Source organism: Salmo salar, chromosome 02 (genome assembly GCF_965601325.2).
Source record: "Salmo salar chromosome 02, fSalSal1, whole genome shotgun sequence".
NCBI classification, from domain to species: Eukaryota; Metazoa; Chordata; class Actinopteri; order Salmoniformes; family Salmonidae; genus Salmo; species Salmo salar.
In genome coordinates, this window is record NC_138292.1 from 74,372,370 (window position 1) to 74,442,628 (window position 70,259).

The 70,259-nt window shown below is 44.4% G+C and overlaps 3 protein-coding genes across 9 annotated transcripts; all 3 read right to left on the reverse strand.

The window, feature by feature from the left end:
• Positions 1–942: 942 nt before the first annotated feature.
• On the reverse strand, positions 943–13,352 carry LOC106595944 (alpha-2-macroglobulin-like). Of its 3 annotated transcripts, none has more exons than XM_045709493.2 (37): positions 13,246–13,352; positions 12,323–12,410; positions 11,964–12,144; positions 11,456–11,612; positions 10,989–11,041; positions 10,616–10,636; positions 10,211–10,376; positions 10,030–10,114; positions 9,225–9,375; positions 9,013–9,133; positions 8,544–8,653; positions 8,275–8,448; positions 7,695–7,928; positions 7,302–7,368; positions 7,081–7,223; positions 6,841–6,990; positions 6,362–6,514; positions 6,158–6,245; positions 5,855–6,002; positions 5,378–5,603; positions 5,167–5,293; positions 4,977–5,098; positions 4,833–4,884; positions 4,679–4,762; positions 4,402–4,578; positions 3,983–4,058; positions 3,695–3,851; positions 3,545–3,619; positions 2,991–3,153; positions 2,639–2,829; positions 2,209–2,424; positions 1,981–2,105; positions 1,673–1,763; positions 1,525–1,593; positions 1,316–1,421; positions 1,151–1,204; positions 943–1,033 (listed from the first exon to the last, which is right to left on the reverse strand). In XM_045709493.2, the coding sequence occupies exons 2-36, from the start codon at positions 12,406–12,408 to the stop codon at positions 1,164–1,166; spliced, it is 4,386 nt and encodes a 1,461-aa protein (XP_045565449.2). In that variant the 5' UTR covers positions 12,409–12,410; positions 13,246–13,352; the 3' UTR covers positions 943–1,033; positions 1,151–1,163. The 3 variants fall into 3 exon arrangements, with proteins under 3 accessions (XP_045565449.2, XP_045565442.2, XP_045565433.2); XM_045709486.2 differs by having other exon boundaries at positions 5,855–5,999; positions 7,081–7,226; XM_045709477.2 differs by having other exon boundaries at positions 7,081–7,226.
• Positions 13,353–24,752: 11,400 nt separating this feature from the next.
• LOC106599898 (alpha-2-macroglobulin-like) lies at positions 24,753–36,959 on the reverse strand. Of its 3 annotated transcripts, none has more exons than XM_045709508.2 (37): positions 36,853–36,959; positions 35,930–36,017; positions 35,571–35,751; positions 35,063–35,219; positions 34,800–34,852; positions 34,427–34,447; positions 34,022–34,187; positions 33,841–33,925; positions 33,036–33,186; positions 32,824–32,944; positions 32,355–32,464; positions 32,086–32,259; positions 31,506–31,739; positions 31,113–31,179; positions 30,892–31,034; positions 30,652–30,801; positions 30,173–30,325; positions 29,969–30,056; positions 29,666–29,813; positions 29,189–29,414; positions 28,978–29,104; positions 28,788–28,909; positions 28,644–28,695; positions 28,490–28,573; positions 28,213–28,389; positions 27,794–27,869; positions 27,506–27,662; positions 27,356–27,430; positions 26,802–26,964; positions 26,450–26,640; positions 26,020–26,235; positions 25,792–25,916; positions 25,484–25,574; positions 25,336–25,404; positions 25,127–25,232; positions 24,961–25,014; positions 24,753–24,843 (listed from the first exon to the last, which is right to left on the reverse strand). In XM_045709508.2, exons 2-36 carry the CDS (start codon positions 36,013–36,015, stop codon positions 24,974–24,976), a joined length of 4,386 nt encoding a protein of 1,461 aa, XP_045565464.2. In that variant the 5' UTR covers positions 36,016–36,017; positions 36,853–36,959; the 3' UTR covers positions 24,753–24,843; positions 24,961–24,973. The 3 variants fall into 3 exon arrangements, with proteins under 3 accessions (XP_045565464.2, XP_045565463.2, XP_045565456.2); XM_045709507.2 differs by having other exon boundaries at positions 29,666–29,810; positions 30,892–31,037; XM_045709500.2 differs by having other exon boundaries at positions 30,892–31,037.
• Positions 36,960–48,353: 11,394 nt separating this feature from the next.
• Positions 48,354–60,592, reverse strand: LOC145862549 (alpha-2-macroglobulin-like). Of its 3 annotated transcripts, none has more exons than XM_082966944.1 (37): positions 60,486–60,592; positions 59,557–59,644; positions 59,198–59,378; positions 58,690–58,846; positions 58,427–58,479; positions 58,054–58,074; positions 57,649–57,814; positions 57,468–57,552; positions 56,648–56,798; positions 56,436–56,556; positions 55,965–56,074; positions 55,696–55,869; positions 55,115–55,348; positions 54,722–54,788; positions 54,501–54,643; positions 54,247–54,396; positions 53,768–53,920; positions 53,564–53,651; positions 53,261–53,408; positions 52,784–53,009; positions 52,573–52,699; positions 52,383–52,504; positions 52,239–52,290; positions 52,085–52,168; positions 51,808–51,984; positions 51,389–51,464; positions 51,101–51,257; positions 50,951–51,025; positions 50,397–50,559; positions 50,051–50,241; positions 49,621–49,836; positions 49,393–49,517; positions 49,085–49,175; positions 48,937–49,005; positions 48,728–48,833; positions 48,562–48,615; positions 48,354–48,444 (listed from the first exon to the last, which is right to left on the reverse strand). In XM_082966944.1, the coding sequence occupies exons 2-36, from the start codon at positions 59,640–59,642 to the stop codon at positions 48,575–48,577; spliced, it is 4,386 nt and encodes a 1,461-aa protein (XP_082823070.1). In that variant the 5' UTR covers positions 59,643–59,644; positions 60,486–60,592; the 3' UTR covers positions 48,354–48,444; positions 48,562–48,574. The 3 variants fall into 3 exon arrangements, with proteins under 3 accessions (XP_082823070.1, XP_082823066.1, XP_082823061.1); XM_082966940.1 differs by having other exon boundaries at positions 53,261–53,405; positions 54,501–54,646; XM_082966935.1 differs by having other exon boundaries at positions 54,501–54,646.
• Between the last annotated feature and the right edge of the window lie 9,667 nt (positions 60,593–70,259).

A 70,259-nucleotide genomic window follows, 5' to 3' on the forward strand; every position in this document is an offset into this window, starting at 1 on the left:
GAGTAATTTAGTAAATTCACTAGTTCTGAACATCACATGCTAATGTAAAATGCTGGTTTTTGATATATGAACTTGATTGAACAAAACATGCATGTATTGTATAACATAATGTCCTAGGAGTGTCATGTGATGAAGCTCAAAGGTTAGTGCTGCATTTAGCTGTGGTTTTTGTGACATATATGCTTGCTTTGAAAATGGCTGTGTGATTATTTTTGGCAGGAGAGTACCCTGACATAATCTAATGTTTTGCTTTCGCTGTAAAGCCTTTTTGAAATCGGACAATGTGGTTTGATTAACGAGAGTCTTGTCTTTCAAATGGTGTAAAACAGTCATATGTTTGAGAAATTGAAGTTATAGCATTTGAGGTATTTGTATTTCACGCCACGCGATTCCACTGAAGGGCAGTGCTTGTGCCTCAGTGCAGGTCAGTGACTAGGTGGGACGCAAATGTCCCACCTTGCCCAGGGAGGTTAAGAACATTGTTAACTTAATTCACGTAACACATTGTCAGGTCATGAGCGTCACAGCACACTCTTAATCCCAGTATGTTTGCATACATTTTAGTGAGTCGTGTTGTCAGTAGGGCTCTATAGTAGCTGTTGGGTCATCAGTTCTGTTAATCTCATTGATTTGGGAGGTGTTTACCACCACATCTTGCCATGCCTTGGCCACACCATTCATCAGGAGATCATAGCCAGGACTCAATCCCTTGGAAGATGTTAATATCATTTAGTGGTAATGTGTCCTGAGCCCATTCCCTGATGAGAACTACAGGGGTCCATGACAGACTGAGGAACAAAAACCCAAAGCTGTGTAAAACAGTTACACTGATTAACAGCACAGATGGAAACTAGACCTCCAGAGAGCTGCTCTGTTAACTGTACCCCCAATTACATTGCTTAATGTACCCCAGGCTCATCAGTGTGACAAAATGCTCCAGAAAAGGGTTCTAATGAAAAACTTTATTTCCAGTTCAGCACTTGAAAGACGTCTCAAGGGTTGCAGGTGTGACATCAATGTCATCTTCTTCCATCTGTCGAGGAGCAAATCCATTACCAACATTTCGATTAAAGGAAGACTGGCTCCCTAAATCATTTATACTACATGTATAGTATGAGTCAATAATAATTCCAGATTTAAAATAGCTCACCAGCTTGGAACCCCTACTTGCAAGGGAAGACGTATTCTGTCTCAGCCTGGTCACCTGTAACCGTAAGACAGGTTAGTCTGAGTAAATGAAAACAAGTTGCCCAAATGTTCCTCAGAAGAGGGAGAAAAAAAATGACATTTTGGGAGGGTTAGTAGAGCAACTTACTTGGCTGGTAGTAGTCATAGATTTTGACCACCGCTGGCTTTAGATTCTGTACTGGGAGCTCCTGTATGATGTCCAGGGTGATGTGGAAAGGCAATAGCGATGTCAGCTGTTGGGAGAAAAACAAACATATTGCTCATTATACAGCAAAATCTATTCTTTTTAAATGAAGCCCATTATATGGAGTGCCATGTGAATGGTTTCCACCTCACCTCCGTCAGGTACATTAACACATGGTCATCTTTGATATCAACACGATCCACTTGACTTGAACCCCTCAGCTGTGAAGACAAGTCATTGATATTGCATGGACAACAAAAAAAGACCACCATGGATAAAGGTCACACCACAACAACTCACCCTCCCCAAAGAGTCTGGATCTGGGGAAAACCCAGAGAGCATTTTCAAATCCACTAGAATCATATTGGTGGTGAGCTCCTTTCCATGATATCTGAGAAAGACAGGATTGACAACCGCTTTTAATAATCAAATGCTTGGATTATTTTAGCCATAAAGACCAGGCTGCCAAATAAGCATTCTGACTGAAGGTCAATAACCTATACACAGGTATAATGACACTGATTCATTTGGGTCAAACCCATTCTGCAAGTCATGCTCCAAGATTACACATTTTAAAGAATTAATACAAATGGGTCCTTCATTCTTACCGAGACTGGAGCTTCAGCGTGACTCTGGGTCTCAAAGACTTGATGTTGCAGTCCACCTCTGGAGTCACCTGGATACTGAGCGTTGTGCTTCTGGTAGGAGTAGGGACGTTGTAGTGGAGCACCACCTGGGATAGAGAAGAGGAAGTCAGGGAAAAGATCTTCCCTGTAATGTATATTAAAGCGCATCTTGCGCCACAGGACTGGGAGCAGAGATGTGTATTCACTGACCTGCACTGAGGCACAAGCACTGCCCTTCACTTCAACGCTGTACTTCCCTTCTGTGTCCTGCAGCGCCCTCTCCTGGTACAGAAGCTTGTTGTTTTGGTTCACATGGAAGAGGCACCGTTCCCCACTGGGAGACCGTAGCGTCACTGTGCTGGCTCCTCCTCTACTGAACACCCTGGTGGAGTAGAGAGCCAGGGCCTGGAGGGCCACCACGGTGTCCTAGACATACAGACCACAGGACAATACCTTCAATGACAAACACTGTTTTTAAAGGGTTGATTTTTCCAAATTGAACAGTTGCTAAAGTGACTATATCCCAATTCCCTGTACCAGTGGAAGTGAGCCTCACCAGGTTAGACATGAAGAACACAGAGTTCTGCCTGTACTAGTGCACAGGGTGCCATTTCAGACCACTGGTGTTTGGGAAGTATACCTGTGTGGAGGAGAAGCCTCCGTAGGCGTTCTGCTGCCTCACCAGCCACCTGACGATGCGGGAGGCGTAGCCCAGGTCAGAGGTAGACCGAGAAGAGGCACTGAGGGACGCCAGCAGAACGTAGGAGCTGATCTCCACCTCCAGGGAGGGTGAGGTCTCCGAGGAGGACTGGGACCAGTGCAGGAGACCCCCTGAGGAGCACACACACACCCACGTCAGGATAAGGACTAGCTTAGTCATCCTAATACAGACTAGACCAAACAAAGTTCTGACCTCCCCAAATCAACTTTGGCTGTTTGATTGGACAAAGGTTTGCACTTTTAGGAAGACAGCACTAACAGATATAGCTCACCCTCTTGAAATGACATGGTGTCGAGGTGCTGCAGAAGCCGGGCCCGTGTCTCCATGTCACCTGCCAGGGTGAAGGTGTAGGCCAGCAGAGCAGTAGCGTAGGTGTTGGACATATCACTGGTGGAGTTCTTCAGGCAAGACAAGCTGTGGTCCACAACAGGATCCTGGAGCACAGAATAACAGCAGCACATTAAGACACAAGCCAGCCTGGACTGGGTTCCGTTCAAATTGTTGATTAGTGACAGCTTTTTGCTGAGGAAAGGGATCATTTTTTCCTTGTAAATATTATAAATTGTGTATATGCAGGGCGCCTTGGTCTCAATGGGATTCTTAAAATAAAGGTGAAAGCAGACAATACAAACAGATCTGGGACCAGGCTAGAGAGATTCAAGCTGGAGCACATATCAGTAGTAACAGATTCAGATCTGCTTATGTAACGCCCATTCTTTGTTATTTCATAGGCTACGTCATTGTAGAATCTTTACATGACAGTTGATTTCATACAGGAGGCTAAATTACTTGCGAGAAACGGTTACGTGGAGTGAAGCTACTTACCGACACGGACATGTTGAGCTCCAGCATTGAAGCAGTGATGTAAGCCGTCAGTGTGACTTCATCCGTCACTCCACCCTAGAAAACAATGTTAAAATACTAACTGCATCTAGCCACATTTAACATCCTTCAGTTTGTTAGCAATATAAATACCTTCATTCTGTTGTTCAAGAGCTTCCCTAAAGTTCTGAAACAGCCATGTTTGCCTTGTTGACGTTCCAACCAAGTCTTGGACTGCTCCATTGTCGCCGGGTCAACATAGATGAAAGACTGGGCTTTGCCAAAGGATCTCAAGACAAAAGCAGTCAGCCTGAAGAAAGAAGCGGATTCATTTAAAAGCCCTGACATAATATCGTCAAGCTCCAAGTCATGACATCACATGTCAACTGTCCTATCCGTCATTGAAACTACCAGTAGGTGAAAAACAAGCCAAGTACTCACCAGGTGTTCCCCAAGCCTTGTCCAAACGTGCTGTACGCACCATCAGCATTCTTGTAGTTCAGCTGCCTTTGGTAACCTGCCGGTGGGTTTTTAGCATGAACAGTGACCAAGTGGTTGTTCTGCTCCCTAACCCCGTTCATGGAGAGCTACCCTCCAACCAAGCTGTAATTAACCCCATTCAGCCAGCTAATTATTAGAAGGGGAGCTAGACCAGGGTTGGAGAGTCCTGCACTATGAGACAGTGTCAATATTCTACCATCAAATGACTTCAGTAGGAATCCATCTGTTATGTAGCTCCATCGTTACCATGACAGCAGGGTACACTTTAAAATAGAAACCTAAATCCTCTAGTTGGACAAATCCAGCCCGGTTTGTGGATTTGGTGTCTAATCAAGACAGATTTTAAGGGACTCTCCTACCACTAGTGAGGAACTTGGTGGCCTTGTCTAGGATGGCTGGCGTGAGCTGATTTGTATTCCGCAGGTACTCCAGGATGTAGATATTGGGGGAGAGCAGGGCCATATTCTGCTCCCCACACCCATACGGCATCTGCAACAGTCCATCCAGGTTGTTGAGGGCCCGACCCAGGATGTCCCCTACAGAGAAACAAGGGACTTCTGTTACACTGTCCTCTTTAGCAAACAGCAGCACTGGAGAAGGGTTGTCTTCCCACCACTACACAATGGTTTATTTTACCCAGAACAGAGAGGGAAATCCTAGCAGAGCCATCCACCACATTCTGGGGGAGTTGTACTTCCACCTCCTCTGTCAGAGCTTCTCCTGTGGACACAAAGATGCACTGAATGAAGATGATCACATCAACCACCGTGAACGCTGATTCATTACTGACCAGTAGGACACAGCAACCAGTTGTAGGTGTGGCTCTTCTCTGTTCCCTCAGCCTGGAGGACAGGAGAGGAGAGGAGAGGGATTCTTTTCAGAGGCAGTTACACCAGACACTATCTGTGCAACCTAACAGCAGTAGACTACATACCTTCACCAGCAGGCCCCGTGTGACTGTGTCAACGCGTCCTCTCTCCGGTACGTTCACAACCCCGTTGCCACACGCAGCGTGGGACTGGACAGCCGCTGCACTAACGGACACGTTCAAAACCCCTACACACAGGTTACACAACTCAGGTTGACATCCATTCTGCCGTTTCAACAGTTGAATGAAGACTAACCCAGGACAGAGGGGGCCATTGTCCAACTGAAGGTCTTTCGTCCATTGGCACACAAGCACGAGGAGTCCTGGACATCACGCACAGGTGTGAGAGTGTAGTCGGAGGAAAGAGCTGGAGTCACAGAAACCTGCCAAAGAGGAACACGTCGTAAGATAACATGGTACGACAAAAACAATACAACTCAAGAAACCATCCTGGTGCACTGTCGTACCATGATGCACTTGGAGAGGTAATTAAACACGGTGGCCTTCAGCTCAAAGCGCTCTCCCCGGATGACTGAGTAGGGCAGGGTGAGCTCCAGGAAGAAGGGCTGGAAGACCGTGAGCTCCACCAGAGGAGCCAGACCGAAGCCACTGGGGGCCAGGCAGAAGACCTCAGTCTCCCAGGTGGTGATGGTGTCTGGGACTGTCAGGGGGACATCTGCTGATCCAGACTCCCTGGAATACAGAGGTCAGAGTTCAAACAGAAAGCCACCAAGTGTACAATGGAGTAGGACTAATTTCAACACCATTTGTTGTTCCAAATGCATTTAAGCTTTATCTAACCAGGGACACCCATTGAGGTCAAAGGGTCTTTCCTAAGAGAAAGCTGGCCTACAGTTGTTCCTAATCTACACCACTGTTTTGATATGAGGCAAGAGCTAAGAGGGCTTTCACCAGAGGTCAGCCTCACTGCGCAGAGCACTTACCCAACTTCCACAAGATCCCAAATCCACGTCTCAGGGAAGAATGTACGGACCGTCTGTATGGGTGGCGGAGGTGGAGCGGCAAGTGCCACAGCCATTTCACGTCTAGGACCCGCTGATCCAGGCCTAGCCATTTGGCTGTAAGCTACTACTAACACAAAACATGCCCATTATTGTCAAGTTAAAAATGGACTGAATGCTGTGCTCAGACCAGTTTAACCAGGCTTTGTTATTCTAGCAAAAGGTAATCCATTTCCCAAGGTTCATTAAAGACTTGTGGCAATGATGAGAATAAGGACATCTCACCATAGGAGCGACGGTACTGGTTCCCCTGGTAACTGAGGCAGGAAGGTACTCTTATATCCAGGTTAGTCGCTAGCTTCAGTCCCAGTGTCTAGAAATGTCAGAAACAACTAATTATTAATAAATGTCCGTTTGTCATTCTATTAAGTTTAACAGTGGAAGATGAACACATTGTAACAGTTGAGAAAACAGGGCAGAAATATTTACCTGAAAAACTGCATAAGGATCATTTGTCTCCTCAGACGGTCCATATGGGTATGGCATTATGAATCTCCTTGGTCTAACACGTAAACATGCTACTGGATCTTCAAGCTCGTAGGGAATATAGGTCGTCTCCTTGACTGGTAACAAATCAAATATCTGGAATGGGACAAGAGGGAGGCTTGAAATTCTCTTGTTCATTGGGGACTGAAAGTGGGAGGACTACTTGCCCTTGAATAAAAGGACACTCAATTTTGGTTTTCCATTGCTAAACGTCAATAAGGAGGTGCTTTCCAGTTACCCAGAGTCAATAGAAAGTGGGCGTCAAGCCAGAGAACGAGTCTCATTACATTTGATAAAAGCTCCCCAAATAACCAGTGAACAGATCCACTCCATGTCTGCTGTAGTCACTGGTTGTATTCCCAGCACCACCAAAACTGTAGGTATGGTGGTACCACTGTTGTTCACTTCAGGAGCTCCGTTACCTTGTCAGCATCCAGCCTCTTCCCTGGCTCCATGATGCCAACACTCTGGTCCACAGCACTGAGGCCACAGAGGGAACCGGGCTGGGCCGAGAGACGCAGGGTGTTCTCCTCCCCTGGGACAGCGTTGGAGGGCGAGAACGCCACCAACACCTGGCATACACATCAGATACCATTACTCCAGGTATGGAAATACTGGACACCTTTCATAAAGTGGCAACAATGACAGACTCCTGCACACACCTGGTTCCTGAAGCATTTCTCAGTGGGGAAGTTCATGCTGTGGGCAATGACAGTCTCACTGGGTAGCATACTGTACACCAGGAGCTGAACCACCGGTGCCATCTCTGGAACCACTGCCAACTTCAAGGTGACGTCACCCTCAGCTACTGCAACGCAAGAGCAGGTCACTGTCATCAAGCACCTTCCAGAACGGTCAGAATCACTTAATGAAACTCACTCACCAGGACTGTCCTGCTGCACAGTAACATTGATGTGTCCATGCTGAACTATGACCCCTCTGGATAAGGCCTGGAGGGAAAGGGAACAGTTCTCAGCAACTCAGAGGAGCCACTGCAACCTGGTAAACAAATCCAGGACTCCAATTAGTATGATACGTTATGTTGTGGATGTCCATCATCCATTTCATATAGGCTACGAATTCCAATTTGTAACATGAGCTAGCTTGGGTTACCGTGGTTGATTAGGAGTATTGGTGCAGTATAGGAACATCCTTCCTTTGAAAGTGTGGCTGGGGCAACGTCTGAAATGATCCTGGTCAAAAGGAGTGCAACTAGGAAATATGGTGCCATTTCAGAGGCACCATGGGTTTGCAGGTTGTTCCTGGTTCTACTCACCAGGTAGAGGACATCCACAGAGCCCTTTGGGACAGTCTCCCCTACGATGGCATAGCGGATGGTGATTGACACTGCCTGCCCACATGCCAGTGGTTTCTCCATCTTCTGAATAGCCAGGGAGCTGGACGGTTTACTGTCTGGGGCAGCGGGCTGGATCAGTGAGAGGACGTGTTGCCCTCTGTTGAAATAGGGGACCCTGTATCCTGGGTACTCCACTTGTGGGGTGTCACTCACCTGGAAAGGAACAAAAGGAAGAGTCTAACTAAAGGCCCAATCCTAAATCAACCCCTAGACCCCGTCCTATATACAGTGGGGATCTGAGAGGATGACGGGAAACAATACAATAACAGATCCACCTTACTTCCACCTAGCCCATCTTGGTCACAGCACGTTAGGGTCATGGCCTTAGGGCAGCGTTTACCCCCCCCCCCCCCCACAACACTGCACAGCTGATTCAAATCTGGATGAAGAGTTCATTATTTGAAGTCAGCTGCGTAGGGCAACAAACTAAACACGCACCCCTTACGGTCTCCAGGCATGGAGTATAAAGTCTCTCAAACCGACAAGGAATCATACTTACTACGAGGTTAATATTCTCTTTGGGCATACTGGTTGTGTTGACCGAGAACCTGGCAATACCACGACTGTCCGTGGTTAGGTTCTGTAGTCGTAGATATGAGGACCAGCCTTTCTCCTCAAACAGGTAGACTAACATGTCAGAGATGGGTGTGTTGTTAAAGCGAACAGCATTTATCTGAGGAAAAGGTATGAATGAAGTGACACCACATACTGGTACTTCAGGAAGCAGGACAAACAAAAAGCATCCACAAGAACACCATTTGGACTTACCTTGCCTTCGATAATTGATCCATGCTCATAGATTTGGGGTGTGTCAACAAATGTGAATTCTCCAATCACATAGGAGAGCTCTACATTTTTTTCCTCTGACAGTGTAATACCTGTCAAATGAAGACAAATAATAGGATGCTATATTTCACAGCCTTGAGCCAACGCAGAGTAACCCAAACTCAGTCCTGGACCCCCCCCCTCCCCCGGGTGCACCTTGTAGTTTCTTGCCCTAGCACAACAGCTGATTCAAAGCATCAAAACTACATTACCAGATGGTTATTTGAGTCAGCCGTGTAGCGCTCGGGCAAAAACCAAAACGTGAACCCAGGGGGGGCCCCAGGACAGTTAGGGAAACCCTGATCTAATGAAACAGGCAATAGTTACATTGCCATCAGCTGAAGTGAAATGAAGGGTTTGTATTGAGTAAATTACATGATGCATCTCATAATGATTGTGATAGAGGACTTGCCTGTCCCCTCCTCCTGAACTTCTGCACGGAAACTAAACACGTCTCCCAGCAATTTCTCTCCTGCATTCTTTGTGAAAATTGCCAAGTTGAAGGCATAAGAAGCACAGCCAGTATGGTCCATCTAGGAAAAGCAAGCAGAACCACACAAAAACAGATTTAAATGTAATCCGTTGGTAAATACAGCACTACTAGTTATAGGAAAGCATACAAACCTCTATTGACTCTTTGTGGCATGGAGGTGTGTAATCAGGAACTCCTTGTGGATTTCTCTCATCAATTGTTATTGGTATCACTGCATTGTCCACCAAGGGTCGGCACAACTTCACCCCTGCTTTACCAGGTACAGGCTGCCCATACGTGTATCTGATTTCAATTCACAACAAGACAAGTGTCAATTTCCTACATCCAGTTACCATATTAAAAACAGAACACCTAAAGGCTTTAAGTCACGTATTTAACATGGTCAATGAATCTGGACCTGTCTTCATAGAGCCTCAGAATGGGATCAGTTTTAACTATAGATCATAATGAACAAGGTCACATGTCAGGGTGGGACCTGATCCTAATCCCAGACGCTTTATGACCTAAGAACCCGCTGTTCATGTAAATGCCACTAACAAATCTCAGCAGCACTATAGGTCTTCAATTAGCATATTTAGATTTTAAACAATTTCCACATGAAGCTACAGTACTAGCAGAGGCTGCTGCCTACAGACTTGAAATCATTGGAATACTAGTCACACCATCTCATATGTATATACTGTATTCTATACCTCTGACATTGATCATTCCTTAGATATTTGTGAAATTGTTACATATTGCTGCACCCGCGTTGTGACCAATAAAATGTGATTTACTTGTATTTTCAAAGATCCAAATCCTTACTTTCAAATGTGAAAGTAAATTAAATACTTCTAATAGTATTTCAACCCAGGTCTGCATTAGCGTAATGAGACTAGAATGACATTTAGTGGACTAACTACAATACATTGCAAATCACCAATAGTGTTTACTCACTCTGCACACACTTTCACTTCATACTCTTCTTGAACAACGCTGATCTTGTCAGTGAGGTTCATCTGGATCTCAAACTTGGGCAAAACTACAGAGAAAAAGAACAGCAGTCAACTCTAGAACGTTCCAGGATTGTGATGCATCCATTCAACATTACCTAGCATGAAAGAGAAACTCAACCTACCATACTTTTCTACTTTGAAGTTGTGGTAGATTTTCTCTTCACCAATCCACACTACAATGGTATAGGATCCTACAGGTGCTTCAGAGTTCAGGGGGTGAGAAAGCTGCAGAATGTTGCCACTGGATGTAGTGTTGACCCACTGTCCAATCCGGTTGCGATTAACATCCTGTTGGTTCATAGGAAGGGGAACCTTCAGCAGGACAAGGAGTCAGCTCTATTCATGACATTTCTATCTGCAACATGCATTTACTGAAGGGGGCCCAGATCACACAAAGCTGACTGGAAGTATTTGGCTACGTTCTACAGTAGGTGGAAATGAGGACCTAGCTAGCTAGCTGGGGGAGTCATAATGTTGCAGTATTTACACTGACAGTCAACATAAAGTTAGACTAACAAGGATCTTACCTCAAGTTCCACAATGTTGTACTGTGAAGGGCAAAGACAAGAGATGGGTTCATGTTTCATTAATAACACCAATTCCAAAACAGCAGGGGAGCATAACTGTCTACAACCACAGGAACTATTGGCTTGGTCGCTTAACGTAAACATCACATGTAGCATTTGCACTGGGAATGGCAATTCAATCTCAGGAAGAGATGATTCTATTCTGACCAACATGAATGGAAACCCCATGTCCTGGCTGGCTGCTTGCTGTACATAGTGTCACATAATACCAGATTGCTATGGCCATCACAGTATTGCCACACTTCTGTATTTGGCTTTGAAATAGTAGAGACTGACCTAAAAGACTATTTTCAATATTATATTTCCAACTCACCAACTGATTGACAGGGCTAAAATTGGTATCCAAGGTGACGACTCTAAAATGCACTGTAGACAAACACAATAAGAATATTAGAAAATTCCAAGGATTCCCAGAAATACTGGTTGAGGATTTCCATCCTGAGTGAACCCAGTGGGTTTACTGCATCTGCACCACATTCCTGAACAACGAGGCTCTACAGATGTCTACCGTTTCCCTCTACAATCCTCATAAGCCACGCAGAGTGGACAGGACCAGACTGGGGGAAGAGCATTGCCGGCAATGATAGTGTTCTTTTCTACACAATTATTGCCTGATGCATTTCAAACAATACTTCCTTCTAATACAGTTATAGCCTCAAATAAACAATGGGAACATGGTGGGGTCGTGGAAGGCTGTTCAAAGCCCTGGAGTAAACCATCAGCCAATTGTCCTGTTGTTTCTCAGCAACCAGACTAAAGGTGTACTGGCTCTAACATTACCCGTTTGTCCTGGGTTGTAGATTGGTTTGTCCGTTTGGATGAACGTCATGGGGCCGTAGGGTTTGATCATGACCCTTCTCTCCTCTGTTGATAGAAATGTTACCCCTCGAACCTCCACCTTAAAGTTGTGCACTTCGTCGCTCTTCACATGAGGGGCCTGTCAGAGACCGAGACAGAGCAACACCGGTGAACTAACGGACCGATAACATAGGACATTAAAATGTGGTGCCGTGTGGCCCAGCTGGTAAGAGCGTGCCACTAGCAACTTCAAGGTAGAGCGTGTAACTCCTGCAGGGATCACATTATGCACTCAGCGTACTTTAAGTTACATATATAAATTGTTTCCATAGTATATACACTAGCATGCAATCAAAACCTGAATCGGAAGAAAAGTTCTGGTAGGCCACAAGCTGGCATTGCACAAACAACCTAAGCGATGCATCAAAGCTGAGAAGTACAGTACACTCTTATTGGAATGGCTCTAGATGTCCACCAGTGCTGGGCTGACCTGAAACTGGAAGCAGCGGTGAAACTCTTGGTCAGAAGTCTCGTGGAGAAGTGTTTTGTTCTGCCCGTCGGCCATCAGAGATATGGTCATGACCAGGGTCTCGTTGGGCTGCAGAAGGCTGGCACAAAGCTTGGCCTCTGAGCCTGCCTGGATCACTGCAGGAATGGCTACCATGTAAACCCTACAGAGAACACACCCGGCAACGGGAAAATCAGTACACCTCTAAACACAAAGCCAGGTGAAATATACAGGGGGGATAAAGATCTGCAGAAAGGGTAGATGAAAAATGGCTCTAAATCTGCTGACAGAACATTAAACCGAGACAAGCAAGTCTAACTTGTGACTGCAGATTTACTTACGGTCTTGGAGTCTCTTGACAGACACAAAGCCAGTGAATGCAGGCAAAGAGTATCCATCTCCAAACCTCAAGCCCAGGAAGAACCATGACTAAAGGAGAAAAATAAACCACCAAGTCCGTTATGACCCAGTATTCCTACATGGAGAGAGAGACCTAACAATACCATTTCAAATTCTTTCCTGGGCACTGCAAACCTTGCATTCCATTCATTATCAGAAGCAGCCACCCACTGACATGGTCTCAGACCATTTCATACGCAAAACACTCAAGTATGATATATTACATTTTATATGGTTTACATCTGTGGATGCCCGTCATCCATTTCGTATGATGTGTTAAAAACCATGCAAAATGGACATTTTACAAATTACAATTTGTTGTGGCCAACATGAGCTAGGTAGCTAACATTATCTAGGCTAAACATTAGGAGTAAAGTTAATTAGCATGTTTGCTAACCTTAACCCTTTTACCTAAGTAGATGAAGTTGCTTTTTACCCCAAATGTTATACTTCAGTTTTATTACACCCACCCCGCCACTCTTTTTGCTTTAAGTAGCCGTCTTCTGTAAAAATACTAAACGTAACATTCCCATATGGATTTCAGTCTCGCGGATTTACATTTATTATGTTACATATAGTCAATGACACCAGGCTGCAGACACAGGTCGGTAAAAAGGCTCAATTGCACGTAGGTTAGCGTTTTACTTCTAGACCGAGTTACAGTATCTCGGTCTAGAAACTGGGCGCCAAACACAGATTGCAAAAGTATGTCTTTCGCATTGCATTTGGTATAGCCTGTAAAAGACCAGATGTAAGTAAAAATGCAAGGCAGTAACTTGTTTTGTTAATTGATCGCGGACCTGTTGTTTGGGGTATAAGATTGCGCCACAAGTTGCTATAGCACCTGTGACCAAGGCATACTCACCACAGCGGATTGTTTGTGGACTCAGTCGAAAGTAAATATCCCCCGTCGGTCATGTCCCTATAAATATCCTTAGTTCCGGACTTTTTTCTAATTACTAAGCGCTCGCACCTGCTGGATATTCAGGGAGTTCGATTAGACTGAACGGCCATTTCAAATGCTCGATCATGTTGTCAACAAGGCAGCATGGCGCGTACAGTAATTCAGGAACATAGGTCTACAACATGTATTCTATCCATCAAATGCTGAAGCACATATGGGGTTTTTATCAAGACCAAACCCTTTTAGGCCTATGTATATGAACACTCCCAAATCATTACTCCACGTGCTTTTGTACACTGCTGCAACTCGCTGTTTGTTTGTTACCTATGCTTAGTCACTTCGCCCCCACCTACATGTTGATGACCTCAACTAGCCTGTGGGCTCGGTACCGGTGCCCCCTGTATATAGCCTCGTTATTGTTATTCTTATTGTGTTACTTTTTATTATAGTCTACTTGGTAAATATGTTCTTCTTCTTCTTGAACTGCACTGTTGGTTAATTACGGGCTTGTAAGTAAGCATTTCACGGTAAAGTCTACACTTGTTGTATTCGGCGCATGTGACAAATAAAGTTTGATTTGATTTGACCTACATCACTTTGTTTTGACGCAGGACAGATAATTGAATCAATCCCCTCCTATCACAGCCATTCAACTCTGTAACTGTTTTAAAGTCACCATTGGCCTGATGGTAAAATCCCTGAGCAGCTTCCTTCCTCACTGGCAACTGAGTTGGGAAGGACGCCTGCATCTTTGTAGTGACTGGGTGTATCGACACACCATCCAAAGTGTAATTAATAACTTCACCATGTTCAAAGGGATATTCAATATCTGCTTTTTATTTTCCCCCATCTACCAACCCATCTGCTCTACTTTATGAGCCATTGGAAAACCTCCCAAGTTTTTGTGGTTGTATCTGTGTTTGAAATTCACTGCTCCACTGAGGGACCTTACAGATAATTCTATGTGTGCGGTACAAAGATGAGGTAGTCATTACTGCACACAGTGAGTCCAACCTATGTGACTTGTTAAGCACATTTTTACTCCTGAACTTATTTAGGCTTGCCATAACAAAGAGGTTGAATACTTATTGACAAGACATTTCAGCTTTTTATTTGTAATTCATTTGTAAATAATACATCAATAAAAAACAATTCCACATTGACATTATGGGGTATTGTGGGTAGGCCAGTGACCAAACAAATCTCAGTGTAATCCATTTTAAATTCAGGCTGTACCATGTGGAAAAAGTAAAGCGGTGAGAATACTTTCTGAAGACACACCCTTACTGCACCATGTCTTCCTTTGAACATGAGTATGAATAAAACCTTGACATGTCTTCTCTCCTACCCCCCCTCCTCCAGACCAAGGTGAAGTACCTGAAGCAGACATCAGTGATACTCCAGAGAGAGTTTAGAGGGGACATCTCTAACACAGTGGAGGGCCTGGTACGACTACCTGGAGTTGGACCCAAGATGGCTCACCTGGCACCAGGTCTCTGGCATAGGTAGGTATGGCTACTAGACTGTAAACTCTCCTTCCAGACTCATATTAAACATCTCCAATCCAAAATCAAATCTAGAATCGGCTTTCTATTTCACAACAAAGCCTCCTTCACTCACGCCGCCAAACTTACCCTAGTAAAACGGACTATCCTACCGATCCTCGACTTTGGCGATGTCATCTACAAAATAGCTTCCAATACTCTACTCAGCAAACTGGATGCAGTCTATCACAGTGCCATCCGTTTTGTTACCAAATCACCTTATACCACCCACCTCTGCGACCTGTATGCTCAAGTCGTCAGACCCACTGGCTCCAGGTCATCTATAAGTCTATGCTAGGTAAAGCTCCGCCTTATCTCAGTTCACTGGTCACGATAACAACACCCACCAAACGTAGCACACGTTCCAGCAGGTATATCTCACTGGTCATCCCCAAAGCCAACACCTCATTTGGCCGCCTTTCCTTCCAGTTCTCTGCTGCCAGTGACTGGAACGAATTGCAAAAATCGCTGAAATTGGAGACTTTTATTTCCCTCACCAACTTTAAACATCAGCTATCTGAGCAGCTAACCGATCGCTGCAGCTGTACATAGTCCATCTGTAAATTGCCCACCCGATCTACCTACCTCATCCCCATACTGTTTTTATTTTATTTACTTTTCTGCTCTTTTGCACACCAGTATCTCTACTTGCACATCATCATATGCTCATTTATCACTCCAGTGTTAATCTGCTAAATTGTAATTATTCGCTCCTATGGCCTATTTATTTCCTACCTCCTCATGCCTTTTGCACACACTGTATATAGACTTTATTTTTTTTCTACTGTGTCATTGACTTGTTTATTGTGTTATTGGCTTCTTTATCGTTTACTTCATGTGTAACTCTGTGTTGTTGTCTGTGTCACACCGCTTTGCTTTATCTTTGCCATGCCGCAGTTGTAAATGAGAACTTGTTCTCAATCAGCCTACCTGGTTAAATAAAGGTGAAATAAAAAATAAAATAAAATAATATACAGTTGAAGTCAGAACTTGACATACACCTTAGCCAAATACATTTAAACACTCAGTTTTTCACAATTTGTGACATTTAATCCTAGTCAAAATTCCCTGTCTTAGGTCAGTGAGGATCAGCACTTTATTTGAAGAATGTGAAATGTCAGAATAATAGTAGAGAATTATTTTTTTCAGCTTTAATTTCTTTCATCACATTCCCATTGGGTCAGAAGTTTACATACACTCAATTAGTATTTGCTAGCATTGCCTTTAAATTGTTTAACTTGGGTCAAACATTTCAGATAGCCTTCCACAAGCTTCCCACAATAAGTTGAGTGAATTTTGGCCCATTCCTGCTGACAGAGCTGGAGTAACTGAGTCAGGTTTGTAGGCCTCCTTACTCGCACACGCTTTTTCAGTTCTGCCCACACATTTTCTATAGGATTGAGGTCAGGGCTTTGTGATGGCCACTCCAGTACCTTGACTTTGTTTTCCTTAAGCCATTTTGCCACAACTTTGGAAGTATGCTTGGGGTCATTGTCCATTTGGAAGACGCATTTGCGACCAAGCTTTAACTTCCTGACTGATGTCTTGAGACGTGGCTTCAATATATCCACATCATTTTCTCCCTCATGATGCCATCTATTTTGCGAAGTGCACCTGTCCCTCCTGCAGCAAAGCACCCCCACAACATGATGCTGCCACCCCCGTGCTTCAAGGTTGGGATGGTGTTCTTCAGCTTGCAAGCCTCCCCCATTTTCCTCCAAACATGACAATGGTCATTATGGCCAAACAGTTCTATTTTTGTTTCATCAGACCAGAGGACATTTCTCCAAAAAGTACGATCTTTGTCCTCATGTGCAGTTGCAAACCGTAGTCTGGCTTTTTTTATAGCGGTTTTGGAGCAGTGGCTTCTTCCTCGCTGAGCGGCCTTTCAGGTTATGTCGATATAGGACTCAATTTACTGTGGATATAGATACTTTTGTACCTGTTTCCTCCCGCATCTTCACAAGGTCCTCTGCTGTTCTGGGATTGATTTGCAGTTTTCGAACCAAAGTACTTCATCTCTTGGAGACAGCACGTGTCTCCTTCCTGAGCGGTATGACGGCTGCGTGGTCCCATGGTGTTTATACTTGCGTACTATTGTTTGTACAGATGAACGTGGTACCTTCAGGCGTTTGGAAATTGCCCCCAAGGATGAACCAGACTTGTGTAGTTCTACAATTTTTGTTTCTGAGCTCTTGGCTGATTTTCCCATGATGTCAAGCAAAGAGGCACTGAGTTTGAAGGTAGGGCTTGAAATACATCCACAGGTACACCTCCAATTGACTCAAATGATGTCAATTAGCCTATCAGAAGCTTCTAAAGCCATGACATCATTTTCTGGAATTTTCCAAGCTGTTTAAAGGCACAGTCAACTTAGTGTATGTAAACTTCTTACCCACTGGAATTGTGATACAGTGAATTATAAGTGAAATAATCTGTCTGTAAACAATTGTTGGAAAAATGACTTGTGTCATGTACAACCGACTTGCCAAAACTATAGTTAGTTAACAAGAAATTTGTGGCGTGGTTGAAAAACAAGTTTTAATGACTCCAATCTAAATGTATGTAAACTTCCGACTTCAACTGTAGGTCTACAAATCCCATACTTTAGTCTGCATGTTGTGCAGAGTGGTAGTTCTATTGGGATTATATAGTGGGCGTCTTTATAATGGGATAGTTTTTCTACTTTGTTGTTTTTATTGTGTGTGTGTGTGTGTGTGTGTGTGTGTGTGTGTGTGTATGTACACACGTTCACCGTATCTCCAACCGGCTCGGATGGACGAGAGGTGGGACCAAGAACCCAGAGGAGAGAAGCAAGGCCCTGGAAGACTGGTTACCAAGGTAACCAGACAACACCACTTCCTGTACCTCTGACCCATCAGGTCACACGTTAACCAGTCACTGATCAATCAAATCAAATCAAATGTATTTATATAGCCCTTCTTACATCAGCTGATATCTCAAAGTGCTGTACAGAAACCCAGCCTAAAACCAACAGCAAGCAATGCAGGTGTAGAAGCACGGTGGCTAGGAAAAACTCCCTAGAAAGGCCAAAACCTAGGAAGAAACCTAGAGAGGAACCAGGCTATGAGGGGTGGCCAGTCCTCTTCTGGCTGTGCCGGGTGGAGATTAGAACAGCACATGGCCAAGATGTTCAAATGTTCATAAATGACCAGCATGGTCAAATAATAATAATCATAGTAGTTGTCAAGGGTGCAACAAGTCAGTAACACAAGAGTAAGTGTCAGTTGGCTTTTTCATAGCCGATCTTTGAGAGTATCTCTACCGCTCCTGCTGTCTCTAGAGAGTTGAAAACAGCAGGTCTGGGACAGGTAGCACGTCCGGTGAACAGGTCAGGGTTCCAGAAGGTCTGGGACAGCAGGTCTGGGACAGGTAGCACGTCCAGTGAACAGGTCAGGGTTCCATAGCTGCAGGCAGAACAGTTGGAACTGGAGCAGCAGCACGGCCAGGTGAACTGGGGACGGCAAGGAGTCATCAAGCCAGGTAGTCCTGAGGCATGATCCTAGGGCTCAGGTCCTCCGAGAGAGAGAAAGAAAGAAAAAGAGAAAGAGAGAATTAGAGAGAGCATATTTAAATTCACACAGGACACCGACCGGAAAAGACAAGAGAAATATTCCAGATGTGACAGACTGACCCTAGCCCCCCGACACAGCATAAATACTGGAGGCTGAGACAGGAGGGGTCAGGAGACACTGTGGCCCCATCCGATGAAACCCCCGGACAGGGCCAAACAGGTAGGATATAACCCCACCCACTTTGCCAAAGCACAGCCCCCACACCACTGGACCACACCACCAATCAGATCCCTTACAGCAGGAAAGGGAAACATTTGGCCTTGTGATTTCTGTCTGACATGATTTTGATGAAGACGGGGATGGTGATTGATGATCTTCCTCTCTCTTCCCCGACACAGGGATCTATGGAGTGAGATCAACTGGTCGCTGGTGGGGTTTGGTCAACATGTGTGTCTACCTGTCAATCCTCTCTGCTCCGTGTGTCTGAACAAGCACAGCTGCCCCTCCGCCCACCAAGCCTCCCCAGCCAAGAGGCCTAAAGCTGGGTCACCTCGCTCACCACACTCCCCCAAGACCTCCAGGGTCAAGCTGGAACCTGGTTCTCTTTGTTTGGGGTTACCACCCCCTTCCTCCTCCTCCTCAGCCACACCTGTCAAAGAGGAACCTCTGGCTACCGCCCTCTCCCCTCCTCTGCTGCCCAGAAAAAGGAAGTCCAAAGCCAAAACCTTCTCTACATGATACGACAGAAGGGACTAGAATCCCTATAGAGATATAGGGTCCTTCCTCCCAAAGTGTGCACTTGTCACTTCCCTGACTGATTTGAAATGAGCGTTACTAGAAATATGGTGGTAACTCCTACTAGCCCAGTGGTATTAACTTCTTTAGCGGGGAGACCATTTTCAGACCGAATTTCTGTGGACCCCATTTATTTTGCTAGAATTTCACAACCCCACCCCAAAAAAACCTTCAAATCGTTACATTCAGATCAACTAATGACCAATTCATTATATTTTCATATTTATCAAACTGAAAACCAATAAATAAAAGTACTCAATAAAATTGTATTTTTCAAATGATCTCAAACACGTTTGTATATTGTCCCATACAATAATCGTCACTTTCATGTTTTGTTCCCAAAACAAATAGCGACCTGACAATACCACTGACATAATCCTCGCAGATATACCAGAGTGTCTAAGACGTGTAGGGGTCAGAGGTCCATTTGGAATTAACAATGTGAGTATAAGACACTCAGTGCCACATGTGATTGCGTTCCCCCTGGAAACTGACTGTCAGAATCCTAATCGGAGTTTGAGTTCACGGATAGAATGCACTTGATATCATTACACCCTTAAGTGACCACTGAATTGGGTTGATATTTCGCCATCTTTAATATGCTGATAAAATATTAACGCAACATCTTCAATGATTTTACAGAGTTACAGTTCATATAAGGAAAGTAGTCAATTGAAATAAATTAGGCCCTGATCTATGGATTTCATGTGACTGGGCAGTCATGTGACTGGGCAGGGGCCCACCCACTGAGTCAGACCATCAGAATGAGGTTTCCCCCCACGAAAAGGCTTTACTACAGACAGAAATACTCCCGTTTCATCAGCTGTCCGCAGACGATCCCGCAGGTGAAGAAGCCGGATGTGGAGTTCCTGGGCTGGCAGGGTTACACGTGGTCGTGAGGCCGGTTGGAAGTACCGGCAAATTATTTTAAAAATGACGTTGGATGCGGGTAATGGTAGAGAAATGATTCAATTATCTGGCAACAGCTCTGGCAGACATTTCTGCAGTCAGCATGCCAATTGCACGCGCCTTCAACTTGACAGCTGTGGGATTGCGACAAAACTGCACATTTTAGAGTGGCCTCATTGTACCCAGCACAAGGCGTACATGTGTCATCAGGTTCTTGAAAATGTCCCACCTGTCAAGTGGATGGATTATCTTGGCAAAGTCAAAATGCTCACCAGCAGGGATGTAAACAAATTTGTGCGCAATTTCAGAGCTTTTTTGTGCTTCTGGAACATTTCTGGAACTTTTATTTCAGCTCATGAAACATGGGAACACTTCACATGGTGATATATTTTTGTTCACTATTGTTTAAGAATTCCTGAGTACTGTCCAATCAAGAGGGCTTGTTCAATCTTCTCTGAACCGAAACATCTGGTATTGTACTGCTGTCGAAAGTACAGTGATTGCTTAGTTTGCCAGCTCAGCATGTACAGTCGTGGCCAAAAGTTTTAATGACACATTCCTTTTCACAAAGTTTGCCGCTTCAGTGTCTTTAGATATTTTTGTCAGATGTTAGTATGGAATACTGAAGCATAATTACAAGCATTTCATAAGTGTCAAAGGCTTTTATTGATAATTACATGAAGTTGATGCAAAGAGTCAATATTTGCAGCGTTGACCCTTCTTTTTCAAGATCTGCGCAATCCGCCCTGGCATGCTGTCAATTAACTTCTGGGCCACAAGACTGATGGCAGCCCATTCTTGCATAATCAATGCTTGGAGTTTGTCAGAATTTGTGGGTTTGTGTTTGTCCACAAGTTCAATGGGATTAAGGTCAGGGGAGTTTCCTGGCCATGGACCCAAAATATCGATGTTGTGTTCCGAGCCACTTAGTTATCACTTTTGCCTTATGGCAAGGTGCTCCATCATGCTGGAAAAGGCATTGTTCGTCACCAAACTGTTCCTGGATGGTTGGGAGAAGTTGCTCTCGGAGGATGTTTTGGTACCATTCTTTATTCATGGCTGTGTTCTTAGGCAAAATTGTGAGTGAGCCCACTACCTTGGCTGAGAAGCAACCCCACACATGAATGGTCTCTGGATGCTTTACTGTTGGCATGACACAGGACTGACGGTAGCGCTCACCTTGTCTTGTCCGGACAAGCTTTTTTCCCCAGATGCCCCAAACAATCGGAAAGGGGATTCATCAGAGAAAATGACTTTACCCCAGTCCTCAGCAGTCCAATCCCTGTACTGTTGCACAATATCAGTCTGTCCCTGATGATTTTCCTGGAGAGAAGTGGCTTCTTTGCTGCCCTTCTTGACACCAGGCTATCCAAAAGTCTTCGCCTCACTGTGCGTGCAGATGCACTCACACCTGCCATTCCTGAGCAAGCTCTGTACTGGTGGTGCCCCGATCCCGCAGCTGAATCAACATCAGGAGATGGTCCTGGCGCTTGCTGGACTTTCTTGGGCGCCCTGAAGCCTTCTTCACAACAATTGAATCGCTCTCCTTGAAGTTCTTGATGATCCGATAAAACGGTTGATTTAGGTGCAATCTTACTGGCAGCAATATCCTTGCCCGCGAAGCCCTTTTTGTGCAAAGCAATGGTGACGGCACGTGTTTCCTTGCAGGAAACCATAGTTGACAGAGGAAGAACAATGATTCCAAGCACCACCTTCCTTTTGAAGCTTCCAGTCTTATTTGAACTCAATCAGCATGACAGAGTGATCTCATCACTCACACCTGTGTTAAGGACAGAAAATCACTGACATGTAAGCTGGTCCTTTTGTGGCAGGGCTGAAATGCAGTGGAAAATATTTTTGGGGGGATTCAGTTCATTTGCATGGCAAAGAGGGACTTCACAATTCATCTGATCACTCTTCATAACATTCTGGAGTATATGAAAATTGCCATCATACAAACTGAAAATGTATATTTGTCATTCTCAACTTTTGGCCACGACTGTACATTAGTCAACCCAGAATGTATTTTCTTTCCCATTGTGATAAGATAATTGATCTGTTTAAGGCTTTGACTAAAGTATTCCACTCTGAAACCATATAACTTTGTGAAATGTATTCGAATGAATAATTCTATAATGATGTGTTAAAGACTATAATCCAATACTGTGTGTGAGTAGGTAGACTTTTTAAGACTAGGACACTGTTACTATTTCAAAATGAGCAGGGCATAGTTGATAAGACGACCTTGTGAAAGTAACAGGAAAAGGGGCCTGTCCCTGTCGTCCAATCCCTGTCGTCCAAAGGTGACACGCCGAAAACCGTGCACGGGCGGGTCTTTGACCCGTAAATTAAAGACCTGTCCCCTGACATTGGGGTTCCATAACAGGCCGGCATATACCTAAGGTCGGCAGAGACGGTGACGGAATCCAACCAACATTACTTTTCCCAGCCTACAAGACGAAGGTCAGTAAATCTTTATTTACGAATTTGGGGGAATGATTTAAGATATCTTGGATTTGATGTTCTAAATACTTGGAATTTATCAATAATAGGAGCTTAGTTATTCTACACAGATTCACTAAGGTGTTTTTACTTTGTGTATTAACAAAATCGATAAGGGAGCAGGTCCGCGAAGACCTGAGGTACATGTGCACTACCATAAATAAAACTAGCTTAATAATTGAGGTCAGTGTTTTACTTTGTGAAGTGGCCGAGAGGTTATTAAGGGATATAAAAAAAAAATAGGACGGTGATTTTGTGCAAATAGGATAACTTAAATGGTTAATTAACAAGTGGTAAATTAACCAGGAGAGGCTATAAAATAGGTTTTGTGAGAGAATTACCGTCCTATGCGAACAAGATAACTCAAATGGTCAATTAACCTGTTTAGGATATGGGGGCAGTATTTTCACGGCCAGATAAAAAAACGTACCCGATTTAATCTGGTTATTACTCCTGCCCAGAAACTAGAATATGCATATAATTAGTAGACACCCTAAAGTTTCTAAAACTGTTTGAATGGTGTCTGAGTATAACAGAACTCATATGGCAGGCCAAAACCTGAGAAGATCCCTGTCTGACCATTTCTTGGCCTTCTGTAGCCTCTTTTTCAAAAATACAGGATCTCTGCTGTAACGTGACATTTAAGGCTCCCATTGGCTCTCAGAGGGCGCCAGAACGTGGAATGATAACTCTGCAGTCTCTGAGCGAAAAACAGTAGGGGTTTGGGAGAGTGCTCCTTCTGAGAACAATGACACTGGCGCGCGCGTGCATGTGAAGACTCCATTTTCTTATTTCAGTGTTTGAACAGATACGTCTCCCGGTTGGAATATTATCGCTATTTTACCAGAAAAATCACATAAAAATTGATTTTAAACAGCGTTTGACATGCTTCGAAGTACGGTAATGGAATATTTTGTCGGATAGGGTCTTGAACGCAAGAACAAAAACGCAGCCATTTGGATATAACTATGGATTATTTGGAACCAAAACAACATTGGGTGTTGAAGTAGAAGTCCTGGGAGTGCATTCTGACGAAGAACAGCAAAGGTAATCCAATTTTTCTTATAGTAAATCTGAGTTTGGTGCGTGTCAAAATAGCTAGCCGGGCTATCTACTCAGAATATTGCAAAATGTGCTTTCACCGAAAAGCTATTTTAAAAATCGGACACCGCGATTGCATAAAGGAGGAGTTCTGTATCTATAATTCTTAAAATAATTATGTTTATCTTGAGTAATTTAGTAAATTCACCGGAAGTTTGCTAGTTCTGAACATCACATGCTAATGTAAAATGCTGGTTTTTGATATATGAACTTGATTGAACAAAACATGCATGTATTGTATAACATAATGTCCTAGGAGTGTCATGTGATGAAGCTCAAAGGTTAGTGCTGCATTTAGCTGTGGTTTTTGTGACATATATGCTTGCTTTGAAAATGGCTGTGTGATTATTTTTGGCAGGAGAGTACCCTGACATAATCTAATGTTTTGCTTTCGCTGTAAAGCCTTTTTGAAATCGGACAATGTGGTTTGATTAACGAGAGTCTTGTCTTTCAAATGGTGTAAAACAGTCATATGTTTGAGAAATTGAAGTTATAGCATTTGAGGTATTTGTATTTCACGCCACGCGATTCCACTGAAGGGCAGTGCTTGTGCCTCAGTGCAGGTCAGTGACTAGGTGGGACGCAAATGTCCCACCTTGCCCAGGGAGGTTAAGAACATTGTTAACTTAATTCACGTAACACATTGTCAGGTCATGAGCGTCACAGCACACTCTTAATCCCAGTATGTTTGCATACATTTTAGTGAGTCGTGTTGTCAGTAGGGCTCTATAGTAGCTGTTGGGTCATCAGTTCTGTTAATCTCATTGATTTGGGAGGTGTTTACCACCACATCTTGCCATGCCTTGGCCACACCATTCATCAGGAGATCATAGCCAGGACTCAATCCCTTGGAAGATGTTAATATCATTTAGTGGTAATGTGTCCTGAGCCCATTCCCTGATGAGAACTACAGGGGTCCATGACAGACTGAGGAACAAAAACCCAAAGCTGTGTAAAACAGTTACACTGATTAACAGCACAGATGGAAACTAGACCTCCAGAGAGCTGCTCTGTTAACTGTACCCCCAATTACATTGCTTAATGTACCCCAGGCTCATCAGTGTGACAAAATGCTCCAGAAAAGGGTTCTAATGAAAAACTTTATTTCCAGTTCAGCACTTGAAAGACGTCTCAAGGGTTGCAGGTGTGACATCAATGTCATCTTCTTCCATCTGTCGAGGAGCAAATCCATTACCAACATTTCGATTAAAGGAAGACTGGCTCCCTAAATCATTTATACTACATGTATAGTATGAGTCAATAATAATTCCAGATTTAAAATAGCTCACCAGCTTGGAACCCCTACTTGCAAGGGAAGACGTATTCTGTCTCAGCCTGGTCACCTGTAACCGTAAGACAGGTTAGTCTGAGTAAATGAAAACAAGTTGCCCAAATGTTCCTCAGAAGAGGGAGAAAAAAAAATGACATTTTGGGAGGGTTAGTAGAGCAACTTACTTGGCTGGTAGTAGTCATAGATTTTGACCACCGCTGGCTTTAGATTCTGTACTGGGAGCTCCTGTATGATGTCCAGGGTGATGTGGAAAGGCAATAGCGATGTCAGCTGTTGGGAGAAAAACAAACATATTGCTCATTATACAGCAAAACCTATTCTTTTTAAATGAAGCCCATTATATGGAGTGCCATGTGAATGGTTTCCACCTCACCTCCGTCAGGTACATTAACACATGGTCATCTTTGATATCAACACGATCCACTTGACTTGAACCCCTCAGCTGTGAAGACAAGTCATTGATATTGCATGGACAACAAAAAAAGACCACCATGGATAAAGGTCACACCACAACAACTCACCCTCCCCAAAGAGTCTGGATCTGGGGAAAACCCAGAGAGCATTTTCAAATCCACTAGAATCATATTGGTGGTGAGCTCCTTTCCATGATATCTGAGAAAGACAGGATTGACAACCGCTTTTAATAATCAAATGCTTGGATTATTTTAGCCATAAAGACCAGGCTGCCAAATAAGCATTCTGACTGAAGGTCAATAACCTATACACAGGTATAATGACACTGATTCATTTGGGTCAAACCCATTCTGCAAGTCATGCTCCAAGATTACACATTTTAAAGAATTAATACAAATGGGTCCTTCATTCTTACCGAGACTGGAGCTTCAGCGTGACTCTGGGTCTCAAAGACTTGATGTTGCAGTCCACCTCTGGAGTCACCTGGATACTGAGCGTTGTGCTTCTGGTAGGAGTAGGGACGTTGTAGTGGAGCACCACCTGGGATAGAGAAGAGGAAGTCAGGGAAAAGATCTTCCCTGTAATGTATATTAAAGCGCATCTTGCGCCACAGGACTGGGAGCAGAGATGTGTATTCACTGACCTGCACTGAGGCACAAGCACTGCCCTTCACTTCAACGCTGTACTTCCCTTCTGTGTCCTGCAGCGCCCTCTCCTGGTACAGAAGCTTGTTGTTTTGGTTCACATGGAAGAGGCACCGTTCCCCACTGGGAGACCGTAGCGTCACTGTGCTGGCTCCTCCTCTACTGAACACCCTGGTGGAGTAGAGAGCCAGGGCCTGGAGGGCCACCACGGTGTCCTAGACATACAGACCACAGGACAATACCTTCAATGACAAACACTGTTTTTAAAGGGTTGATTTTTCCAAATTGAACAGTTGCTAAAGTGACTATATCCCAATTCCCTGTACCAGTGGAAGTGAGCCTCACCAGGTTAGACATGAAGAACACAGAGTTCTGCCTGTACTAGTGCACAGGGTGCCATTTCAGACCACTGGTGTTTGGGAAGTATACCTGTGTGGAGGAGAAGCCTCCGTAGGCGTTCTGCTGCCTCACCAGCCACCTGACGATGCGGGAGGCGTAGCCCAGGTCAGAGGTAGACCGAGAAGAGGCACTGAGGGACGCCAGCAGAACGTAGGAGCTGATCTCCACCTCCAGGGAGGGTGAGGTCTCCGAGGAGGACTGGGACCAGTGCAGGAGACCCCCTGAGGAGCACACACACACCCACGTCAGGATAAGGACTAGCTTAGTCATCCTAATACAGACTAGACCAAACAAAGTTCTGACCTCCCCAAATCAACTTTGGCTGTTTGATTGGACAAAGGTTTGCACTTTTAGGAAGACAGCACTAACAGATATAGCTCACCCTCTTGAAATGACATGGTGTCGAGGTGCTGCAGAAGCCGGGCCCGTGTCTCCATGTCACCTGCCAGGGTGAAGGTGTAGGCCAGCAGAGCAGTAGCGTAGGTGTTGGACATATCACTGGTGGAGTTCTTCAGGCAAGACAAGCTGTGGTCCACAACAGGATCCTGGAGCACAGAATAACAGCAGCACATTAAGACACAAGCCAGCCTGGACTGGGTTCCGTTCAAATTGTTGATTAGTGACAGCTTTTTGCTGAGGAAAGGGATCATTTTTTCCTTGTAAATATTATAAATTGTGTATATGCAGGGCGCCTTGGTCTCAATGGGATTCTTAAAATAAAGGTGAAAGCAGACAATACAAACAGATCTGGGACCAGGCTAGAGAGATTCAAGCTGGAGCACATATCAGTAGTAACAGATTCAGATCTGCTTATGTAACGCCCATTCTTTGTTATTTCATAGGCTACGTCATTGTAGAATCTTTACATGACAGTTGATTTCATACAGGAGGCTAAATTACTTGCGAGAAACGGTTACGTGGAGTGAAGCTACTTACCGACACGGACATGTTGAGCTCCAGCATTGAAGCAGTGATGTAAGCCGTCAGTGTGACTTCATCCGTCACTCCACCCTAGAAAACAATGTTAAAATACTAACTGCATCTAGCCACATTTAACATCCTTCAGTTTGTTAGCAATATAAATACCTTCATTCTGTTGTTCAAGAGCTTCCCTAAAGTTCTGAAACAGCCATGTTTGCCTTGTTGACGTTCCAACCAAGTCTTGGACTGCTCCATTGTCGCCGGGTCAACATAGATGAAAGACTGGGCTTTGCCAAAGGATCTCAAGACAAAAGCAGTCAGCCTGAAGAAAGAAGCGGATTCATTTAAAAGCCCTGACATAATATCGTCAAGCTCCAAGTCATGACATCACATGTCAACTGTCCTATCCGTCATTGAAACTACCAGTAGGTGAAAAACAAGCCAAGTACTCACCAGGTGTTCCCCAAGCCTTGTCCAAACGTGCTGTACGCACCATCAGCATTCTTGTAGTTCAGCTGCCTTTGGTAACCTGCCGGTGGGTTTTTAGCATGAACAGTGACCAAGTGGTTGTTCTGCTCCCTAACCCCGTTCATGGAGAGCTACCCTCCAACCAAGCTGTAATTAACCCCATTCAGCCAGCTAATTATTAGAAGGGGAGCTAGACCAGGGTTGGAGAGTCCTGCACTATGAGACAGTGTCAATATTCTACCATCAAATGACTTCAGTAGGAATCCATCTGTTATGTAGCTCCATCGTTACCATGACAGCAGGGTACACTTTAAAATAGAAACCTAAATCCTCTAGTTGGACAAATCCAGCCCGGTTTGTGGATTTGGTGTCTAATCAAGACAGATTTTAAGGGACTCTCCTACCACTAGTGAGGAACTTGGTGGCCTTGTCTAGGATGGCTGGCGTGAGCTGATTTGTATTCCGCAGGTACTCCAGGATGTAGATATTGGGGGAGAGCAGGGCCATATTCTGCTCCCCACACCCATACGGCATCTGCAACAGTCCATCCAGGTTGTTGAGGGCCCGACCCAGGATGTCCCCTACAGAGAAACAAGGGACTTCTGTTACACTGTCCTCTTTAGCAAACAGCAGCACTGGAGAAGGGTTGTCTTCCCACCACTACACAATGGTTTATTTTACCCAGAACAGAGAGGGAAATCCTAGCAGAGCCATCCACCACATTCTGGGGGAGTTGTACTTCCACCTCCTCTGTCAGAGCTTCTCCTGTGGACACAAAGATGCACTGAATGAAGATGATCACATCAACCACCGTGAACGCTGATTCATTACTGACCAGTAGGACACAGCAACCAGTTGTAGGTGTGGCTCTTCTCTGTTCCCTCAGCCTGGAGGACAGGAGAGGAGAGGAGAGGGATTCTTTTCAGAGGCAGTTACACCAGACACTATCTGTGCAACCTAACAGCAGTAGACTACATACCTTCACCAGCAGGCCCCGTGTGACTGTGTCAACGCGTCCTCTCTCCGGTACGTTCACAACCCCGTTGCCACACGCAGCGTGGGACTGGACAGCCGCTGCACTAACGGACACGTTCAAAACCCCTACACACAGGTTACACAACTCAGGTTGACATCCATTCTGCCATTTCAACAGTTGAATGAAGACTAACCCAGGACAGAGGGGGCCATTGTCCAACTGAAGGTCTTTCGTCCATTGGCACACAAGCACGAGGAGTCCTGGACATCACGCACAGGTGTGAGAGTGTAGTCGGAGGAAAGAGCTGGAGTCACAGAAACCTGCCAAAGAGGAACACGTCGTAAGATAACATGGTACGACAAAAACAATACAACTCAAGAAACCATCCTGGTGCACTGTCGTACCATGATGCACTTGGAGAGGTAATTAAACACGGTGGCCTTCAGCTCAAAGCGCTCTCCCCGGATGACTGAGTAGGGCAGGGTGAGCTCCAGGAAGAAGGGCTGGAAGACCGTGAGCTCCACCAGAGGAGCCAGACCGAAGCCACTGGGGGCCAGGCAGAAGACCTCAGTCTCCCAGGTGGTGATGGTGTCTGGGACTGTCAGGGGGACATCTGCTGATCCAGACTCCCTGGAATACAGAGGTCAGAGTTCAAACAGAAAGCCACCAAGTGTACAATGGAGTAGGACTAATTTCAACACCATTTGTTGTTACAAATGCATTTAAGCTTTATCTAACCAGGGACACCCATTGAGGTCAAAGGGTCTTTCCTAAGAGAAAGCTGGCCTACAGTTGTTCCTAATCTACACCACTGTTTTGATATGAGGCAAGAGCTAAGAGGGCTTTCACCAGAGGTCAGCCTCACTGCGCAGAGCACTTACCCAACTTCCACAAGATCCCAAATCCACGTCTCAGGGAAGAATGTACGGACCGTCTGTATGGGTGGCGGAGGTGGAGCGGCAAGTGCCACAGCCATTTCACGTCTAGGACCCGCTGATCCAGGCCTAGCCATTTGGCTGTAAGCTACTACTAACACAAAACATGCCCATTATTGTCAAGTTAAAAATGGACTGAATGCTGTGCTCAGACCAGTTTAACCAGGCTTTGTTATTCTAGCAAAAGGTAATCCATTTCCCAAGGTTCATTAAAGACTTGTGGCAATGATGAGAATAAGGACATCTCACCATAGGAGCGACGGTACTGGTTCCCCTGGTAACTGAGGCAGGAAGGTACTCTTATATCCAGGTTAGTCGCTAGCTTCAGTCCCAGTGTCTAGAAATGTCAGAAACAACTAATTATTAATAAATGTCCGTTTGTCATTCTATTAAGTTTAACAGTGGAAGATGAACACATTGTAACAGTTGAGAAAACAGGGCAGAAATATTTACCTGAAAAACTGCATAAGGATCATTTGTCTCCTCAGACGGTCCATATGGGTATGGCATTATGAATCTCCTTGGTCTAACACGTAAACATGCTACTGGATCTTCAAGCTCGTAGGGAATATAGGTCGTCTCCTTGACTGGTAACAAATCAAATATCTGGAATGGGACAAGAGGGAGGCTTGAAATTCTCTTGTTCATTGGGGACTGAAAGTGGGAGGACTACTTGCCCTTGAATAAAAGGACACTCAATTTTGGTTTTCCATTGCTAAACGTCAATAAGGAGGTGCTTTCCAGTTACCCAGAGTCAATAGAAAGTGGGCGTCAAGCCAGAGAACGAGTCTCATTACATTTGATAAAAGCTCCCCAAATAACCAGTGAACAGATCCACTCCATGTCTGCTGTAGTCACTGGTTGTATTCCCAGCACCACCAAAACTGTAGGTATGGTGGTACCACTGTTGTTCACTTCAGGAGCTCCGTTACCTTGTCAGCATCCAGCCTCTTCCCTGGCTCCATGATGCCAACACTCTGGTCCACAGCACTGAGGCCACAGAGGGAACCGGGCTGGGCCGAGAGACGCAGGGTGTTCTCCTCCCCTGGGACAGCGTTGGAGGGCGAGAACGCCACCAACACCTGGCATACACATCAGATACCATTACTCCAGGTATGGAAATACTGGACACCTTTCATAAAGTGGCAACAATGACAGACTCCTGCACACACCTGGTTCCTGAAGCATTTCTCAGTGGGGAAGTTCATGCTGTGGGCAATGACAGTCTCACTGGGTAGCATACTGTACACCAGGAGCTGAACCACCGGTGCCATCTCTGGAACCACTGCCAACTTCAAGGTGACGTCACCCTCAGCTACTGCAACGCAAGAGCAGGTCACTGTCATCAAGCACCTTCCAGAACGGTCAGAATCACTTAATGAAACTCACTCACCAGGACTGTCCTGCTGCACAGTAACATTGATGTGTCCATGCTGAACTATGACCCCTCTGGATAAGGCCTGGAGGGAAAGGGAACAGTTCTCAGCAACTCAGAGGAGCCACTGCAACCTGGTAAACAAATCCAGGACTCCAATTAGTATGATACGTTATGTTGTGGATGTCCATCATCCATTTCATATAGGCTACGAATTCCAATTTGTAACATGAGCTAGCTTGGGTTACCGTGGTTGATTAGGAGTATTGGTGCAGTATAGGAACATCCTTCCTTTGAAAGTGTGGCTGGGGCAACGTCTGAAATGATCCTGGTCAAAAGGAGTGCAACTAGGAAATATGGTGCCATTTCAGAGGCACCATGGGTTTGCAGGTTGTTCCTGGTTCTACTCACCAGGTAGAGGACATCCACAGAGCCCTTTGGGACAGTCTCCCCTACGATGGCATAGCGGATGGTGATTGACACTGCCTGCCCACATGCCAGTGGTTTCTCCATCTTCTGAATAGCCAGGGAGCTGGACGGTTTACTGTCTGGGGCAGCGGGCTGGATCAGTGAGAGGACGTGTTGCCCTCTGTTGAAATAGGGGACCCTGTATCCTGGGTACTCCACTTGTGGGGTGTCACTCACCTGGAAAGGAACAAAAGGAAGAGTCTAACTAAAGGCCCAATCCTAAATCAACCCCTAGACCCCGTCCTATATACAGTGGGGATCTGAGAGGATGACGGGAAACAATACAATAACAGATCCACCTTACTTCCACCTAGCCCATCTTGGTCACAGCACGTTAGGGTCATGGCCTTAGGGCAGCGTTTACCCCCCCCCCCCCCCACAACACTGCACAGCTGATTCAAATCTGGATGAAGAGTTCATTATTTGAAGTCAGCTGCGTAGGGCAACAAACTAAACACGCACCCCTTACGGTCTCCAGGCATGGAGTATAAAGTCTCTCAAACCGACAAGGAATCATACTTACTACGAGGTTAATATTCTCTTTGGGCATACTGGTTGTGTTGACCGAGAACCTGGCAATACCACGACTGTCCGTGGTTAGGTTCTGTAGTCGTAGATATGAGGACCAGCCTTTCTCCTCAAACAGGTAGACTAACATGTCAGAGATGGGTGTGTTGTTAAAGCGAACAGCATTTATCTGAGGAAAAGGTATGAATGAAGTGACACCACATACTGGTACTTCAGGAAGCAGGACAAACAAAAAGCATCCACAAGAACACCATTTGGACTTACCTTGCCTTCGATAATTGATCCATGCTCATAGATTTGGGGTGTGTCAACAAATGTGAATTCTCCAATCACATAGGAGAGCTCTACATTTTTTTCCTCTGACAGTGTAATACCTGTCAAATGAAGACAAATAATAGGATGCTATATTTCACAGCCTTGAGCCAACGCAGAGTAACCCAAACTCAGTCCTGGACCCCCCCCCTCCCCCGGGTGCACCTTGTAGTTTCTTGCCCTAGCACAACAGCTGATTCAAAGCATCAAAACTACATTACCAGATGGTTATTTGAGTCAGCCGTGTAGCGCTCGGGCAAAAACCAAAACGTGAACCCAGGGGGGGCCCCAGGACAGTTAGGGAAACCCTGATCTAATGAAACAGGCAATAGTTACATTGCCATCAGCTGAAGTGAAATGAAGGGTTTGTATTGAGTAAATTACATGATGCATCTCATAATGATTGTGATAGAGGACTTGCCTGTCCCCTCCTCCTGAACTTCTGCACGGAAACTAAACACGTCTCCCAGCAATTTCTCTCCTGCATTCTTTGTGAAAATTGCCAAGTTGAAGGCATAAGAAGCACAGCCAGTATGGTCCATCTAGGAAAAGCAAGCAGAACCACACAAAAACAGATTTAAATGTAATCCGTTGGTAAATACAGCACTACTAGTTATAGGAAAGCATACAAACCTCTATTGACTCTTTGTGGCATGGAGGTGTGTAATCAGGAACTCCTTGTGGATTTCTCTCATCAATTGTTATTGGTATCACTGCATTGTCCACCAAGGGTCGGCACAACTTCACCCCTGCTTTACCAGGTACAGGCTGCCCATACGTGTATCTGATTTCAATTCACAACAAGACAAGTGTCAATTTCCTACATCCAGTTACCATATTAAAAACAGAACACCTAAAGGCTTTAAGTCACGTATTTAACATGGTCAATGAATCTGGACCTGTCTTCATAGAGCCTCAGAATGGGATCAGTTTTAACTATAGATCATAATGAACAAGGTCACATGTCAGGGTGGGACCTGATCCTAATCCCAGACGCTTTATGACCTAAGAACCCGCTGTTCATGTAAATGCCACTAACAAATCTCAGCAGCACTATAGGTCTTCAATTAGCATATTTAGATTTTAAACAATTTCCACATGAAGCTACAGTACTAGCAGAGGCTGCTGCCTACAGACTTGAAATCATTGGAATACTAGTCACACCATCTCATATGTATATACTGTATTCTATACCTCTGACATTGATCATTCCTTAGATATTTGTGAAATTGTTACATATTGCTGCACCCGCGTTGTGACCAATAAAATGTGATTTACTTGTATTTTCAAAGATCCAAATCCTTACTTTCAAATGTGAAAGTAAATTAAATACTTCTAATAGTATTTCAACCCAGGTCTGCATTAGCGTAATGAGACTAGAATGACATTTAGTGGACTAACTACAATACATTGCAAATCACCAATAGTGTTTACTCACTCTGCACACACTTTCACTTCATACTCTTCTTGAACAACGCTGATCTTGTCAGTGAGGTTCATCTGGATCTCAAACTTGGGCAAAACTACAGAGAAAAAGAACAGCAGTCAACTCTAGAACGTTCCAGGATTGTGATGCATCCATTCAACATTACCTAGCATGAAAGAGAAACTCAACCTACCATACTTTTCTACTTTGAAGTTGTGGTAGATTTTCTCTTCACCAATCCACACTACAATGGTATAGGATCCTACAGGTGCTTCAGAGTTCAGGGGGTGAGAAAGCTGCAGAATGTTGCCACTGGATGTAGTGTTGACCCACTGTCCAATCCGGTTGCGATTAACATCCTGTTGGTTCATAGGAAGGGGAACCTTCAGCAGGACAAGGAGTCAGCTCTATTCATGACATTTCTATCTGCAACATGCATTTACTGAAGGGGGCCCAGATCACACAAAGCTGACTGGAAGTCTTTGGCTACGTTCTACAGTAGGTGGAAATGAGGACCTAGCTAGCTAGCTGGGGGAGTCATAATGTTGCAGTATTTACACTGACAGTCAACATAAAGTTAGACTAACAAGGATCTTACCTCAAGTTCCACAATGTTGTACTGTGAAGGGCAAAGACAAGAGATGGGTTCATGTTTCATTAATAACACCAATTCCAAAACAGCAGGGGAGCATAACTGTCTACAACCACAGGAACTATTGGCTTGGTCGCTTAACGTAAACATCACATGTAGCATTTGCACTGGGAATGGCAATTCAATCTCAGGAAGAGATGATTCTATTCTGACCAACATGAATGGAAACCCCATGTCCTGGCTGGCTGCTTGCTGTACATAGTGTCACATAATACCAGATTGCTATGGCCATCACAGTATTGCCACACTTCTGTATTTGGCTTTGAAATAGTAGAGACTGACCTAAAAGACTATTTTCAATATTATATTTCCAACTCACCAACTGATTGACAGGGCTAAAATTGGTATCCAAGGTGACGACTCTAAAATGCACTGTAGACAAACACAATAAGAATATTAGAAAATTCCAAGGATTCCCAGAAATACTGGTTGAGGATTTCCATCCTGAGTGAACCCAGTGGGTTTACTGCATCTGCACCACATTCCTGAACAACGAGGCTCTTCAGATGTCTACCGTTTCCCTCTACAATCCTCATAAGCCACGCAGAGTGGACAGGACCAGACCAGTGGCTCTAACATTACCCGTTTGTCCTGGGTTGTAGATTGGTTTGTCCGTTTGGATGAACGTCATGGGGCCGTAGGGTTTGATCATGACCCTTCTCTCCTCTGTTGATAGAAATGTTACCCCTCGAACCTCCACCTTAAAGTTGTGCACTTCGTCGCTCTTCACATGAGGGGCCTGTCAGAGACCGAGACAGAGCAACACCGGTGAACTAACGGACCGATAACATAGGACATTAAAATGTGGTGCCGTGTGGCCCAGCTGGTAAGAGCGTGCCACTAGCAACTTCAAGGTAGAGCGTGTAACTCCTGCAGGGATCACATTATGCACTCAGCGTACTTTAAGTTACATATATAAATTGTTTCCATAGTATATACACTAGCATGCAATCAAAACCTGAATCGGAAGAAAAGTTCTGGTAGGCCACAAGCTGGCATTGCACAAACAACCTAAGCGATGCATCAAAGCTGAGAAGTACAGTACACTCTTATTGGAATGGCTCTAGATGTCCACCAGTGCTGGGCTGACCTGAAACTGGAAGCAGCGGTGAAACTCTTGGTCAGAAGTCTCGTGGAGAAGTGTTTTGTTCTGCCCGTCGGCCATCAGAGATATGGTCATGACCAGGGTCTCGTTGGGCTGCAGAAGGCTGGCACAAAGCTTGGCCTCTGAGCCTGCCTGGATCACTGCAGGAATGGCTACCATGTAAACCCTACAGAGAACACACCCGGCAACGGGAAAATCAGTACACCTCTAAACACAAAGCCAGGTGAAATATACAGGGGGGATAAAGATCTGCAGAAAGGGTAGATGAAAAATGGCTCTAAATCTGCTGACAGAACATTAAACCGAGACAAGCAAGTCTAACTTGTGACTGCAGATTTACTTACGGTCTTGGAGTCTCTTGACAGACACAAAGCCAGTGAATGCAGGCAAAGAGTATCCATCTCCAAACCTCAAGCCCAGGAAGAACCATGACTAAAGGAGAAAAATAAACCACCAAGTCCGTTATGACCCAGTATTCCTACATGGAGAGAGAGACCTAACAATACCATTTCAAATTCTTTCCTGGGCACTGCAAACCTTGCATTCCATTCATTATCAGAAGCAGCCACCCACTGACATGGTCTCAGACCATTTCATACGCAAAACACTCAAGTATGATATATTACATTTTATATGGTTTACATCTGTGGATGCCCGTCATCCATTTCGTATGATGTGTTAAAAACCATGCAAAATGGACATTTTACAAATTACAATTTGTTGTGGCCAACATGAGCTAGGTAGCTAACATTATCTAGGCTAAACATTAGGAGTAAAGTTAATTAGCATGTTTGCTAACCTTAACCCTTTTACCTAAGTAGATGAAGTTGCTTTTTACCCCAAATGTTATACTTCAGTTTTATTACACCCACCCCGCCACTCTTTTTGCTTTAAGTAGCCGTCTTCTGTAAAAATACTAAACGTAACATTCCCATATGGATTTCAGTCTCGCGGATTTACATTTATTATGTTACATATAGTCAATGACACCAGGCTGCAGACACAGGTCGGTAAAAAGGCTCAATTGCACGTAGGTTAGCGTTTTACTTCTAGACCGAGTTACAGTATCTCGGTCTAGAAACTGGGCGCCAAACACAGATTGCAAAAGTATGTCTTTCGCATTGCATTTGGTATAGCCTGTAAAAGACCAGATGTAAGTAAAAATGCAAGGCAGTAACTTGTTTTGTTAATTGATCGCGGACCTGTTGTTTGGGGTATAAGATTGCGCCACAAGTTGCTATAGCACCTGTGACCAAGGCATACTCACCACAGCGGATTGTTTGTGGACTCAGTCGAAAGTAAATATCCCCCGTCGGTCATGTCCCTATAAATATCCTTAGTTCCGGACTTTTTTCTAATTACTAAGCGCTCGCACCTGCTGGATATTCAGGGAGTTCGATTAGACTGAACGGCCATTTCAAATGCTCGATCATGTTGTCAACAAGGCAGCATGGCGCGTACAGTAATTCAGGAACATAGGTCTACAACATGTATTCTATCCATCAAATGCTGAAGCACATATGGGGTTTTTATCAAGACCAAACCCTTTTAGGCCTATGTATATGAACACTCCCAAATCATTACTCCACGTGCTTTTGTACACTGCTGCAACTCGCTGTTTGTTTGTTACCTATGCTTAGTCACTTCGCCCCCACCTACATGTTGATGACCTCAACTAGCCTGTGGGCTCGGTACCGGTGCCCCCTGTATATAGCCTCGTTATTGTTATTCTTATTGTGTTACTTTTTATTATAGTCTACTTGGTAAATATGTTCTTCTTCTTCTTGAACTGCACTGTTGGTTAATTACGGGCTTGTAAGTAAGCATTTCACGGTAAAGTCTACACTTGTTGTATTCGGCGCATGTGACAAATAAAGTTTGATTTGATTTGACCTACATCACTTTGTTTTGACGCAGGACAGATAATTGAATCAATCCCCTCCTATCACAGCCATTCAACTCTGTAACTGTTTTAAAGTCACCATTGGCCTGATGGTAAAATCCCTGAGCAGCTTCCTTCCTCACTGGCAACTGAGTTGGGAAGGACGCCTGCATCTTTGTAGTGACTGGGTGTATCGACACACCATCCAAAGTGTAATTAATAACTTCACCATGTTCAAAGGGATATTCAATATCTGCTTTTTATTTTCCCCCATCTACCAACCCATCTGCTCTACTTTATGAGCCATTGGAAAACCTCCCAAGTTTTTGTGGTTGTATCTGTGTTTGAAATTCACTGCTCCACTGAGGGACCTTACAGATAATTCTATGTGTGCGGTACAAAGATGAGGTAGTCATTACTGCACACAGTGAGTCCAACCTATGTGACTTGTTAAGCACATTTTTACTCCTGAACTTATTTAGGCTTGCCATAACAAAGAGGTTGAATACTTATTGACAAGACATTTCAGCTTTTTATTTGTAATTCATTTGTAAATAATACATCAATAAAAAACAATTCCACATTGACATTATGGGGTATTGTGGGTAGGCCAGTGACCAAACAAATCTCAGTGTAATCCATTTTAAATTCAGGCTGTACCATGTGGAAAAAGTAAAGCGGTGAGAATACTTTCTGAAGACACACCCTTACTGCACCATGTCTTCCTTTGAACATGAGTATGAATAAAACCTTGACATGTCTTCTCTCCTACCCCCCCTCCTCCAGACCAAGGTGAAGTACCTGAAGCAGACATCAGTGATACTCCAGAGAGAGTTTAGAGGGGACATCTCTAACACAGTGGAGGGCCTGGTACGACTACCTGGAGTTGGACCCAAGATGGCTCACCTGGCACCAGGTCTCTGGCATAGGTAGGTATGGCTACTAGACTGTAAACTCTCCTTCCAGACTCATATTAAACATCTCCAATCCAAAATCAAATCTAGAATCGGCTTTCTATTTCACAACAAAGCCTCCTTCACTCACGCCGCCAAACTTACCCTAGTAAAACGGACTATCCTACCGATCCTCGACTTTGGCGATGTCATCTACAAAATAGCTTCCAATACTCTACTCAGCAAACTGGATGCAGTCTATCACAGTGCCATCCGTTTTGTTACCAAATCACCTTATACCACCCACCTCTGCGACCTGTATGCTCAAGTCGTCAGACCCACTGGCTCCAGGTCATCTATAAGTCTATGCTAGGTAAAGCTCCGCCTTATCTCAGTTCACTGGTCACGATAACAACACCCACCAAACGTAGCACACGTTCCAGCAGGTATATCTCACTGGTCATCCCCAAAGCCAACACCTCATTTGGCCGCCTTTCCTTCCAGTTCTCTGCTGCCAGTGACTGGAACGAATTGCAAAAATCGCTGAAATTGGAGACTTTTATTTCCCTCGCCAACTTTAAACATCAGCTATCTGAGCAGCTAACCGATCGCTGCAGCTGTACATAGTCCATCTGTAAATTGCCCACCCGATCTACCTACCTCATCCCCATACTGTTTTTATTTTATTTACTTTTCTGCTATTTTGCACACCAGTATCTCTACTTGCACATCATCATATGCTCATTTATCACTCCAGTGTTAATCTGCTAAATTGTAATTATTCGCTCCTATGGCCTATTTATTTCCTACCTCCTCATGCCTTTTGCACACACTGTATATAGACTTTATTTTTTTTCTACTGTGTCATTGACTTGTTTATTGTGTTATTGGCTTCTTTATCGTTCACTTCATGTGTAACTCTGTGTTGTTGTCTGTGTCACACCGCTTTGCTTTATCTTTGCCATGCCGCAGTTGTAAATGAGAACTTGTTCTCAATCAGCCTACCTGGTTAAATAAAGGTGAAATAAAAAATCAAATAAAATAATATACAGTTGAAGTCAGAACTTGACATACACCTTAGCCAAATACATTTAAACACTCAGTTTTTCACAATTTGTGACATTTAATCCTAGTCAAAATTCCCTGTCTTAGGTCAGTGAGGATCAGCACTTTATTTGAAGAATGTGAAATGTCAGAATAATAGTAGAGAATTATTTTTTTCAGCTTTAATTTCTTTCATCACATTCCCATTGGGTCAGAAGTTTACATACACTCAATTAGTATTTGCTAGCATTGCCTTTAAATTGTTTAACTTGGGTCAAACATTTCAGATAGCCTTCCACAAGCTTCCCACAATAAGTTGAGTGAATTTTGGCCCATTCCTGCTGACAGAGCTGGAGTAACTGAGTCAGGTTTGTAGGCCTCCTTACTCGCACACGCTTTTTCAGTTCTGCCCACACATTTTCTATAGGATTGAGGTCAGGGCTTTGTGATGGCCACTCCAGTACCTTGACTTTGTTTTCCTTAAGCCATTTTGCCACAACTTTGGAAGTATGCTTGGGGTCATTGTCCATTTGGAAGACGCATTTGCGACCAAGCTTTAACTTCCTGACTGATGTCTTGAGACGTGGCTTCAATATATCCACATCATTTTCTCCCTCATGATGCCATCTATTTTGCGAAGTGCACCTGTCCCTCCTGCAGCAAAGCACCCCCACAACATGATGCTGCCACCCCCGTGCTTCAAGGTTGGGATGGTGTTCTTCAGCTTGCAAGCCTCCCCCATTTTCCTCCAAACATGACAATGGTCATTATGGCCAAACAGTTCTATTTTTGTTTCATCAGACCAGAGGACATTTCTCCAAAAAGTACGATCTTTGTCCTCATGTGCAGTTGCAAACCGTAGTCTGGCTTTTTTTATAGCGGTTTTGGAGCAGTGGCTTCTTCCTCGCTGAGCGGCCTTTCAGGTTATGTCGATATAGGACTCAATTTACTGTGGATATAGATACTTTTGTACCTGTTTCCTCCCGCATCTTCACAAGGTCCTCTGCTGTTCTGGGATTGATTTGCAGTTTTCGAACCAAAGTACTTCATCTCTTGGAGACAGCACGTGTCTCCTTCCTGAGCGGTATGACGGCTGCGTGGTCCCATGGTGTTTATACTTGCGTACTATTGTTTGTACAGATGAACGTGGTACCTTCAGGCGTTTGGAAATTGCCCCCAAGGATGAACCAGACTTGTGTAGTTCTACAATTTTTGTTTCTGAGCTCTTGGCTGATTTTCCCATGATGTCAAGCAAAGAGGCACTGAGTTTGAAGGTAGGGCTTGAAATACATCCACAGGTACACCTCCAATTGACTCAAATGATGTCAATTAGCCTATCAGAAGCTTCTAAAGCCATGACATCATTTTCTGGAATTTTCCAAGCTGTTTAAAGGCACAGTCAACTTAGTGTATGTAAACTTCTTACCCACTGGAATTGTGATACAGTGAATTATAAGTGAAATAATCTGTCTGTAAACAATTGTTGGAAAAATGACTTGTGTCATGTACAACCGACTTGCCAAAACTATAGTTAGTTAACAAGAAATTTGTGGCGTGGTTGAAAAACAAGTTTTAATGACTCCAATCTAAATGTATGTAAACTTCCGACTTCAACTGTAGGTCTACAAATCCCATACTTTAGTCTGCATGTTGTGCAGAGTGGTAGTTCTATTGGGATTATATAGTGGGCGTCTTTATAATGGGATAGTTTTTCTACTTTGTTGTTTTTATTGTGTGTGTGTGTGTGTATGTACACACGTTCACCGTATCTCCAACCGGCTCGGATGGACGAGAGGTGGGACCAAGAACCCAGAGGAGAGAAGCAAGGCCCTGGAAGACTGGTTACCAAGGTAACCAGACAACACCACTTCCTGTACCTCTGACCCATCAGGTCACACGTTAACCAGTCACTGATCAATCAAATCAAATCAAATGTATTTATATAGCCCTTCTTACATCAGCTGATATCTCAAAGTGCTGTACAGAAACCCAGCCTAAAACCAACAGCAAGCAATGCAGGTGTAGAAGCACGGTGGCTAGGAAAAACTCCCTAGAAAGGCCAAAACCTAGGAAGAAACCTAGAGAGGAACCAGGCTATGAGGGGTGGCCAGTCCTCTTCTGGCTGTGCCGGGTGGAGATTAGAACAGCACATGGCCAAGATGTTCAAATGTTCATAAATGACCAGCATGGTCAAATAATAATAATCATAGTAGTTGTCAAGGGTGCAACAAGTCAGTAACACAAGAGTAAGTGTCAGTTGGCTTTTTCATAGCCGATCTTTGAGAGTATCTCTACCGCTCCTGCTGTCTCTAGAGAGTTGAAAACAGCAGGTCTGGGACAGGTAGCACGTCCGGTGAACAGGTCAGGGTTCCAGAAGGTCTGGGACAGCAGGTCTGGGACAGGTAGCACGTCCGGTGAACAGGTCAGGGTTCCATAGCTGCAGGCAGAACAGTTGGAACTGGAGCAGCAGCACGGCCAGGTGAACTGGGGACGGCAAGGAGTCATCAAGCCAGGTAGTCCTGAGGCATGATCCTAGGGCTCAGGTCCTCCGAGAGAGAGAAAGAAAGAAAAAGAGAAAGAGAGAATTAGAGAGAGCATATTTAAATTCACACAGGACACCGACCGGAAAAGACAAGAGAAATATTCCAGATGTGACAGACTGACCCTAGCCCCCCGACACAGCATAAATACTGGAGGCTGAGACAGGAGGGGTCAGGAGACACTGTGGCCCCATCCGATGAAACCCCCGGACAGGGCCAAACAGGTAGGATATAACCCCACCCACTTTGCCAAAGCACAGCCCCCACACCACTGGACCACACCACCAATCAGATCCCTTACAGCAGGAAAGGGAAACATTTGGCCTTGTGATTTCTGTCTGACATGATTTTGATGAAGACGGGGATGGTGATTGATGATCTTCCTCTCTCTTCCCCGACACAGGGATCTATGGAGTGAGATCAACTGGTCGCTGGTGGGGTTTGGTCAACAGGTGTGTCTACCTGTCAATCCTCTCTGCTCCGTGTGTCTGAACAAGCACAGCTGCCCCTCCGCCCACCAAGCCTCCCCAGCCAAGAGGCCTAAAGCTGGGTCACCTCGCTCACCACACTCCCCCAAGACCTCCAGGGTCAAGCTGGAACCTGGTTCTCTTGGTTTGGGGTTACCACCCCCTTCCTCCTCCTCCTCAGCCACACCTGTCAAAGAGGAACCTCTGGCTACCGCCCTCTCCCCTCCTCTGCTGCCCAGAAAAAGGAAGTCCAAAGCCAAAACCTTCTCTACATGATACGACAGAAGGGACTAGAATCCCTATAGAGATATAGGGTCCTTCCTCCCAAAGTGTGCACTTGTCACTTCCCTGACTGATTTGAAATGAGCGGTACTAGAAATATGGTGGTAACTCCTACTAGCCCAGTGGTATTAACTTCTTTAGCGGGGAGACCATTTTCAGACCGAATTTCTGTGGACCCCATTTATTTTGCTAGAATTTCACAACCCCACCCCAAAAAAACCTTCAAATCGTTACATTCAGATCAACTAATGACCAATTCATTATATTTTCATATTTATCAAACTGAAAACCAATAAATAAAAGTACTCAATAAAATTGTATTTTTCAAATGATCTCAAACACGTTTGTATATTGTCCCATACAATAATCGTCACTTTCATGTTTTGTTCCCAAAACAAATAGCGACCTGACAATACCACTGACATAATCCTCGCAGATATACCAGAGTGTCTAAGACGTGTAGGGGTCAGAGGTCCATTTGGAATTAACAATGTGAGTATAAGACACTCAGTGCCACATGTGATTGCGTTCCCCCTGGAAACTGACTGTCAGAATCCTAATCGGAGTTTGAGTTCACGGATAGAATGCACTTGATATCATTACACCCTTAAGTGACCACTGAATTGGGTTGATATTTCGCCATCTTTAATATGCTGATAAAATATTAACGCAACATCTTCAATGATTTTACAGAGTTACAGTTCATATAAGGAAAGTAGTCAATTGAAATAAATTAGGCCCTGATCTATGGATTTCATGTGACTGGGCAGTCATGTGACTGGGCAGGGGCCCACCCACTGAGTCAGACCATCAGAATGAGGTTTCCCCCCACGAAAAGGCTTTACTACAGACAGAAATACTCCCGTTTCATCAGCTGTCCGCAGACGATCCCGCAGGTGAAGAAGCCGGATGTGGAGTTCCTGGGCTGGCAGGGTTACACGTGGTCGTGAGGCCGGTTGGAAGTACCGGCAAATTATTTTAAAAATGACGTTGGATGCGGGTAATGGTAGAGAAATGATTCAATTATCTGGCAACAGCTCTGGCAGACATTTCTGCAGTCAGCATGCCAATTGCACGCGCCTTCAACTTGACAGCTGTGGGATTGCGACAAAACTGCACATTTTAGAGTGGCCTCATTGTCCCCAGCACAAGGCGTACATGTGTCATCAGGTTCTTGAAAATGTCCCACCTGTCAAGTGGATGGATTATCTTGGCAAAGTCAAAATGCTCACCAGCAGGGATGTAAACAAATTTGTGCGCAATTTCAGAGCTTTTTTGTGCTTCTGGAACATTTCTGGAACTTTTATTTCAGCTCATGAAACATGGGAACACTTCACATGGTGATATATTTTTGTTCACTATTGTTTAAGAATTCCTGAGTACTGTCCAATCAAGAGGGCTTGTTCAATCTTCTCTGAACCGAAACATCTGGTATTGTACTGCTGTCGAAAGTACAGTGATTGCTTAGTTTGCCAGCTCAGCATGTACAGTCGTGGCCAAAAGTTTTAATGACACATTCCTTTTCACAAAGTTTGCCGCTTCAGTGTCTTTAGATATTTTTGTCAGATGTTAGTATGGAATACTGAAGCATAATTACAAGCATTTCATAAGTGTCAAAGGCTTTTATTGATAATTACATGAAGTTGATGCAAAGAGTCAATATTTGCAGCGTTGACCCTTCTTTTTCAAGATCTGCGCAATCCGCCTTGGCATGCTGTCAATTAACTTCTGGGCCACATGACTGATGGCAGCCCATTCTTGCATAATCAATGCTTGGAGTTTGTCAGAATTTGTGGGTTTGTGTTTGTCCACAAGTTCAATGGGATTAAGGTCAGGGGAGTTTCCTGGCCATGGACCCAAAATATCGATGTTGTGTTCCGAGCCACTTAGTTATCACTTTTGCCTTATGGCAAGGTGCTCCATCATGCTGGAAAAGGCATTGTTCGTCACCAAACTGTTCCTGGATGGTTGGGAGAAGTTGCTCTCGGAGGATGTTTTGGTACCATTCTTTATTCATGGCTGTGTTCTTAGGCAAAATTGTGAGTGAGCCCACTACCTTGGCTGAGAAGCAACCCCACACATGAATGGTCTCTGGATGCTTTACTGTTGGCATGACACAGGACTGACGGTAGCGCTCACCTTGTCTTGTCCGGACAAGCTTTTTTCCCCAGATGCCCCAAACAATCGGAAAGGGGATTCATCAGAGAAAATGACTTTACCCCAGTCCTCAGCAGTCCAATCCCTGTACTGTTGCACAATATCAGTCTGTCCCTGATGATTTTCCTGGAGAGAAGTGGCTTCTTTGCTGCCCTTCTTGACACCAGGCTATCCAAAAGTCTTCGCCTCACTGTGCGTGCAGATGCACTCACACCTGCCATTCCTGAGCAAGCTCTGTACTGGTGGTGCCCCGATCCCGCAGCTGAATCAACTTCAGGAGATGGTCCTGGCGCTTGCTGGACTTTCTTGGGCGCCCTGAAGCCTTCTTCACAACAATTGAATCGCTCTCCTTGAAGTTCTTGATGATCCGATAAAACGGTTGATTTAGGTGCAATCTTACTGGCAGCAATATCCTTGCCCGCGAAGCCCTTTTTGTGCAAAGCAATGGTGACGGCACGTGTTTCCTTGCAGGAAACCATAGTTGACAGAGGAAGAACAATGATTCCAAGCACCACCTTCCTTTTGAAGCTTCCAGTCTTATTTGAACTCAATCAGCATGACAGAGTGATCTCCTCATCACTCACACCTGTGTTAAGGACAGAAAATCACTGACATGTAAGCTGGTCCTTTTGTGGCAGGGCTGAAATGCAGTGGAAAATGTTTTTGGGGGGATTCAGTTCATTTGCATGGCAAAGAGGGACTTCACAATTCATCTGATCACTCTTCATAACATTCTGGAGTATATGAAAATTGCCATCATACAAACTGAAAATGTATATTTGTCATTCTCAACTTTTGGCCACGACTGTACATTAGTCAACCCAGAATGTATTTTCTTTCCCATTGTGATAAGATAATTGATCTGTTTAAGGTTTTGACTAAAGTATTCCACTCTGAAACCATATAACTTTGTGAAATGTATTCGAATGAATAATTCTATAATGATGTGTTAAAGACTATAATCCAATACTGTGTGTGAGTAGGTAGACTTTTTAAGACTAGGACACTGTTACTATTTCAAAATGAGCAGGGCATAGTTGATAAGACGACCTTGTGAAAGTAACAGGAAAAGGGGCCTGTCCCTGTCGTCCAATCCCTGTCGTCCAAAGGTGACACGCCGAAAACCGTGCACGGGCGGGTCTTTGACCCGTAAATTAAAGACCTGTCCCCTGACATTGGGGTTCCATAACAGGCCGGCATATACCTAAGGTCGGCAGAGACGGTGACGGAATCCAACCAACATTGCTTTTCCCAGCCTACAAGACGAAGGTCAGTAAATCTTTATTTACGAATTTGGGGGAATGATTTAAGATATCTTGGATTTGATGTTCTAAATACTTGGAATTTATCAATAATAGGAGCTTAGTTATTCTACACAGATTCACTAAGGTGTTTTTACTTTGTGTATTAACAAAATCGATAAGGGAGCAGGTCCGCGAAGACCTGAGGTACATGTGCACTACCATAAATAAAACTAGCTTAATAATTGAGGTCAGTGTTTTACTTTGTGAAGTGGCCGAGAGGTTATTAAGGGATATAAAAAAATAGGACGGTGATTTTGTGCAAATAGGATAACTTAAATGGTTAATTAACAAGTGGTAAATTAACCAGGAGAGGCTATAAAATAGGTTTTGTGAGAGAATTACCGTCCTATGCGAACAAGATAACTCAAATGGTCAATTAACCTGTTTAGGATATGGGGGCAGTATTTTCACGGCCAGATAAAAAAACGTACCCGATTTAATCTGGTTATTACTCCTGCCCAGAAACTAGAATATGCATATAATTAGTAGACACCCTAAAGTTTCTAAAACTGTTTGAATGGTGTCTGAGTATAACAGAACTCATATGGCAGGCCAAAACCTGAGAAGAGCCCTGTCTGACCATTTCTTGGCCTTCTGTAGCCTCTTTTTCAAAAATACAGGATCTCTGCTGTAACGTGACATTTAAGGCTCCCATTGGCTCTCAGAGGGCGCCAGAACGTGGAATGATAACTCTGCAGTCTCTGAGCGAAAAACAGTAGGGGTTTGGGAGAGTGCTCCTTCTGAGAACAATGACACTGGCGCGCGCGTGCATGTGAAGACTCCATTTTCTTATTTCAGTGTTTGAACGGATACAACGTCTCCCGGTTGGAATATTATCGCTATTTTACCAGAAAAATCACATAAAAATTGATTTTAAACAGCGTTTGACATGCTTCGAAGTACGGTAATGGAATATTTTGTCGGATAGGGTCTTGAACGCAAGAACAAAAACGCAGCCATTTGGATATAACTATGGATTATTTGGAACCAAAACAACATTGGGTGTTGAAGTAGAAGTCCTGGGAGTGCATTCTGACGAAGAACAGCAAAGGTAATCCAATTTTTCTTATAGTAAATCTGAGTTTGGTGCGTGTCAAAATAGCTAGCCGGGCTATCTACTCAGAATATTGCAAAATGTGCTTTCACCGAAAAGCTATTTTAAAAATCGGACACCGCGATTGCATAAAGGAGGAGTTCTGTATCTATAATTCTTAAAATAATTATGTTTATCTTGAGTAATTTAGTAAATTCACCGGAAGTTTGCTAGTTCTGAACATCACATGCTAATGTAAAATGCTGGTTTTTGATATATGAACTTGATTGAACAAAACATGCATGTATTGTATAACATAATGTCCTAGGAGTGTCATGTGATGAAGCTCAAAGGTTAGTGCTGCATTTAGCTGTGGTTTTTGTGACATATATGCTTGCTTTGAAAATGGCTGTGTGATTATTTTTGGCAGGAGAGTACCCTGACATAATCTAATGTTTTGCTTTCGCTGTAAAGCCTTTTTGAAATCGGACAATGTGGTTTGATTAACGAGAGTCTTGTCTTTCAAATGGTGTAAAACAGTCATATGTTTGAGAAATTGAAGTTATAGCATTTGAGGTATTTGTATTTCACGCCACGCGATTCCACTGAAGGGCAGTGCTTGTGCCTCAGTGCAGGTCAGTGACTAGGTGGGACGCAAATGTCCCACCTTGCCCAGGGAGGTTAAGAACATTGTTAACTTAATTCACGTAACACATTGTCAGGTCATGAGCGTCACAGCACACTCTTAATCCCAGTATGTTTGCATACATTTTATTCAAATAATTTAGTGAGTCGTGTTGTCAGTAGGGCTCTATAGTAGCTGTTGGGTCATCAGTTCTGTTAATCTCATTGATTTGGGAGGTGTTTACCACCACATCTTGCCATGCCTTGGCCACACCATTCATCAGGAGATCATAGCCAGGACTCAATCCCTTGGAAGATGTTAATATCATTTAGTGGTAATGTGTCCTGAGCCCATTCCCTGATGAGAACTACAGGGGTCCATGACAGACTGAGGAACAAAAACCCAAAGCTGTGTAAAACAGTTACACTGATTAACAGCACAGATGGAAACTAGACCTCCAGAGAGCTGCTCTGTTAACTGTACCCCCAATTACATTGCTTAATGTACCCCAGGCTCATCAGTGTGACAAAATGCTCCAGAAAAGGGTTCTAATGAAAAACTTTATTTCCAGTTCAGCACTTGAAAGACGTCTCAAGGGTTGCAGGTGTGACATCAATGTCATCTTCTTCCATCTGTCGAGGAGCAAATCCATTACCAACATTTCGATTAAAGGAAGACTGGCTCCCTAAATCATTTATACTACATGTATAGTATGAGTCAATAATAATTCCAGATTTAAAATAGCTCACCAGCTTGGAACCCCTACTTGCAAGGGAAGACGTATTCTGTCTCAGCCTGGTCACCTGTAACCGTAAGACAGGTTAGTCTGAGTAAATGAAAACAAGTTGCCCAAATGTTCCTCAGAAGAGGGAGAAAAAAAAATGACATTTTGGGAGGGTTAGTAGAGCAACTTACTTGGCTGGTAGTAGTCATAGATTTTGACCACCGCTGGCTTTAGATTCTGTACTGGGAGCTCCTGTATGATGTCCAGGGTGATGTGGAAAGGCAATAGCGATGTCAGCTGTTGGGAGAAAAACAAACATATTGCTCATTATACAGCAAAATCTATTCTTTTTAAATGAAGCCCATTATATGGAGTGCCATGTGAATGGTTTCCACCTCACCTCCGTCAGGTACATTAACACATGGTCATCTTTGATATCAACACGATCCACTTGACTTGAACCCCTCAGCTGTGAAGACAAGTCATTGATATTGCATGGACAACAAAAAAAGACCACCATAGATAAAGGTCACACCACAACAACTCACCCTCCCCAAAGAGTCTGGATCTGGGGAAAACCCAGAGAGCATTTTCAAATCCACTAGAATCATATTGGTGGTGAGCTCCTTTCCATGATATCTGAGAAAGACATGATTGACAACCGCTTTTAATAATCAAATGCTTGGATTATTTTAGCCATAAAGACCAGGCTGCCAAATAAGCATTCTGACTGAAGGTCAATAACCTATACACAGGTATAATGACACTGATTCATTTGGGTCAAACCCATTCTGCAAGTCATGCTCCAAGATTACACATTTTAAAGAATTAATACAAATGGGTCCTTCATTCTTACCGAGACTGGAGCTTCAGCGTGACTCTGGGTCTCAAAGACTTGATGTTGCAGTCCACCTCTGGAGTCACCTGGATACTGAGCGTTGTGCTTCTGGTAGGAGTAGGGACGTTGTAGTGGAGCACCACCTGGGATAGAGAAGAGGAAGTCAGGGAAACCATCTTCCCTGTAATGTATATTAAAGCGCATCTTGCGCCACAGGACTGGGAGCAGAGATGTGTATTCACTGACCTGCACTGAGGCACAAGCACTGCCCTTCACTTCAACGCTGTACTTCCCTTCTGTGTCCTGCAGCGCCCTCTCCTGGTACAGAAGCTTGTTGTTTTGGTTCACATGGAAGAGGCACCGTTCCCCACTGGGAGACCGTAGCGTCACTGTGCTGGCTCCTCCTCTACTGAACACCCTGGTGGAGTAGAGAGCCAGGGCCTGGAGGGCCACCACGGTGTCCTAGACATACAGACCACAGGACAATACCTTCAATGACAAACACTGTTTTTAAAGGGTTGATTTTTCCAAATTGAACAGTTGCTAAAGTGACTATATCCCAATTCCCTGTACCAGTGGAAGTGAGCCTCACCAGGTTAGACATGAAGAACACAGAGTTCTGCCTGTACTAGTGCACAGGGTGCCATTTCAGACCACTGGTGTTTGGGAAGTATACCTGTGTGGAGGAGAAGCCTCCGTAGGCGTTCTGCTGCCTCACCAGCCACCTGACGATGCGGGAGGCGTAGCCCAGGTCAGAGGTAGACCGAGAAGAGGCACTGAGGGACGCCAGCAGAACGTAGGAGCTGATCTCCACCTCCAGGGAGGGTGAGGTCTCCGAGGAGGACTGGGACCAGTGCAGGAGACCCCCTGAGGAGCACACACACGTCAGGATAAGGACTAGCTTAGTCATCCTAATACAGACTAGACCAAACAAAGTTCTGACCTCCCCAAATCAACTTTGGCTGTTTGATTGGACAAAGGTTTGCACTTTTAGGAAGACAGCACTAACAGATATAGCTCACCCTCTTGAAATGAGATCGTGTCGAGGTGCTGCAGAAGCCGGGCCCGTGTCTCCATGTCACCTGCCAGGGTGAAGGTGTAGGCCAGCAGAGCAGTAGCGTAGGTGTTGGACATATCACTGGTGGAGTTCTTCAGGCAAGACAAGCTGTGGTCCACAACAGGATCCTGGAGCACAGAATAACAGCAGCACATTAAGACACAAGCCAGCCTGGACTGGGTTCCGTTCAAATTGTTGATTAGTGACAGCTTTTTGCTGAGGAAAGGGATCATTTTTTCCTTGTAAATATTATAAATTGTGTATATGCAGGGTGCCTTGGTCTCAATGGGATTCTTAAAATAAAGGTGAAAGCAGACAATACAAACAGATCTGGGACCAGGCTAGAGAGATTCAAGCTGGAGCACATATCAGTAGTAACAGATTCAGATCTGCTTATGTAACGCCCATTCTTTGTTATTTCATAGGCTACGTCATTGTAGAATCTTTACATGACAGTTGATTTCATACAGGAGGCTAAATTACTTGCGAGAAACGGTTACGTGGAGTGAAGCTACTTACCGACACGGACATGTTGAGCTCCAGCATTGAAGCAGTGATGTAAGCCGTCAGTGTGACTTCATCCGTCACTCCACCCTAGAAAACAATGTTAAAATACTAACTGCATCTAGCCACATTTAACATCCTTCAGTTTGTTAGCAATATAAATACCTTCATTCTGTTGTTCAAGAGCTTCCCTAAAGTTCTGAAACAGCCATGTTTGCCTTGTTGACGTTCCAACCAAGTCTTGGACTGCTCCATTGTCGCCGGGTCAACATAGATGAAAGACTGGGCTTTGCCAAAGGATCTCAAGACAAAAGCAGTCAGCCTGAAGAAAGAAGCGGATTCATTTAAAAGCCCTGACATAATATCGTCAAGCTCCAAGTCATGACATCACATGTCAACTGTCCTATCCGTCATTGAAACTACCAGTAGGTGAAAAACAAGCCAAGTACTCACCAGGTGTTCCCCAAGCCTTGTCCAAACGTGCTGTACGCACCATCAGCATTCTTGTAGTTCAGCTGCCTTTGGTAACCTGCCGGTGGGTTTTTAGCATGAACAGTGACCAAGTGGTTGTTCTGCTCCCTAACCCTGTTCATGGAGAGCTACCCTCCAACCAAGCTGTAATTAACCCCATTCAGCCAGCTAATTATTAGAAGGGGAGCTAGACCAGGGTTGGAGAGTCCTGCACTATGAGACAGTGTCAATATTCTACCATCAAATGACTTCAGTAGGAATCCATCTGTTATGTAGCTCCATCGTTACCATGACAGCAGGGTACACTTTAAAATAGAAACCTAAATCCTCTAGTTGGACAAATCCAGCCCGGTTTGTGGATTTGGTGTCTAATCAAGACAGATTTTAAGGGACTCTCCTACCACTAGTGAGGAACTTGGTGGCCTTGTCTAGGATGGCTGGCGTGAGCTGATTTGTATTCCGCAGGTACTCCAGGATGTAGATATTGGGGGAGAGCAGGGCCATATTCTGCTCCCCACACCCATACGGCATCTGCAACAGTCCATCCAGGTTGTTGAGGGCCCGACCCAGGATGTCCCCTACAGAGAAACAAGGGACTTCTGTTACACTGTCCTCTTTAGCAAACAGCAGCACTGGAGAAGGGTTGTCTTCCCACCACTACACAATGGTTTATTTTACCCAGAACAGAGAGGGAAATCCTAGCAGAGCCATCCACCACATTCTGGGGGAGTTGTACTTCCACCTCCTCTGTCAGAGCTTCTCCTGTGGACACAAAGATGCACTGAATGAAGATGATCACATCAACCACCGTGAACGCTGATTCATTACTGACCAGTAGGACACAGCAACCAGTTGTAGGTGTGGCTCTTCTCTGTTCCCTCAGCCTGGAGGACAGGAGAGGAGAGGAGAGGGATTCTTTTCAGAGGCAGTTACACCAGACACTATCTGTGCAACCTAACAGCAGTAGACTACATACCTTCACCAGCAGGCCCCGTGTGACTGTGTCAACGCGTCCTCTCTCCGGTACGTTCACAACCCCGTTGCCACACGCAGCGTGGGACTGGACAGCCGCTGCACTAACGGACACGTTCAAAACCCCTACACACAGGTTACACAACTCAGGTTGACATCCATTCTGCCGTTTCAACAGTTGAATGAAGACTAACCCAGGACAGAGGGGGCCATTGTCCAACTGAAGGTCTTTCGTCCATTGGCACACAAGCACGAGGAGTCCTGGACATCACGCACAGGTGTGAGAGTGTAGTCGGAGGAAAGAGCTGGAGTCACAGAAACCTGCCAAAGAGGAACACGTCGTAAGATAACATGGTACGACAAAAACAATACAACTCAAGAAACCATCCTGGTGCACTGTCGTACCATGATGCACTTGGAGAGGTAATTAAACACGGTGGCCTTCAGCTCAAAGCGCTCTCCCCGGATGACTGAGTAGGGCAGGGTGAGCTCCAGGAAGAAGGGCTGGAAGACCGTGAGCTCCACCAGAGGAGCCAGACCGAAGCCACTGGGGGCCAGGCAGAAGACCTCAGTCTCCCAGGTGGTGATGGTGTCTGGGACTGTCAGGGGGACATCTGCTGATCCAGACTCCCTGGAATACAGAGGTCAGAGTTCAAACAGAAAGCCACCAAGTGTACAATGGAGTAGGACTAATTTCAACACCATTTGTTGTTCCAAATGCATTTAAGCTTTATCTAACCAGGGACACCCATTGAGGTCAAAGGGTCTTTCCTAAGAGAAAGCTGGCCTACAGTTGTTCCTAATCTACACCACTGTTTTGATATGAGGCAAGAGCTAAGAGGGCTTTCACCAGAGGTCAGCCTCACTGCGCAGAGCACTTACCCAACTTCCACAAGATCCCAAATCCACGTCTCAGGGAAGAATGTACGGACCGTCTGTATGGGTGGCGGAGGTGGAGCGGCAAGTGCCACAGCCATTTCACGTCTAGGACCCGCTGATCCAGGCCTAGCCATTTGGCTGTAAGCTACTACTAACACAAAACATGCCCATTATTGTCAAGTTAAAAATGGACTGAATGCTGTGCTCAGACCAGTTTAACCAGGCTTTGTTATTCTAGCAAAAGGTAATCCATTTCCCAAGGTTCATTAAAGACTTGTGGCAATGATGAGAATAAGGACATCTCACCATAGGAGCGACGGTACTGGTTCCCCTGGTAACTGAGGCAGGAAGGTACTCTTATATCCAGGTTAGTCGCTAGCTTCAGTCCCAGTGTCTAGAAATGTCAGAAACAACTAATTATTAATAAATGTCCGTTTGTCATTCTATTAAGTTTAACAGTGGAAGATGAACACATTGTAACAGTTGAGAAAACAGGGCAGAAATATTTACCTGAAAAACTGCATAAGGATCATTTGTCTCCTCAGACGGTCCATATGGGTATGGCATTATGAATCTCCTTGGTCTAACACGTAAACATGCTACTGGATCTTCAAGCTCGTAGGGAATATAGGTCGTCTCCTTGACTGGTAACAAATCAAATATCTGGAATGGGACAAGAGGGAGGCTTGAAATTCTCTTGTTCATTGGGGACTGAAAGTGGGAGGACTACTTGCCCTTGAATAAAAGGACACTCAATTTTGGTTTTCCATTGCTAAACGTCAATAAGGAGGTGCTTTCCAGTTACCCAGAGTCAATAGAAAGTGGGCGTCAAGCCAGAGAACGAGTCTCATTACATTTGATAAAAGCTCCCCAAATAACCAGTGAACAGATCCACTCCATGTCTGCTGTAGTCACTGGTTGTATTCCCAGCACCACCAAAACTGTAGGTATGGTGGTACCACTGTTGTTCACTTCAGGAGCTCCGTTACCTTGTCAGCATCCAGCCTCTTCCCTGGCTCCATGATGCCAACACTCTGGTCCACAGCACTGAGGCCACAGAGGGAACCGGGCTGGGCCGAGAGACGCAGGGTGTTCTCCTCCCCTGGGACAGCGTTGGAGGGCGAGAACGCCACCAACACCTGGCATACACATCAGATACCATTACTCCAGGTATGATACAGTCTGCATGGAAATACTGGACACCTTTCATAAAGTGGCAACAATGACAGACTCCTGCACACACCTGGTTCCTGAAGCATTTCTCAGTGGGGAAGTTCATGCTGTGGGCAATGACAGTCTCACTGGGTAGCATACTGTACACCAGGAGCTGAACCACCGGTGCCATCTCTGGAACCACTGCCAACTTCAAGGTGACGTCACCCTCAGCTACTGCAACGCAAGAGCAGGTCACTGTCATCAAGCACCTTCCAGAACGGTCAGAATCACTTAATGAAACTCACTCACCAGGACTGTCCTGCTGCACAGTAACATTGATGTGTCCATGCTGAACTATGACCCCTCTGGATAAGGCCTGGAGGGAAAGGGAACAGTTCTCAGCAACTCAGAGGAGCCACTGCAACCTGGTAAACAAATCCAGGACTCCAATTAGTATGATACGTTATGTTGTGGATGTCCATCATCCATTTCATATAGGCTACGAATTCCAATTTGTAACATGAGCTAGCTTGGGTTACCGTGGTTGATTAGGAGTATTGGTGCAGTATAGGAACATCCTTCCTTTGAAAGTGTGGCTGGGGCAACGTCTGAAATGATCCTGGTCAAAAGGAGTGCAACTAGGAAATATGGTGCCATTTCAGAGGCACCATGGGTTTGCAGGTTGTTCCTGGTTCTACTCACCAGGTAGAGGACATCCACAGAGCCCTTTGGGACAGTCTCCCCTACGATGGCATAGCGGATGGTGATTGACACTGCCTGCCCACATGCCAGTGGTTTCTCCATCTTCTGAATAGCCAGGGAGCTGGACGGTTTACTGTCTGGGGCAGCGGGCTGGATCAGTGAGAGGACGTGTTGCCCTCTGTTGAAATAGGGGACCCTGTATCCTGGGTACTCCACTTGTGGGGTGTCACTCACCTGGAAAGGAACAAAAGGAAGAGTCTAACTAAAGGCCCAATCCTAAATCAACCCCTAGACCCCGTCCTATATACAGTGGGGATCTGAGAGGATGACGGGAAACAATACAATAACAGATCCACCTTACTTCCACCTAGCCCATCTTGGTCACAGCACGTTAGGGTCATGGCCTTAGGGCAGCGTTTACCCCCCCCCCCCCCCCACAACACTGCACAGCTGATTCAAATCTGGATGAAGAGTTCATTATTTGAAGTCAGCTGCGTAGGGCAACAAACTAAACACGCACCCCTTACGGTCTCCAGGCATGGAGTATAAAGTCTCTCAAACCGACAAGGAATCATACTTACTACGAGGTTAATATTCTCTTTGGGCATACTGGTTGTGTTGACCGAGAACCTGGCAATACCACGACTGTCCGTGGTTAGGTTCTGTAGTCGTAGATATGAGGACCAGCCTTTCTCCTCAAACAGGTAGACTAACATGTCAGAGATGGGTGTGTTGTTAAAGCGAACAGCATTTATCTGAGGAAAAGGTATGAATGAAGTGACACCACATACTGGTACTTCAGGAAGCAGGACAAACAAAAAGCATCCACAAGAACACCATTTGGACTTACCTTGCCTTCGATAATTGATCCATGCTCATAGATTTGGGGTGTGTCAACAAATGTGAATTCTCCAATCACATAGGAGAGCTCTACATTTTTTTCCTCTGACAGTGTAATACCTGTCAAATGAAGACAAATAATAGGATGCTATATTTCACAGCCTTGAGCCAACGCAGAGTAACCCAAACTCAGTCCTGGACCCCCCCCCCCTCCCCCGGGTGCACCTTGTAGTTTCTTGCCCTAGCACAACAGCTGATTCAAAGCATCAAAACTACATTACCAGATGGTTATTTGAGTCAGCCGTGTAGCGCTCGGGCAAAAACCAAAACGTGAACCCAGGGGGGGCCCCAGGACAGTTAGGGAAACCCTGATCTAATGAAACAGGCAATAGTTACATTGCCATCAGCTGAAGTGAAATGAAGGGTTTGTATTGAGTAAATTACATGATGCATCTCATAATGATTGTGATAGAGGACTTGCCTGTCCCCTCCTCCTGAACTTCTGCACGGAAACTAAACACGTCTCCCAGCAATTTCTCTCCTGCATTCTTTGTGAAAATTGCCAAGTTGAAGGCATAAGAAGCACAGCCAGTATGGTCCATCTAGGAAAAGCAAGCAGAACCACACAAAAACAGATTTAAATGTAATCCGTTGGTAAATACAGCACTACTAGTTATAGGAAAGCATACAAACCTCTATTGACTCTTTGTGGCATGGAGGTGTGTAATCAGGAACTCCTTGTGGATTTCTCTCATCAATTGTTATTGGTATCACTGCATTGTCCACCAAGGGTCGGCACAACTTCACCCCTGCTTTACCAGGTACAGGCTGCCCATACGTGTATCTGATTTCAATTCACAACAAGACAAGTGTCAATTTCCTACATCCAGTTACCATATTAAAAACAGAACACCTAAAGGCTTTAAGTCACGTATTTAACATGGTCAATGAATCTGGACCTGTCTTCATAGAGCCTCAGAATGGGATCAGTTTTAACTATAGATCATAATGAACAAGGTCACATGTCAGGGTGGGACCTGATCCTAATCCCAGACGCTTTATGACCTAAGAACCCGCTGTTCATGTAAATGCCACTAACAAATCTCAGCAGCACTATAGGTCTTCAATTAGCATGGCTCATTAATGCATATTTCGATTTTAAACAATTTCCACATGAAGCTACAGTACTAGCAGAGGCTGCTGCCTACAGACTTGAAATCATTGGAATACTAGTCACACCATCTCATATGTATATACTGTATTCTATACCTCTGACATTGATCATTCCTTAGATATTTGTGAAATTGTTACATATTGCTGCACCCGCGTTGTGACCAATAAAATGTGATTTACTTGTATTTTCAAAGATCCAAATCCTTACTTTCAAATGTGAAAGTAAATTAAATACTTCTAATAGTATTTCAACCCAGGTCTGCATTAGCGTAATGAGACTAGAATGACATTTAGTGGACTAACTACAATACATTGCAAATCACCAATAGTGTTTACTCACTCTGCACACACTTTCACTTCATACTCTTCTTGAACAACGCTGATCTTGTCAGTGAGGTTCATCTGGATCTCAAACTTGGGCAAAACTACAGAGAAAAAGAACAGCAGTCAACTCTAGAACGTTCCAGGATTGTGATGCATCCATTCAACATTACCTAGCATGAAAGAGAAACTCAACCTACCATACTTTTCTACTTTGAAGTTGTGGTAGATTTTCTCTTCACCAATCCACACTACAATGGTATAGGATCCTACAGGTGCTTCAGAGTTCAGGGGGTGAGAAAGCTGCAGAATGTTGCCACTGGATGTAGTGTTGACCCACTGTCCAATCCGGTTGCGATTAACATCCTGTTGGTTCATAGGAAGGGGAACCTTCAGCAGGACAAGGAGTCAGCTCTATTCATGACATTTCTATCTGCAACATGCATTTACTGAAGGGGGCCCAGATCACACAAAGCTGACTGGAAGTCTTTGGCTACGTTCTACAGTAGGTGGAAATGAGGACCTAGCTAGCTAGCTGGGGGAGTCATAATGTTGCAGTATTTACACTGACAGTCAACATAAAGTTAGACTAACAAGGATCTTACCTCAAGTTCCACAATGTTGTACTGTGAAGGGCAAAGACAAGAGATGGGTTCATGTTTCATTAATAACACCAATTCCAAAACAGCAGGGGAGCATAACTGTCTACAACCACAGGAACTATTGGCTTGGTCGCTTAACGTAAACATCACATGTAGCATTTGCACTGGGAATGGCAATTCAATCTCAGGAAGAGATGATTCTATTCTGACCAACATGAATGGAAACCCCATGTCCTGGCTGGCTGCTTGCTGTACATAGTGTCACATAATACCAGATTGCTATGGCCATCACAGTATTGCCACACTTCTGTATTTGGCTTTGAAATAGTAGAGACTGACCTAAAAGACTATTTTCAATATTATATTTCCAACTCACCAACTGATTGACAGGGCTAAAATTGGTATCCAAGGTGACGACTCTAAAATGCACTGTAGACAAACACAATAAGAATATTAGAAAATTCCAAGGATTCCCAGAAATACTGGTTGAGGATTTCCATCCTGAGTGAACCCAGTGGGTTTACTGCATCTGCACCACATTCCTGAACAACGAGGCTCTTCAGATGTCTACCGTTTCCCTCTACAATCCTCATAAGCCACGCAGAGTGGACAGGACCAGACCAGTGGCTCTAACATTACCCGTTTGTCCTGGGTTGTAGATTGGTTTGTCCGTTTGGATGAACGTCATGGGGCCGTAGGGTTTGATCATGACCCTTCTCTCCTCTGTTGATAGAAATGTTACCCCTCGAACCTCCACCTTAAAGTTGTGCACTTCGTCGCTCTTCACATGAGGGGCCTGTCAGAGACCGAGACAGAGCAACACCGGTGAACTAACGGACCGATAACATAGGACATTAAAATGTGGTGCCGTGTGGCCCAGCTGGTAAGAGCGTGCCACTAGCAACTTCAAGGTAGAGCGTGTAACTCCTGCAGGGATCACATTATGCACTCAGCGTACTTTAAGTTACATATATAAATTGTTTCCATAGTATATACACTAGCATGCAATCAAAACCTGAATCGGAAGAAAAGTTCTGGTAGGCCACAAGCTGGCATTGCACAAACAACCTAAGCGATGCATCAAAGCTGAGAAGTACAGTACACTCTTATTGGAATGGCTCTAGATGTCCACCAGTGCTGGGCTGACCTGAAACTGGAAGCAGCGGTGAAACTCTTGGTCAGAAGTCTCGTGGAGAAGTGTTTTGTTCTGCCCGTCGGCCATCAGAGATATGGTCATGACCAGGGTCTCGTTGGGCTGCAGAAGGCTGGCACAAAGCTTGGCCTCTGAGCCTGCCTGGATCACTGCAGGAATGGCTACCATGTAAACCCTACAGAGAACACACCCGGCAACGGGAAAATCAGTACACCTCTAAACACAAAGCCAGGTGAAATATACAGGGGGGATAAAGATCTGCAGAAAGGGTAGATGAAAAATGGCTCTAAATCTGCTGACAGAACATTAAACCGAGACAAGCAAGTCTAACTTGTGACTGCAGATTTACTTACGGTCTTGGAGTCTCTTGACAGACACAAAGCCAGTGAATGCAGGCAAAGAGTATCCATCTCCAAACCTCAAGCCCAGGAAGAACCATGACTAAAGGAGAAAAATAAACCACCAAGTCCGTTATGACCCAGTATTCCTACATGGAGAGAGAGACCTAACAATACCATTTCAAATTCTTTCCTGGGCACTGCAAACCTTGCATTCCATTCATTATCAGAAGCAGCCACCCACTGACATGGTCTCAGACCATTTCATACGCAAAACCAAAACACTCAAGTATGATATATTACATTTTATATGGTTTACATCTGTGGATGCCCGTCATCCATTTCGTATGATGTGTTAAAAACCATGCAAAATGGACATTTTACAAATTACAATTTGTTGTGGCCAACATGAGCTAGGTAGCTAACATTATCTAGGCTAAACATTAGGAGTAAAGTTAATTAGCATGTTTGCTAACCTTAACCCTTTTACCTAAGTAGATGAAGTTGCTTTTTACCCCAAATGTTATACTTCAGTTTTATTACACCCACCCCGCCACTCTTTTTGCTTTAAGTAGCCGTCTTCTGTAAAAATACTAAACGTAACATTCCCATATGGATTTCAGTCTCGCGGATTTACATTTATTATGTTACATATAGTCAATGACACCAGGCTGCAGACACAGGTCGGTAAAAAGGCTCAATTGCACGTAGGTTAGCGTTTTACTTCTAGACCGAGTTACAGTATCTCGGTCTAGAAACTGGGCGCCAAACACAGATTGCAAAAGTATGTCTTTCGCATTGCATTTGGTATAGCCTGTAAAAGACCAGATGTAAGTAAAAATGCAAGGCAGTAACTTGTTTTGTTAATTGATCGCGGACCTGTTGTTTGGGGTATAAGATTGCGCCACAAGTTGCTATAGCACCTGTGACCAAGGCATACTCACCACAGCGGATTGTTTGTGGACTCAGTCGAAAGTAAATATCCCCCGTCGGTCATGTCCCTATAAATATCCTTAGTTCCGGACTTTTTTCTAATTACTAAGCGCTCGCACCTGCTGGATATTCAGGGAGTTCGATTAGACTGAACGGCCATTTCAAATGCTCGATCATGTTGTCAACAAGGCAGCATGGCGCGTACAGTAATTCAGGAACATAGGTCTACAACATGTATTCTATCCATCAAATGCTGAAGCACATATGGGGTTTTTATCAAGACCAAACCCTTTTAGGCCTATGTATATGAACACTCCCAAATCATTACTCCACGTGCTTTTGTACACTGCTGCAACTCGCTGTTTGTTTGTTACCTATGCTTAGTCACTTCGCCCCCACCTACATGTTGACGACCTCAACTAGCCTGTGGGCTCGGTACCGGTGCCCCCTGTATATAGCCTCGTTATTGTTATTCTTATTGTGTTACTTTTTATTATAGTCTACTTGGTAAATATGTTCTTCTTCTTCTTGAACTGCACTGTTGGTTAATTACGGGCTTGTAAGTAAGCATTTCACGGTAAAGTCTACACTTGTTGTATTCGGCGCATGTGACAAATAAAGTTTGATTTGATTTGACCTACATCACTTTGTTTTGACGCAGGACAGATAATTGAATCAATCCCCTCCTATCACAGCCATTCAACTCTGTAACTGTTTTAAAGTCACCATTGGCCTGATGGTAAAATCCCTGAGCAGCTTCCTTCCTCACTGGCAACTGAGTTGGGAAGGACGCCTGCATCTTTGTAGTGACTGGGTGTATCGACACACCATCCAAAGTGTAATTAATAACTTCACCATGTTCAAAGGGATATTCAATATCTGCTTTTTATTTTCCCCCATCTACCAACCCATCTGCTCTACTTTATGAGCCATTGGAAAACCTCCCAAGTTTTTGTGGTTGTATCTGTGTTTGAAATTCACTGCTCCACTGAGGGACCTTACAGATAATTCTATGTGTGCGGTACAAAGATGAGGTAGTCATTACTGCACACTGTGAGTCCAACCTATGTGACTTGTTAAGCACATTTTTACTCCTGAACTTATTTAGGCTTGCCATAACAAAGAGGTTGAATACTTATTGACAAGACATTTCAGCTTTTTATTTGTAATTCATTTGTAAATAATACATCAATAAAAAACAATTCCACATTGACATTATGGGGTATTGTGGGTAGGCCAGTGACCAAACAAATCTCAGTGTAATCCATTTTAAATTCAGGCTGTACCATGTGGAAAAAGTAAAGCGGTGAGAATACTTTCTGAAGACACACCCTTACTGCACCATGTCTTCCTTTGAACATGAGTATGAATAAAACCTTGACATGTCTTCTCTCCTACCCCCCCTCCTCCAGACCAAGGTGAAGTACCTGAAGCAGACATCAGTGATACTCCAGAGAGAGTTTAGAGGGGACATCTCTAACACAGTGGAGGGCCTGGTACGACTACCTGGAGTTGGACCCAAGATGGCTCACCTGGCACCAGGTCTCTGGCATAGGTAGGTATGGCTACTAGACTGTAAACTCTCCTTCCAGACTCATATTAAACATCTCCAATCCAAAATCAAATCTAGAATCGGCTTTCTATTTCACAACAAAGCCTCCTTCACTCACGCCGCCAAACTTACCCTAGTAAAACGGACTATCCTACCGATCCTCGACTTTGGCGATGTCATCTACAAAATAGCTTCCAATACTCTACTCAGCAAACTGGATGCAGTCTATCACAGTGCCATCCGTTTTGTTACCAAATCACCTTATACCACCCACCTCTGCGACCTGTATGCTCAAGTCGTCAGACCCACTGGCTCCAGGTCATCTATAAGTCTATGCTAGGTAAAGCTCCGCCTTATCTCAGTTCACTGGTCACGATAACAACACCCACCAAACGTAGCACACGTTCCAGCAGGTATATCTCACTGGTCATCCCCAAAGCCAACACCTCATTTGGCCGCCTTTCCTTCCAGTTCTCTGCTGCCAGTGACTGGAACGAATTGCAAAAATCGCTGAAATTGGAGACTTTTATTTCCCTCGCCAACTTTAAACATCAGCTATCTGAGCAGCTAACCGATCGCTGCAGCTGTACATAGTCCATCTGTAAATTGCCCACCCGATCTACCTACCTCATCCCCATACTGTTTTTATTTTATTTACTTTTCTGCTATTTTGCACACCAGTATCTCTACTTGCACATCATCATATGCTCATTTATCACTCCAGTGTTAATCTGCTAAATTGTAATTATTCGCTCCTATGGCCTATTTATTTCCTACCTCCTCATGCCTTTTGCACACACTGTATATAGACTTTATTTTTTTTCTACTGTGTCATTGACTTGTTTATTGTGTTATTGGCTTCTTTATCGTTCACTTCATGTGTAACTCTGTGTTGTTGTCTGTGTCACACCGCTTTGCTTTATCTTTGCCATGCCGCAGTTGTAAATGAGAACTTGTTCTCAATCAGCCTACCTGGTTAAATAAAGGTGAAATAAAAAATCAAATAAAATAATATACAGTTGAAGTCAGAACTTGACATACACCTTAGCCAAATACATTTAAACACTCAGTTTTTCACAATTTGTGACATTTAATCCTAGTCAAAATTCCCTGTCTTAGGTCAGTGAGGATCAGCACTTTATTTGAAGAATGTGAAATGTCAGAATAATAGTAGAGAATTATTTTTTTCAGCTTTAATTTCTTTCATCACATTCCCATTGGGTCAGAAGTTTACATACACTCAATTAGTATTTGCTAGCATTGCCTTTAAATTGTTTAACTTGGGTCAAACATTTCAGATAGCCTTCCACAAGCTTCCCACAATAAGTTGAGTGAATTTTGGCCCATTCCTGCTGACAGAGCTGGAGTAACTGAGTCAGGTTTGTAGGCCTCCTTACTCGCACACGCTTTTTCAGTTCTGCCCACACATTTTCTATAGGATTGAGGTCAGGGCTTTGTGATGGCCACTCCAGTACCTTGACTTTGTTTTCCTTAAGCCATTTTGCCACAACTTTGGAAGTATGCTTGGGGTCATTGTCCATTTGGAAGACGCATTTGCGACCAAGCTTTAACTTCCTGACTGATGTCTTGAGACGTGGCTTCAATATATCCACATCATTTTCTCCCTCATGATGCCATCTATTTTGCGAAGTGCACCTGTCCCTCCTGCAGCAAAGCACCCCCACAACATGATGCTGCCACCCCCGTGCTTCAAGGTTGGGATGGTGTTCTTCAGCTTGCAAGCCTCCCCCATTTTCCTCCAAACATGACAATGGTCATTATGGCCAAACAGTTCTATTTTTGTTTCATCAGACCAGAGGACATTTCTCCAAAAAGTACGATCTTTGTCCTCATGTGCAGTTGCAAACCGTAGTCTGGCTTTTTTTATAGCGGTTTTGGAGCAGTGGCTTCTTCCTCGCTGAGCGGCCTTTCAGGTTATGTCGATATAGGACTCAATTTACTGTGGATATAGATACTTTTGTACCTGTTTCCTCCCGCATCTTCACAAGGTCCTCTGCTGTTCTGGGATTGATTTGCAGTTTTCGAACCAAAGTACTTCATCTCTTGGAGACAGCACGTGTCTCCTTCCTGAGCGGTATGACGGCTGCGTGGTCCCATGGTGTTTATACTTGCGTACTATTGTTTGTACAGATGAACGTGGTACCTTCAGGCGTTTGGAAATTGCCCCCAAGGATGAACCAGACTTGTGTAGTTCTACAATTTTTGTTTCTGAGCTCTTGGCTGATTTTCCCATGATGTCAAGCAAAGAGGCACTGAGTTTGAAGGTAGGGCTTGAAATACATCCACAGGTACACCTCCAATTGACTCAAATGATGTCAATTAGCCTATCAGAAGCTTCTAAAGCCATGACATCATTTTCTGGAATTTTCCAAGCTGTTTAAAGGCACAGTCAACTTAGTGTATGTAAACTTCTTACCCACTGGAATTGTGATACAGTGAATTATAAGTGAAATAATCTGTCTGTAAACAATTGTTGGAAAAATGACTTGTGTCATGTACAACCGACTTGCCAAAACTATAGTTAGTTAACAAGAAATTTGTGGCGTGGTTGAAAAACAAGTTTTAATGACTCCAATCTAAATGTATGTAAACTTCCGACTTCAACTGTAGGTCTACAAATCCCATACTTTAGTCTGCATGTTGTGCAGAGTGGTAGTTCTATTGGGATTATATAGTGGGCGTCTTTATAATGGGATAGTTTTTCTACTTTGTTGTTTTTATTGTGTGTGTGTGTGTATGTACACACGTTCACCGTATCTCCAACCGGCTCGGATGGACGAGAGGTGGGACCAAGAACCCAGAGGAGAGAAGCAAGGCCCTGGAAGACTGGTTACCAAGGTAACCAGACAACACCACTTCCTGTACCTCTGACCCATCAGGTCACACGTTAACCAGTCACTGATCAATCAAATCAAATCAAATGTATTTATATAGCCCTTCTTACATCAGCTGATATCTCAAAGTGCTGTACAGAAACCCACAGCAAGCAATGCAGGTGTAGAAGCACGGTGGCTAGGAAAAACTCCCTAGAAAGGCCAAAACCTAGGAAGAAACCTAGAGAGGAACCAGGCTATGAGGGGTGGCCAGTCCTCTTCTGGCTGTGCCGGGTGGAGATTAGAACAGCACATGGCCAAGATGTTCAAATGTTCATAAATGACCAGCATGGTCAAATAATAATAATCATAGTAGTTGTCAAGGGTGCAACAAGTCAGTAACACAAGAGTAAGTGTCAGTTGGCTTTTTCATAGCCGATCTTTGAGAGTATCTCTACCGCTCCTGCTGTCTCTAGAGAGTTGAAAACAGCAGGTCTGGGACAGGTAGCACGTCCGGTGAACAGGTCAGGGTTCCAGAAGGTCTGGGACAGCAGGTCTGGGACAGGTAGCACGTCCGGTGAACAGGTCAGGGTTCCATAGCTGCAGGCAGAACAGTTGGAACTGGAGCAGCAGCACGGCCAGGTGAACTGGGGACGGCAAGGAGTCATCAAGCCAGGTAGTCCTGAGGCATGATCCTAGGGCTCAGGTCCTCCGAGAGAGAGAAAGAAAGAAAAAGAGAAAGAGAGAATTAGAGAGAGCATATTTAAATTCACACAGGACACCGACCGGAAAAGACAAGAGAAATATTCCAGATGTGACAGACTGACCCTAGCCCCCCGACACAGCATAAATACTGGAGGCTGAGACAGGAGGGGTCAGGAGACACTGTGGCCCCATCCGATGAAACCCCCGGACAGGGCCAAACAGGTAGGATATAACCCCACCCACTTTGCCAAAGCACAGCCCCCACACCACTGGACCACACCACCAATCAGATCCCTTACAGCAGGAAAGGGAAACATTTGGCCTTGTGATTTCTGTCTGACATGATTTTGATGAAGACGGGGATGGTGATTGATGATCTTCCTCTCTCTTCCCCGACACAGGGATCTATGGAGTGAGATCAACTGGTCGCTGGTGGGGTTTGGTCAACAGGTGTGTCTACCTGTCAATCCTCTCTGCTCCGTGTGTCTGAACAAGCACAGCTGCCCCTCCGCCCACCAAGCCTCCCCAGCCAAGAGGCCTAAAGCTGGGTCACCTCGCTCACCACACTCCCCCAAGACCTCCAGGGTCAAGCTGGAACCTGGTTCTCTTGGTTTGGGGTTACCACCCCCTTCCTCCTCCTCCTCAGCCACACCTGTCAAAGAGGAACCTCTGGCTACCGCCCTCTCCCCTCCTCTGCTGCCCAGAAAAAGGAAGTCCAAAGCCAAAACCTTCTCTACATGATACGACAGAAGGGACTAGAATCCCTATAGAGATATAGGGTCCTTCCTCCCAAAGTGTGCACTTGTCACTTCCCTGACTGATTTGAAATGAGCGGTACTAGAAATATGGTGGTAACTCCTACTAGCCCAGTGGTATTAACTTCTTTAGCGGGGAGACCATTTTCAGACCGAATTTCTGTGGACCCCATTTATTTTGCTAGAATTTCACAACCCCACCCCAAAAAAACCTTCAAATCGTTACATTCAGATCAACTAATGACCAATTCATTATATTTTCATATTTATCAAACTGAAAACCAATAAATAAAAGTACTCAATAAAATTGTATTTTTCAAATGATCTCAAACACGTTTGTATATTGTCCCATACAATAATCGTCACTTTCATGTTTTGTTCCCAAAACAAATAGCGACCTGACAATACCACTGACATAATCCTCGCAGATATACCAGAGTGTCTAAGACGTGTAGGGGTCAGAGGTCCATTTGGAATTAACAATGTGAGTATAAGACACTCAGTGCCACATGTGATTGCGTTCCCCCTGGAAACTGACTGTCAGAATCCTAATCGGAGTTTGAGTTCACGGATAGAATGCACTTGATATCATTACACCCTTAAGTGACCACTGAATTGGGTTGATATTTCGCCATCTTTAATATGCTGATAAAATATTAACGCAACATCTTCAATGATTTTACAGAGTTACAGTTCATATAAGGAAAGTAGTCAATTGAAATAAATTAGGCCCTGATCTATGGATTTCATGTGACTGGGCAGTCATGTGACTGGGCAGGGGCCCACCCACTGAGTCAGACCATCAGAATGAGGTTTCCCCCCACGAAAAGGCTTTACTACAGACAGAAATACTCCCGTTTCATCAGCTGTCCGCAGACGATCCCGCAGGTGAAGAAGCCGGATGTGGTTACACGTGGTCGTGAGGCCGGTTGGAAGTACCGGCAAATTATTTTAAAAATGACGTTGGATGCGGGTAATGGTAGAGAAATGATTCAATTATCTGGCAACAGCTCTGGCAGACATTTCTGCAGTCAGCATGCCAATTGCACGCGCCTTCAACTTGACAGCTGTGGGATTGCGACAAAACTGCACATTTTAGAGTGGCCTCATTGTCCCCAGCACAAGGCGTACATGTGTCATCAGGTTCTTGAAAATGTCCCACCTGTCAAGTGGATGGATTATCTTGGCAAAGTCAAAATGCTCACCAGCAGGGATGTAAACAAATTTGTGCGCAATTTCAGAGCTTTTTTGTGCTTCTGGAACATTTCTGGAACTTTTATTTCAGCTCATGAAACATGGGAACACTTCACATGGTGATATATTTTTGTTCACTATTGTTTAAGAATTCCTGAGTACTGTCCAATCAAGAGGGCTTGTTCAATCTTCTCTGAACCGAAACATCTGGTATTGTACTGCTGTCGAAAGTACAGTGATTGCTTAGTTTGCCAGCTCAGCATGTACAGTCGTGGCCAAAAGTTTTAATGACACATTCCTTTTCACAAAGTTTGCCGCTTCAGTGTCTTTAGATATTTTTGTCAGATGTTAGTATGGAATACTGAAGCATAATTACAAGCATTTCATAAGTGTCAAAGGCTTTTATTGATAATTACATGAAGTTGATGCAAAGAGTCAATATTTGCAGCGTTGACCCTTCTTTTTCAAGATCTGCGCAATCCGCCCTGGCATGCTGTCAATTAACTTCTGGGCCACAAGACTGATGGCAGCCCATTCTTGCATAATCAATGCTTGGAGTTTGTCAGAATTTGTGGGTTTGTGTTTGTCCACAAGTTCAATGGGATTAAGGTCAGGGGAGTTTCCTGGCCATGGACCCAAAATATCGATGTTGTGTTCCGAGCCACTTAGTTATCACTTTTGCCTTATGGCAAGGTGCTCCATCATGCTGGAAAAGGCATTGTTCGTCACCAAACTGTTCCTGGATGGTTGGGAGAAGTTGCTCTCGGAGGATGTTTTGGTACCATTCTTTATTCATGGCTGTGTTCTTAGGCAAAATTGTGAGTGAGCCCACTACCTTGGCTGAGAAGCAACCCCACACATGAATGGTCTCTGGATGCTTTACTGTTGGCATGACACAGGACTGACGGTAGCGCTCACCTTGTCTTGTCCGGACCAGCTTTTTTCCCCAGATGCCCCAAACAATCGGAAAGGGGATTCATCAGAGAAAATGACTTTACCCCAGTCCTCAGCAGTCCAATCCCTGTACTGTTGCACAATATCAGTCTGTCCCTGATGATTTTCCTGGAGAGAAGTGGCTTCTTTGCTGCCCTTCTTGACACCAGGCTATCCAAAAGTCTTCGCCTCACTGTGCGTGCAGATGCACTCACACCTGCCATTCCTGAGCAAGCTCTGTACTGGTGGTGCCCCGATCCCGCAGCTGAATCAACTTCAGGAGATGGTCCTGGCGCTTGCTGGACTTTCTTGGGCGCCCTGAAGCCTTCTTCACAACAATTGAATCGCTCTCCTTGAAGTTCTTGATGATCCGATAAAACGGTTGATTTAGGTGCAATCTTACTGGCAGCAATATCCTTGCCCGCGAAGCCCTTTTTGTGCAAAGCAATGGTGACGGCACGTGTTTCCTTGCAGGAAACCATAGTTGACAGAGGAAGAACAATGATTCCAAGCACCACCTTCCTTTTGAAGCTTCCAGTCTTATTTGAACTCAATCAGCATGACAGAGTGATCTCCTCATCACTCACACCTGTGTTAAGGACAGAAAATCACTGACATGTAAGCTGGTCCTTTTGTGGCAGGGCTGAAATGCAGTGGAAAATATTTTTGGGGGGATTCAGTTCATTTGCATGGCAAAGAGGGACTTCACAATTCATCTGATCACTCTTCATAACATTCTGGAGTATATGAAAATTGCCATCATACAAACTGAAAATGTATATTTGTCATTCTCAACTTTTGGCCACGACTGTACATTAGTCAACCCAGAATGTATTTTCTTTCCCATTGTGATAAGATAATTGATCTGTTTAAGGCTTTGACTAAAGTATTCCACTCTGAAACCATATAACTTTGTGAAATGTATTCGAATGAATAATTCTATAATGATGTGTTAAAGACTATAATCCAATACTGTGTGTGAGTAGGTAGACTTTTTAAGACTAGGACACTGTTACTATTTCAAAATGAGCAGGGCATAGTTGATAAGACGACCTTGTGAAAGTAACAGGAAAAGGGGCCTGTCCCTGTCGTCCAATCCCTGTCGTCCAAAGGTGACACGCCGAAAACCGTGCACGGGCGGGTCTTTGACCCGTAAATTAAAGACCTGTCCCCTGACATTGGGGTTCCATAACAGGCCGGCATATACCTAAGGTCGGCAGAGACGGTGACGGAATCCAACCAACATTACTTTTCCCAGCCTACAAGACGAAGGTCAGTAAATCTTTATTTACGAATTTGGGGGAATGATTTAAGATATCTTGGATTTGATGTTCTAAATACTTGGAATTTATCAATAATAGGAGCTTAGTTATTCTACACAGATTCACTAAGGTGTTTTTACTTTGTGTATTAACAAAATCGATAAGGGAGCAGGTCCGCGAAGACCTGAGGTACATGTGCACTACCATAAATAAAACTAGCTTAATAATTGAGGTCAGTGTTTTACTTTGTGAAGTGGCCGAGAGGTTATTAAGGGATATAAAAAAATAGGACGGTGATTTTGTGCAAATAGGATAACTTAAATGGTTAATTAACAAGTGGTAAATTAACCAGGAGAGGCTATAAAATAGGTTTTGTGAGAGAATTACCATCCTATGCGAACAAGATAACTCAAATGGTCAATTAACCTGTTTAGGATATGGGGGCAGTATTTTCACGGCCAGATAAAAAAACGTACCCGATTTAATCTGGTTATTACTCCTGCCCAGAAACTAGAATATGCATATAATTAGTAGACACCCTAAAGTTTCT

Bases quoted from the DNA above. Each gene is read 5' to 3' on its own strand.
- LOC106595944 (XM_045709477.2), bottom strand. From the start codon at position 12,408: ATGGTTCTTCCTGGGCTTGAGGTTTGGAGATGGATACTCTTTGCCTGC. The intron at 11,613-11,963 runs GTCAGCCCAGCA...GGTCTCTGACAG, and splicing joins ACCGCTGCTTCCAGTTTCAG to GCCCCTCATGTGAAGAGCGA. The intron at 3,620-3,694 runs GTATTTATATTG...ATTGTTTTCTAG, and splicing joins TCTTGAACAACAGAATGAAG to GGTGGAGTGACGGATGAAGT.
- LOC106599898 (XM_045709500.2), bottom strand. From the start codon at position 36,015: ATGGTTCTTCCTGGGCTTGAGGTTTGGAGATGGATACTCTTTGCCTGC. The intron at 35,220-35,570 runs GTCAGCCCAGCA...GGTCTCTGACAG, and splicing joins ACCGCTGCTTCCAGTTTCAG to GCCCCTCATGTGAAGAGCGA. The intron at 34,448-34,799 runs GTGAGTTGGAAA...TGCCCTTCACAG, and splicing joins TTAGCCCTGTCAATCAGTTG to TACAACATTGTGGAACTTGA.
- LOC145862549 (XM_082966935.1), bottom strand. From the start codon at position 59,642: ATGGTTCTTCCTGGGCTTGAGGTTTGGAGATGGATACTCTTTGCCTGC. The intron at 56,799-57,467 runs GTGAGTAAACAC...AATTGAAATCAG, and splicing joins GAAGTGAAAGTGTGTGCAGA to ATACACGTATGGGCAGCCTG. The intron at 52,291-52,382 runs GTATGTAGTCTA...CCTGTCCTCCAG, and splicing joins CACGGGGCCTGCTGGTGAAG to GCTGAGGGAACAGAGAAGAG.